General features: G+C 44.0%; 1 protein-coding gene across 1 annotated transcript; it reads right to left on the reverse strand.

Moving 5' to 3' along the window:
- Positions 1–28790: 28790 nt before the first annotated feature.
- LOC119148976 (potassium voltage-gated channel subfamily A member 6-like) lies at positions 28791–30950 on the reverse strand (the record flags this gene model as incomplete). The annotated part of the gene is made up of 1 exon (XM_037389781.1): positions 28791–30950. A coding segment is annotated over one exon (1563 nt), but the record flags the coding sequence as incomplete, so codon positions are not given.
- Positions 30951–72089: the final 41139 nt, after the last annotated feature.

Here is a 72089-nt window from a genome sequence, read left to right on the forward strand (position 1 = left end):
AAACGGCTGTTGCATACACTGATGATTCCCATTGCCATCTCCAAACATTTTCCGGTTATAGTCTGAAGATGGGGTACCAAGACTGCGGATGGTACTCAAGTTCCTAGCAGAGCACTATATTTGATTTGCTATTTAGACTGCTATTAAGTGCTGCGAGGATTTTTCATGGAGATATCTATCATAACCACATAGTCTCATTCCTGATTGACAAGGACCAACTCACTAGCTGTCACTGTTGAGCTAGGATTATTTTTCTCCATACCCATCACTTCACGTTTACCTACACAGAACTTTATCTGCCTTCTCATGGTGCTGTCACTCAGACTTGTAAGGTCCTTCTGCAACAGTCAGTCCTTTTCCTTACTGCTCTGAAAAGCTTTGTATCATCAGCAAAGTTGATCACCTCAGTGCTCACCCCCTCTGCCAGATCAAAGTGTGAAACAGCACAGGTCTCAGGATAGACCCCATCCTACAGCTGCCCCATCAGCTGCCAGATACTTTGCCCACTGTTTCCCATTTTTAACCATGCCAGGATCTTGCCTTTTATTCCATGGGTGTACAGTACCCTCTAAAGCCTTCTGGAAACCCAGCCTAACCAAACAGACTCATCATTATCATTGTCCTTGTTTACCCCTTCAAAGACACTAGTTTTCTAAGGCCAAACCTTTTTTTAACAGAAACTGTGCTGACTTTTTCCAAGGAAATTTTTTGCATTTATCAGGCACTCATTGATTCAATTCTTTGTTATATTTTCTATTAATTTGCCTAGTACAAATGTCAAATTAAGCAGACCACAGTTGCTTAGAAACCATTGTGGAAACTGTTTTGAAGAATGGTACCATGCTTGCCACTCTCCAGACTTCAGACACCTGTGGAAGTTTAAGTTGAATTATACAGTGCCATAAGTAGTTCCACTATTTCTTTTAAAAGTCATGAGTGAATACCACTCAGTTCTGGTGACGGTGATTTGTCAGCATTCATTCTGTATTCTGCAACACAATTTCTGCCACGGTTATTTAATAGGAGATATGCCTGTCTTTGATTTCATTTCTTCTAACTCAGTGACTCTCCAAATGGTATTCTCTACTGGCATTGCAAATTCGCTTTTAGGAAAAACACTATAATAGGCCAATTACAACAACAAATATAAATGCTGTACTCTAATAAATTTATACTCTTTGTTACTGCTCCTTCTTTCTGCTGTTTCTTTTACACCTATATTGCCCACGAATGCAGCTGTGATCGCATACTCCATAGGCTTTATGGGCCTTTACGGCAGGTATAGCTCAACTGATCAGTTTGCCTTGCACAACTTACGCAAGTTGTGCAAGTTATGCAAGCTCAGTCCTTCCTCCAAAAACAACTCCAAAACTTACCATAGACTTCGAAAAAAAATTCTTTGGCTTATCCATCATACAGTATTTACACTGCAGTAAGTCAGACTTAAGAGGGTGTCACAGAACTTACCATCATGTTTGAGGAAATGTAGGAAGACAGATTTCTGGTGCTCACAGACCCAGTCCTGGAGTAGCTGCATCTTTTGCCAGGACTCTCTGAATCCCAGGTTTCAGAAGGAAGCCATGTAATACTGTTTTTCCCTCAGCATCACTGAAAATGAAGACATGTCCTTCCCTTCTTTTTGTGCAACTGGACCACTAGCCTCAATTTCTGGCTGCTTTCCTCATCACAGTAGCAAAGATCAGATTGTGTCCATGAGCCAGGCTGTATGTCATGCTGTCCCGTTAAAACAAGACAATTTGTCCAAATAGATAAGGATATAGAATTAGGGATGGTGCTGGCACTCAGATACAAAATGGCTAAGGGTCTCATAGGCGCAAATGTGAAGCGTGTAGGAAATGATAAAACAGCATCACCACACACCAGTGCAGTACGGTTCTGTCCAAAATTATGTGTTTCTGCAGGGTGACATTTTTATTCAGTAAGTATTTACAAGAGCGAAGATCGAGGCTAAGCTTACAGCCTAACTAGAAATGCTTTTATTTCCATCATCCATTTTCAGTTCTCATGAGTGATCACCTACATGCAGCCTGAGAAAACAAGATGACCACTCCTCCCTTGGTGGTACTTCAGATCTTTGCTACCTGCTGGATAAAAGGGGCATTTTCATAGGAAAAACTTTTATTTTTTTTTCTAGGAACATTTTGAGTTTTACTTAATGAAAAGAAAAGGGGGAGAGGTGGTGGTGATGGGGGGATAAGGGGGTTTGCATTGTTAGACATGACTGGATCTGAATTGTAAACTGAACCTGATCAATTTATTTATTTATTTTTGGCTGACCAGAAGATGATTTATCTGTTACTATAGCCTATAACATCTCTGAACTTAATGCATCCACCTGTAAAATGTTTTGGCACTTGTGAGCAATCTAATATCTACGTGTTGCTGCAGGTTTTGACCACTGCTAATGCAGGGCTTGTGGTGATAGTGTCTGTAATGATGGGAACCAAGACACGTGTTGGTTCCTCAATGCCATTTCTGCCATCACTTTAATGTAGAGTTCTTTGTAGAGTAACTAGAGTAACTTTTGCCTTTCCTCCAGATGATTTTTGACTCCTTTTTTGTAAGACAAACAAAAGATGTGTGTGAACTCAAATTTGAAAGTGAGAGAGTTCAGGGCTTAAGGAACTACAAAGACAGCCAAGGACCTTATATAATGGTGTGTAAGGCTGTGATTACAGACATTCAGGTCTTTGGATGACTGACAGGGAGCAGACGAGCACACATACTCACTGGCAACAGCCCTGTCACAGCATCAAGCTAGAAGAAGATGAAATGATTGCCCTTGCTTCATTCAGCCAGACACAGACCACTGCATCTAGTGAGGGAAACCAGGTCTTGCATTTTCCTTGACTGTTGTCTCATTGTCCTCTTTCAGTGCGATTGTAAGGCAGACAGAATGCCTCCCCCATGGATAAATTCCACACACATGGACTTACCTTTGTGGCTGCCAAGACAAGGAGCAAGCAAAAGATGTGAGATCAGAGGTCACCATTGAGCATTCCCAGATGCCATGAGCTTGATGGAGCAAGCTAGCTCTTCTGGGAGGTGGGAACACATAGAGAGCTGCCTGGGTCAGCTGCACTTTGCCTAGGTTTCCAACAAGACCCAGAATACGGGAGATGCAAAAGCACCTCAGAGGTACCTTCAAAAACATCTTTCCTCCCACAGGGGCTGGAACGGAGCACTGTACAGAAATGGAGAAAGCCCTTTAAAACACATCCATCCTTTGGTATCTGTAGGGCCATGAGGCAAGAAGGGGAGGGACAGAGGCAGCAGCAGCAGGTGTGACGAGACAGCCACCCCCCCTCACCAGCACCATACAGATCTCTAGCCATGAAATCACTTCAGATGATGTTAGCTTGTCACAGAACAGAGGGACCATCCCTGCAGGACTAGGAGGAGGACATACCAAGTTACCTTCACATCTCCCTGTGGCAGGTCTTCAGTGCAGCGCTGCAGTAATCGCGTCTGAGGAGGAAAAGGTACACTTCTGCAAGCAGCTGTGAGCTGTCCTAAGAAAGCTGCACAGCTGTATTAATTCCACATCAAATACTTCATATGAATATAATGAAGTCCAAGAGTGCAACCAGTCTTTTTGCCATAAAAAACACACCACACTTTAAAAAATATTGATTTTATTCGTATGTCTAGCCTATTTAACAGTCAATCACACTGATAGGAACAATCACAAATATCAGTTACATGGTTTTATCAGGTTATGACCTGTGCAATGTTGGATTTCAGTCAAGCACATATAATGGCATCACCAATGAGAACAATGATTGCTGTTCAAAGCTCAACTGAGTCCCACTTCCTTGGTCAACTTTCAAGCCCAAAAACCTCTTCTCGCATTGCGCGAGGGACTCTGTACAAAGAACTTGTATTCTCGAAGTCTGAATCCAGCAAACAGACTGAAGGACACGCTCCATCTAAAAATTCTATTTACCTCACATACTTTATTTGAAAGGCTTCAAGTTTTCAGTGCAACAAACAAACAAAAAAATACCTGCCATCCACAATTTCTCAGAAATGTTGGACCAGACTTGTATAAATCAGCCTATCTCCAATAAGGGAGTAGGAATTACTATCTCACCACATGATCTGGCCTGCAAGTCCTAACTGCCTTCCTTGAAATAACACACCAGAACAAGGTTTCACAGCAAAATCAAAGTGATTCTGTAACTAACATCTCTGCTGTTTGTGCTGGCACACAGTATGGTCTAAAGTCTGACCTGCATGCCATGTATCTGAAGGGTACCCGTAGACTTCTGCAGCATATTCACACCTCTCTAAAGGCAGCCTGCACTTAGTTGACTCTGAAGACAACAGCCCTTGCAAGAAGGGTCCATGGCAGCTCTGGCTACCCATGGTCAGCCACACGGCTTTGCTACGCAGATCAGGATACACAGTGACTCAGAGAAGTCCCACATGGCAAGCTGGCCTGTACTAAGACATAGAGTAGATCTCTGTATTGTTTGCACCCACACAATATGAATGTGGAATGAATGTTGCTTCCTAAGAACTGTGGGTTCACATCCATGCTCAGGACTACTGAGCAGATCTGCTCCAAAAGCATCTTTGGATCTGGCACCTCAGGCTTCCTCTGTGCCCAGTCCTATAAGTCTGTTCGAGTTACAGGTCATCAGAAAGTCACAGCTCAGCAGAGGATCAGACCCTCAGCCAGCAGCCACGAGGAGGTATCACAGTCCTAGCCTGTTACAGGTGCCGATAGCTGTCAAATTAAGAGTGAGCTGCCTTCTACCTCTTTTCCCTCACACACTGACTGTGAAGAATGCCAGACTGGCTAAAAGTCACTCATGAAACGTAGAGGGTGTTACTGATAAAAAGTCTTAGGAAGGCTGGATGCCCAGTACCCATCAGAGTACCTTCTGAAAATCCTAGTCATCATGCTCAGGGCATCCTTTACACTGCTCTTCCTTTCAGTTTCTCCTCTTCCAGAATCAATTCTTTCTACCCACTCATCTCTGCAGAGAGTTGGCAACACACACGGGGTGGATCCACCTTTGGTTATGGACATTCAGCTGCATGACTGCCTTTGCTGCTGCAAAGAGAGGGGATTCCAGGCCAGAGCATCCCTCTCTGCCCTTCACTTTTCAGTGCTTATTGGGTTTTTTATCAGCTTCAGCAGAGCACAGCATGGACTTGTGGAGCTTGAAAAGCAACAGAGGTTTTTATCACAATGCTGCAATGGGAGAAGACTTCTGGGCTTTTTCTGGGAACGCTGCATACAATTATATTACATTTTCAGAACTGTCTGGCTATTGTGCCTTCTAAATCACATGAAAGACTACAAACAGCGCTATTTCAGTGAAACTCTACAGCCACTGAAACTAAGTCCCTGCCTCCTATAGAGCAGGCAATGGACTCACATGTTCACAACAAGAATTGACTGTACGTATGCTAAAGCAAGACACTTCATAGGTAAATGAGAAATACCTCTAGTTTTGGCCCATCCCTTAGATATCAGATATTATGCACAAACAGGATGATTACTACTTGCAGAGCTATGTGAAACACCTACTATTTATCTGAGTTACGAAAACACAGTTTTAAATAGCACAGTAATCCAAGGCCAAAAGACAGGCAGACAAATGGACAGACTTTGGCCACTTTTTTGATTCATTAGAGAAAGCTATTTGCTCTTCTGAGGGCTGACCTTACACATTTGCCAGGACTGTATTCTTCACTTGAAAAAAGGTTTAAAGTAAGTTTTGACAATGGAGCCTTTTGGAGGTGCCCTGTGTCAATTTCCAGCTTCTCACAGGACTCAGTGCTTGTCTGAGGCTATTGATGAACAGCTCATAAACTGCTGCTATTTAGCCACTGGCAATTGAATCCTGCTTTATTTAGTTTTCCCAGAAATAAGACACATTCGAATCTTGTATGGGATTCCCCCTGCTTCCTCCTTCCAACCCCAGTTCACATCTCGTTTCAGTTTTCTGGAACTAAGAGCGTTAACCCCTTCAAAAACAACAGCAACAAGAAAACCGCAAAGCAAGGAAACCAGTTTCCTGTCCATAAATGTATTCTCTGCACACAGGGAAACTTCACCAACTCTACAGCAAGAAGATGCAACAACCTTTTCTGCAGCATCCTGACATGACAGCCTTGCAACATCCAGAATCCAACCTAGAAAGAAGAAAAGGAAAAAAAAAAAAAAAGTGTTACATGTTAAGAAAATACCCAAGGCTAATGTGTTATTTTGCATGGATCAGAGTTAAGACACGTCAACCTAAACATTCATTTCTTAATGAGACTGTTTGAAGGGACATTATTTGAGATATCTTGTCAATATAACTGCAGCTGGGTACAATGGAGAGTGCTACATATGTTTGCTTATCTTGATGCCTGGTGGGATTTGATTTATGGGGGATTCTTCCTTACAGATGCTGGGAATTATACACACCTCTCCTTGCAGAGTTTCTTAGTCTGCATTGCAGGGCTGTGCTGCTCCAAGGATGGAGACCCAAGGTCTGACCTTTACTGTAACTGGGACTTTGTTAATTCCTGTAGCCATTTTCTTGATGTCTAATTTTAAGTCCTTTTGAGACAGATCTACATTGACAATTCAGTTTATAAGCCTCTCCTTCTACACCAGGGTCAGGAAAGTGTATTAGAACAAGAGAAGGAATCCTAAAAAAATATATTTTTTTTTTAATCAGATCTGAAAAGATTTATTTAGGCAACAAACAGAAAATGAATTCGGTCTGTGAGGACTTCTCTTCATTTAGAGACTTCTCCATTGCCATGCTCTGATGCAGTCCATTCTAGCTGCATCTGTGCTGGTGACACATAAAACTTAAAGGGCTATTCGTAAGTTACTAAAAATACCTGCAGTCCTCCACAACAAAAGAGAGAGAAAAAGAACATAAAAGTGACTGCAATAAATGTAGCACTTGGGCCTTCCTAAATTGGTCAAAGACTGTTACAACCTGAAAAGGCACAAAGGTCCTCGTAACTCAAGCAATACTTACATTTCTTTTCCCTCTGTAGGTCAACAGTGCAAAGCCTCAATTCTGCTGGCCTAACATGCCCCTATAAGTTACCTATTCCATTTTTCTTTACACAGGATGGCTTACATGTTCCTTTAATACTGTATGGGGTTTGTGTGGCCAAGTTTTGGTAGCGGGGGGGCTGCAGGGGTGGCTTCTGTGAGAAGCTGCTGGCGGCTGCCCCCATGTCCGACAGCCAATGCGCGCCAGCTCCAGGCCGGGCCCGCCGCTGGCCGAGGCCGAGCGATGGCGGCAGCATCTCTGGGAGAAAGTATTTAAGAAGTTGGGGAAAACCCAACTGCACAACAGCAGCTGGGAGAGAGGCGTGAGGGTATGTGAGAGCAACAGCCCTGCAGGCACCCCGGTCAGTGCAGGGGGGGCAGGAGGGGCTCCAGGTGCCGGAGCAGAGATTCCCCGGCAGCCCCTGGTGAAGCCCACGGTGAGGCCGGCTGTGCCCCTCTGCCCATGGAGGTCCGTGGTGGAGCAGGTATCCACCTGCAGCCCCTGGAGGACCCCACGCTGCAGCAGGGGGATACCCGAAGGAGGCTGTGACCCCGTGGGCAGCCCATGCTGGAGCAGGGTCCTGGCAGGACCCATGGGCAGAGGAGCCCAGGCTGGGGCAGGTTTGCTGGCAGGACTTGTGACCCCCATGGGGACCCACGCTGGGGCAGGGGAAAGAGTTTGAGGAGGAAGGAGCGGCAGAGACAGCGTGTGATGAACTGACCACAACCCCCATTCCCCATCCCCCTGCACCACTCGGAGGAGGAGGTAGAGAAATTGGGAGTGAAGTTAAGCCTGGGAAGAAGGGAGGGGTGGAGGGAAGGTGTTTTAAGATTTAGTCTTTATTTCTCATTATCCTACTCTGACTTGATTGGTAATAAATTAAACCATTTTTTCTGAGTTGAGTCTGTTTTGCCCATGATTGTAATTGCTGAGTGCTCTCCCTGTACTTCTCTCAACCCATGACCCTTTTGTTGTATTTTTAATCCCTGTCCAGCTGAGGAGGAGAGTGATAGAGCAGTTTGATAGGCACCTGGCATCCAGTCATGGTCAAACCTCCACAGCCATATGGTTAGCATGGGACACTAATCATCTTAGAACTTCTGAGGCCCAGACTTAACAGTAGTTGACAGGGCTAGTCATGAGCTTAAAGAAGTTAAGCATGTGTCTGCCTATTTTATATATCTCATGTATATTAAAATATATTTATATTTTTAAAATATATATATAAACACATTCACACTCATAGAGAAGCTATGTATTTAAGCATTGACTACAGATATATAGAGATGTGTAAAATATTACAAGTAAGAATTTGTAAAATGCATTCACTCTTCAAAAAGTTTTCTAAGGAAAAGCCAGCTCTACCAACAAAACGTACAGCCTGCTTGCTTTGAGTTCATGAAAATTGTGAGAAATCTCTGATTTGCACGCTAAATCTGTGCTGATCTTCAAATCAAAATTCCCTCACTGAATTGTATTTCATGTAAGCTTTCTCCTGCAGATTTACATGTTGGAGAGAGAAGTTTTCAACCCAGGGATTACAGAGAGTGAACAAGCGGGCAGAGATATAAAGGCTAGATCATAGTTTTCCAAAAACTCAGAGCAAAAATAACTGGATACTAGTGATTGCTTCGAGTATGAGAAGTCAGAGACCCCATCAAACAATTCACCGGCAGAGACAGATGTCTGCAACAGCTGCATTAATTGAACCTATGACCAACCACTGGATTTTCCCACAGAGTGAACAATCACAGTGGGGTTTGTTGGTCTGATTCTACTCTTAGTTTTATACTGATGTATCTGATGTGGATCTTCCCCAAAGTCAGCAGAGATTTTCCAGTAGAGGACAGGAGTCTATCTAGTAAAGAACTGATATCCTGGATCTCCTTTTATCCATTGTGTACATCAATAATCCAACAAATGCTTAGAAAATGTAAAATATACTTTCTTAGAGTTTGTTTCCTGATCTACAGGGAGAAAATCTCTGCTCTTTTATGGTTTGTAAATTCATTTAGTGAAGCTCCTTAGTGGTAAACAAGACTCCTCCTGCACTGGAAGTATTGCATGGTTAAGGTATGTAATATCATCTGCCTGTCCAAAGTAAGATTTATGCAAAACTTAAAATCAATAGCAACAGAAATGGTCCCAGTAAAAAAAAAATAACATAACATAAACAGGTTTTTGAGCTTAGCATGAAAGATTTTCTTGAAGTATTTGCAAATCCAAAAGCCCAAATCTAAATTATTCTGGATCAACTTTCATCAAATATTTTATAAACAAAGCAACTGCAGGGATCAAACACCACAGCATCAAGTAGATGTCTGAAAACAGCTCAGAAAGTATAACTGATGAATACATAGTCATTCAACACTGCAAAACCCAAACAGTATGGCCACAGGACAGCAAAACTGACATTTTAAATCTGCCAAATAAGCAAGGGATTAGCTAGTACAATACAGCAGTGAAGGACTGACATGAAACCAGGGGCCAGATCCAAGTTTACAATCGTGCTTGAAAGGACCGTTAAGGTAATGATTACTATCACACACACAGAAAAAGTGAGAGGAAAGATTTTGACTGGGCCAGAAGAAAGGCAGATGGACCAAAGAGGATTTTTCTATGCCTTTAATTCTATACACGTAAAAGTAAGGTTTCTAAAAGGAACAGACATGAAGTAAGGCAACTGTTGAAGCATAAGATAAATGAAATACTAAAGTACTCCTTGCCAGCCTATGACTTACTCGTTACTTTTAAATACTGTTTTAATATAAATTACAAAACTAAACCAAGAATTTCCAAAGTGGCCAGTTATGCTGGATGCTCAGCTTGACACTCTGAAGGGACTGAATTTCAGAAAGCAGATTGCAGGCCTTTTACAGGTATCCAGAAACAAAACCTATTACATTGCTGCCATGTTTTAAAAGGTGGGACTCATATATGTGTAAAAGGATTAATTTTGGTGACCAGCTTCTCTATCTCTTATTGCCCTTCATTTTAAGTCTGATATTGATGTCCAAATTCATAGAAAATAGTTCCTAACTTTGCAGTGAGGCTTTCTGAAAATGGCAACATGAAAAAATGGACTATGTTCTGGAATGGGATTGAAACTCACCTGTGCAATTTTTCAACCCCATTTCAGATACCTCCTACATTTATGATTTGAAAATATGCAATTATCATAGATCTACAGAATCATTTAGGTTGGAAAAGGCTTTTAAGATCAGCAAGTCCAACCATTATCCCAGGACTGCCAAGTCCATCACTACACCATGTCACTAAGCACCACATCTATGCATTTTTTTAAACACCTTCAGGGTGATTCCACCACCTCCCTGGGCAGCCTGTTCCAATGTTTGACCACACTTTCAGTGAAGGAGTTATTTTCCTAATATGCAGTCTAAACCTCCCCTGGCACAGCTTGAGGCCCTTTTCCTCTTGTTATCTGGGAGAAGAGACCTACCCCCACCTGCCTGCAACCTCCTTTCAAGTAGCTGTAGAGAGCGATACGGTCCCCCCTCACCTCCTTTTCTCCAGACTAAACAACCCCAGTTCCCTCACCTGCTCCTCATAAGACTGGTGCTCCAGACCCTCCTTCATATTTTAAAAAAACCTGCTGCCTCCCGCCACCATGCAAGATCCTTGAATCCTTCTCACTGGTGAGAGACACAATTCCATTCAAACTATATGTGTAAGTAAGAGGGAGATCTACACATAGGAACAACTACTGGCAAGTTAACTGAGAATAACTTAAGGCTTTGAGTATCTCAGCTGAAAACACTAGGGACAGCAAAATCGTAGGAGAAGTTACTTCAAGTGATGTAACTCTGCTGAAGCAAATGATGCTCACTTCCGTTATGAGAGACACACGTGGCAGCCAGGCTGTTACACTGTGCAAGGATAAGGGAGAGGCGATTAAACAGACCAGACCCAAAGTGTTTATAGTACCCATCTTAAAACAAAGAAGCAAAAAAGAACAACAGAACTGGGAAGTGAGCAACTCTGTTTCTAAGGAGATCATAAACCCATGAACTCCTTCCACTGTCCTGCTCCAACACAGGGAAACTGATGCAGTGGCATACAAAATCAGCTGATGTTAAAGTTCCACTGGAAAGGTGCAGCACTGCCTCATGTGAAACTGGTAGTTTTAGCTTGACTGAGTGAATGAAAATATTCAGGGAAATTCCCACCCAATACTCCATCATCCCTCCTCAAATTAAATCCCCAGTTTAACCCCACACAGTGCTGGCCATATGCACTTTGCACTTCTTTCCCTAGGAGCCATATGGAACTCCTTTGAGGAATCTCAACTTTAGAGCAAATGTTCCTTAACTCTGACATTAACAGTTAAAAGGACATTGTTGGATTTAATGTCCTTTATGATGCTGTGCAAAAAATTTATTGACTTGCTTCAGAAAATGGGTCATGTGGCCAAATCACACATCCATTCCCTTCGACATGCTTAAATTCAATATAGCAAGGCTAAGTGCTTGTCCTCAGCTGTCACCAAACTCCAGAGACACAAGAACATAGAAAACACTGAATTTCTCCACATGTCCATGGCAAATGACAGTGCCACTCAGGCTGTCTAATGCTTCAGGTCTTCCCAACACATACCACCAGCCCACACCTCACTACATGTGTTGCTTAAAGCCAGAGGTCCAGCTCTGAGCATGCTGACAGGCCATGCTCTGCACCTGGAGGGCTGACCACCTTCTCTCCCATCACATCAGAAGGGGAAGAGCCAGAGCGGGTAGTTGCTTGCCCTTACAACGCAGCTCAGGGGTTAAGGGCACTCACCCAGGATACCAGACACCTTGTTTCTGTGCTTGCCTCTATGGCAGCTGCCTCCAGAGCACCAAAGCCCCAGGCATTAGCAAGTTGACCATCCAGTGCTCCTAGAGCTGCCTGTTTACATGATCTTTGCAAAGCGTTAACGATTTCAAGATCCACTGGCAGAATGACAAAACAAGGCAGATCTGCCAGGCTGCTGGTAGAAAAATCTCACCCAAGAAAGAAGGAAAGAGTGAAGAGCAGGAGGTCTCATTCCCTGCTTTAAGGAGTGCTCTGAAGCTATATTTCCTCTTCTGCATCATTAATTCTATGTCCCACGAAGCTTCAGCAGCAAGAAGAGCATCCTGCTGCACCCCTGAATTCACCAGCCTCCTCTGATAACGTGGGGGCCAGGGGACTTTCCTAGTAGTGTGGGTCCTGCTCGCCGCACAAAAAGAAGCTGCCCTCTCTCTCACGCCTTGAAAGAGCTAGTCTACGCTCAGCTAAAAAAAAAAAAAAAAAAAGAAAAAAAAAAAAACAACCAAAAAAAACGCTGTATCTCTGTTATCAGGGGAGGTTTGTGCCCCACGAGTCCTGCTTCTGCACAGCCAGGGTGCAGAGCTTCGTGAACATTATGGAGGGTTCATGGCACACCCCAGCACTGGCTATCAAGGTAGCTCACCAGTAGCAAACTGCGTAAATATTTTAAATGCCGAAGCAGGCAACTCTCCTTACGCAAATAGAGCCTTCATGGCCAAACTCACCTCTGCCACAAGCTGCCAGCCCTGTCGCAGTGCAGGTCCCACAGCCAAGTGTTGCCTTGTCAGATCCCTCCATGGCCCTCAGGATGGCACTGTGCCACCCCACAAACTCGTCACCAGCTTTTGGTGGCATTTCCTGGCAGCAACAGTCAGTATAAGGCAGACTTTTTCACATCACGGGTTTTTCTTTTGAATTTTCAGTCTTTCCAGTCTTCAGCATAATTCTACAGATTCTCCTGTGCCAGCACACCAGCTGATCCTCTGTGTCTTTGCTTGGAAAGATCACCATCTGCTTTCTGTAGGCATTTTGCTTGAATAAACAACAGTAAGCTTAACCCCAGAAAAGGGTTAGCCACAGCAACCTCCAGAACAACTGCTTCTTTTTTGCTGCTGAGAAATTGTATTGGGTAAGGCTGAAACTAATTAATAACAGCTATTGCTTACAATATGCTTTCTTTGTTCAAAATACTGTACCAAACCAAATTCAGTTAACAATCTTGCTAATCGCCACATCATTCGCATTCTACTTAATATCACTGCAAAAGCTTGGAGCTTGTGTAACCTACAGCTATCCAGCATGGGCTAGAGGGGGCTCAAGCCTTTACATGCACATGCATGGACACACTTGACATATATACTCAACTGATACAGCACCCATACAGTTTTGTGATCCTCTCCCATTTATGGGTCAAAGACGGAGCCACAACACAGACATTAAAATTTGAATTGTGCATCAGATTTCAAAGCCTTCTCATCAGTGTTTGAGGATCCTATGACACAGGGCTTAGAGTTTTCCCTAGACTTACAAAGCATCCCTTCAAGAAAATATTCTGGGAGAACTGCAGAGTCAATGACTTTCAATTAAAATCCAACAACATATGCTCGTCCTTATTAAAATTTTTGAAAAGGATCACCAAGGTCAAGTATTCCAGCTTAAAGCATCTGAGAAAATGAAGTAACTTTACTCAGCTTGAGTCTAACCTTCCTTTATCAGCTTTAGCTTCAGTTGCTAGCTCTTGTTAAAGCCTTATCTGTTATATCTTCATTGCTGTTTTAAATGCTCTTTTGCAGTATGGATACACCCAGGGAACCAGCGCATAAAATCGCAAAAAATATTAGAGCTGGGTTTACAGCCGAGGCAAAGACAACAGTTGCTAAGGTCAACAGGCTGCTGGGGACAGCAAACCAGCCACGGTCCTGCCCTCTGCTCTGCTTACACCCAAGCCCTGGGAAGTCAGGATTGCACTTGCCGACGAGGTGTGGAAAGGGGCGTGGGGACCAGGAAACTGCTGCCATGGTTGTGGCAGCAGTAATAGTCATCTCCACTCCTTACCTCTCCCCTCCTCCCACGGGTCTCCAGGCACCCTCTGTCTCAGCTCTCCTTTCTCTCTCTCTGTTCCTCCCCAAGGCTTAACTCTGGCCCCACATATGCAGCAATATTTCATTTTGCCTTTGCAGCTGAGACACATCAGGCTGGCATGGTAAAACATTAATAAATTGAAAGCAACTGCATTAATTGATAGGAAAATTGCCACAAGTTGATGACATCATGGATTTAAAGGAAGCACCGTGAGGAAAGGCATTGCTTTGGTGGAGTCCACCTGTGGAGGTGAGAATGGAGGTGGCATGGCACAGGTCATGCACTCAAGGGATCACCAGAGCAACAAACAGCTGGAGAGAAGGAGTGTGATGAAAAACACCAATGTAAGTACAAGCAGCAAGTTCATTTACAGCTCACCAGTCCCTAAGAAGTAGGTGGTTTGGGCTCAAAGGATCCTTTGCTCCTGTTGCTCTTTCACTGTCAACTACTACTTCAGCTTAAAGCAAGAGGCAGGACTTGCAAATTGGCCCAACCCTGTTTCACTGAGATCACTAGAAGAAAATCCCAATAGCTATGGTGTTTCTAGGCTTTAACAGGCATTTTTTAAAGTGCTATCTTCTACCAAACTTCTGGAAGTGAGACTTATCGTAGTGCCTGGCTGATTAGTTAAGTATTTATACTCCCACTATAGTCACCTGAAGACCTAGTAATCAGGTTTATGATTATTAATGGAAAGCATGGAAAGTGTAGGAGCACAGGGAAACACTAACAGAGGCAATGTCAGAGAAGCAAGTAAAAAGGGTCAGTATCCCATTTATCCCATTTCCAGCTGTGAAAATATTGATGCCCTTTCTGGAAATTACAACCATATGAAATCAAAAATGACTTACAGAGAAGCTATCTGAAGGTCCCACAGTGAATGACTGCCCCAGCTGCAAACCTAAGTCCAATCCCAGCCCTGCCTCATGCCACCTGTTTGTGATTCCCTGTAGGAAAAAGGGTCATTTGCGTCACCTGGAGAAAAATGAGTTTACCAATGAATACGTTGGTACCTATAGATCTTTATCACTGATAAACACCCAATTGCATGCTGAGGAGAGATAGGTTTTACTTCCCTTCTACAGTTGGGCAAATTGAGGCACGGGAAAAAAGAAATGCCACACGCATACCAGGACGAGAATGTGCGTGTGAGCATCAGTCTGTCCACAGACTGGTATGGCACTATGGCAGATCTGACAGTGAAAACTCAAAACCATTCAAATGGAAATTTGAGTTGTACTTCAAGACACTAAATTTTCAAGCAAACAGGACTCATTTCCTAACCATATGGAAAATTGACCAGCTGAAAAAAAAACCTGAAGGCTTATAAAATACCCTGTACCACCCTGCCCAGTTGGCATCAAAAGAAAAATGTGCTGATGTATGAATACCAGCTGAGAATTTGGCTTCACTTGTCTAACAGCAACTCTCTGCATCAGTAGGGGTGTTAAAATATTTTGGCCATCAAGAAAACTCCTCATGTATCATGGTAAGCACAAAGACATGACAATGGGCCTCTCCAAAAATGTGACTCAGGCACCTAAATACGCTATAAGACAGGAAGGAATTTGCAAAAGGATTCATCTGGGCCTTTTCACATATGCTTGCTTCTGAATCACCGATATATGACTAAATATAAACAATGAAAAGCCATAATTGCTATTCTATGTATCCTCATATTCCTCTGAAAGACCATAAAGGAACAAAAACTAGCAGAGCATTTAGGATTAATTCTTAACCATGCTAGTGAAAATCTGTAAAAAGATGATCTTGCCAGATTCCAAGTGCAGATTTGACTGCTCAATACCAGTGAGCTCCTAGCATCCTAGCATCACCTTTGTGCTTGGAGGGCTAATACAAATCTGTGAGAGAGATGACAAAGTTCTCCCATCTCCAGCATACCCTCTTCTTCTGCTTTAATACCTTGGTCCCTGATAGCAATTCAAGGGGTGAAAAAAGAAAAACCTGCATAATTTTACTTCTGTTGGACTAGTTGCGAAAAGTTATGTCAGCCTCTTATCTCCGTGGCACATTCAAGAGGCTTTCAATTTACCTTGCAGTAAGTCAGCTCTGGACTTTGTCAGATAGGAATATTTTGTACACCTTTAATTGTAAGGCAGCCTGCAAGGGAACAGAGAGTCACGATTAAGAGCGTTGCACTGAGTATTTTGTGTCTGAGCCTGAAAAACAGAAATCAGATTAGTATGGTCAAAGCACTGGCCCAAAGCCAACACAGAGCTAGGTAACGGCAGGACTTGTTAGCATTTGGATATTCCGTAAGTCCCATGCACAGGGCCAAATGTTCTTCTGTGTTTGTTTGATCCTTACCATCCATATGTTAGTTACTATTGTTATGACAGTAATGCAACACACTGTCCTCAGAAACTAGGGTTCTCCAACTGTGCCTTGACATTATAGAGGTAAGAGATGAGGCATACACACCAAGATTTCCCTGTCTAAATCATTTAGGGAAAAGGAGCGACTAAATGGCATAATAACGTCTCAGTTTATTGCCAAGGAACTGAGATGTGGGAAATCCAAAGGCCATGTGACAGTGCTGGGGACTGTCCCCTTGATTCCAAGTCCAACATTTAATTACAAGACTTTCCTATTAAGTAGTCTCTTAACTAATGAAAAACCTTACACAACCTTTTGATGCAACTTACTAATAAGCAGAAATGCCAGGGCCAGAAGTACCAGCAGGTGTTTTTTCTGCTATGTAGGTTACATGATTGGGTGATGCAGGATGGAGAGGAAAGCTGCACCAAACTCTAAAACCCAACACAGCTATATCACAGCTGCAGCTGGCTTGATCAATATGTATTCAGACATTTTCTATGGAAATGTTGATTAATGGTTACTATGCAAAGAGCTCACTACTCATCTTCTCTGAAATCCACTAAGCTAAGTGTTAATGGCAGTTTACAAATCTGCGCTTTTTTTTTAAAGAGCCAACAAAAAAAAGTAAGGTGAGCTACAGCACACTGCAGATAGCACCTTCTACTTCTGTTCTTGCCAATACAACTAGAAAATAATCATTTGGGGTTTGGTTGTGGGGTTTGGTGTTGGGTTTTTTTTTCGTTTTGCCTTTTCCTATTACATAATCTATGAGTAAAAACATCTTAAAAGATTACCCACTGAGTGGAAACGGAGGGGGAGGGGCTCAGAACTCCTAATGACATGCTCTAGCAAGTCAGGCTGCATTGTAAACGCAGTCTGGACTCATTTTTTACCTGTGCAGGTTTTCCAGTTGCAGAAAAGAACAGCTGGCTTGCCTCAGCAATAGCCAAAGCACTGCAACATCCCTTCTGTCACTGCTAATACATGCTGTAGTCCCCATTCCATTTGGTTTGTCATTTCACCTCTTTTGAAGCATCTGGGGGATGCAGAGGGATCTGGACAGGCTGGATTGATGGACCAAGGCTAATTGTAGGAGGTTCAACAAGTCCAAGTGCTGGGTCCTTCACCTGGGTCACAACAACCCACGCAACGTTACAGGCTTGGGGAAGGGTGGCTGGAAAGCTGCCTGGGGGAAAGGGAGCTGGGGGTGCTGGCTGACAGACGTATGAATATGTGTGCCCAGTGGTGTGCCCAGGTGGCCAGAAAGGCCAACAGCATCCTGGCTTGTGTCAGAAACAGTGTGGCCAGCAGAACAAGGGAAGTGATTGTCCCCTTGTACTGGTGAGGCCACACCTTGAATCCTGGGTTCAGTTTTGGGCCCCTCACTGCAAGAGGGACATTGAGGTGCTGGAGCGTGTCCAGAGAAGGGCAACAGAGCTGGTGAAGGGTCTGGAGCACAAGTCTTATGAGAAGCGGCTGAGGGAACTGGGGTTTTTTATCCTGGAGAGGAGGAGCCTCAGGGGAGACCTTATTGCTCTCTACAGCTCCCTGAAAGGGGGTTGCAGGCAGGTGGGGGTTGGTCTCTTCTCCCAGGTAACAAGCAACAGGATGAGAGGAAAAGGCCTCAAGCTGTGCCAGGGGAGGTTTAGATTGGGTATTAGGAAAAATGTCTTCACTGAAGGGTGGTCAAACATTGGAACAGGCTGCCCAGGGAGGTGGTAGAATCACCATCCCTGGAGGTGTTTTACAATTGTGTAGATGTGGTGCTTAGTGACATGGTGGAGTGATGGACTTGGCAGTCCTGGCTTAATGGTTGGACTTGATGATCTTAAAGGTCTTTTCCAACCCACATGATTCTATGGTTCTATGAATATCACCTAACTGAATTCAAGGAAGTATTGGAGCTGACACTGGCGCCACACTGCTAGTAATAGGAACAACCAATGGCTACCACTACACTGCTTGGAAAAGAAGTTTTTTAAAAATAAACTCACCTAAACCAAGGACAATCCCCTCCCTTAAAAACCAAACCAAACCAAAATAAAACCCAAAGAAACCCCAACAAAATCCGTGTTATATCTTTCATTACAGATAAAAGTAAATAAGGCATAGATGCAAATGTTGTTAATTTTTGTTAAAAAAAATATTAAAGAGCAAAAATATTCAGAACATTAAGAAAACAATCACACACATTACAAAATTCTCCAAATATGCATTTTCTAAAGAATACCAAAATGAGCTGAAATGAAATTCCTCTCACAAATCTTGCTGATTTTGAGGAAGAAGCATCTTTTGATGGAAATATGTCCTACAGAAATGCTTGTAATCCACTGTAGAAAACTGTAATAGGTCATCAAATCAGAGACTAATGGATAAGCAACAGTGAATACCCCACTGTGCCATCTCCAAGGACAGACTACAAAGATCAATTGCTCTGTGGGTATTATTTTGTAAGCATGAAAGCCCATAATCTATAGTACTAAAAAGGAATGTACCTGGCAGTACTATTTCTGATATATTAAAATAGGAGCATAATTCAGAGCTCAAGAAATATAAAATATATTTGTGGTACTTATCTAGAGAAAAAAATACAGTGATAAAGTAGACATTCTAAGTTTGGTCATCTGACACCAAACAGGACCAACAGGTAAATATCTACTCTGTACCTTTCTACTTCATGTACAGATGATGAAGTGGGATTCAAACACAAAGCAGGTCTATTTCTTCATCACTGACAAGGGAGCTTGTGCACAGAGCTCCTTACTGTTTGATGACAGCCCTACCCTTAATAATATAAACCCATTATGAGAATGCAGGTCTTGACTAAAGAAGGTTTAAAACTGAAGCATAGAAAAGGGCAAATAGGGTCAGAACTTGGTCACAAGTTAAGAGCATGTTGGTGTTTCACACAGTGGATAAAGTGTTCTTGAGCTGTTTGTGATGCCAAGCCAAAAAAAAAAAAAAAAAAAAAAAAAAAAAGAGTATGTGTAAATACTGTTTAGGCATAAATAAATCACACTGGCTTGAAGATTCACAATAAATGCATCTCCCATGCTTCTTAAACATCCCCATGAATCAACACCATTTACTTGTAGGGTTTGTTTCTGTGCTCTTTAAATGTAATCCCTGTCAAAGTCAACACCTCCTTGCTAAAAGACATGGTTGCCAGGGCCAAGAATATGAAGATTTTTTCTGTAGCACTAAAGAATGAGTCATGGGTTCTGCTCATTTAGACTCTTGTTTTCCCACTACTGTCCACAGCTAACTGTGCCTTATTCTGTTCCTACTACAAAATCAAAATTTAGTAATGTTCTCTTACTATTGGCAAGTTCTTCATGCTCCAAAAAGGTATATGCGATTTTAACCATGTAAGGCCTTTGCCCAGCTTTTGCTCTGTTTGTGTGGTGAATGCTGCAGGAAGATCTTCATCATTAATATGTTATTTTCTTCAAGCCCAATGCTCTGTACACAACAGCAGTAAATGAAGAAGCACATGCACATACACTTAGGGTGGTTTCTTCCATCAACTTCAAAGTGAGCTCAGCTCAGAAACAGATGTGGCAGTGTATTCATATTTCATATGAAAATCACTGGCTTACTCTGTATTTGTTATAATTCCTTTCTAATTTGTCTTACTGACATAATTCAAGAAATTATGTCGAGCACTTGGGACAAGCCCTAAGACAACTTACGGACAACCGTATTTGTGTGAACCATCTTGCTAATGTCATTGATAAAGCTCAGGTGGTGCCCATATTCACATGTTTTCATCACGTGCATGGCTATTCATAAAATTTCCTTTGCTTTGCTTTTTTTTTTTTTCAACTTAAAGGAGAAAAAAGCAGAGTTATTTCAAAGTTAAAGAGCAGAACTAGCTAGCCAAAACAAAGACACAAATCACAAGATGATGGTTTCCTCACATAAGTGAACAAAGAGCAGCAACAAGCTAGAAGGCTCAAGGACAAAGTATAAGAATGGATTCTTCTTGGTGCTTTTGTGACACACAGCTGGCTGGATGGGTGAAGTTCCTGCCTTGATCAATGTCTAGTCTATCTGCTGAGCTTAAGCGGCTATTTTGTGACTTTTCTACAGGATGAAATGAACTGAAAGAGTTAAGAGAGGAAACCTGAAGCTTTATTCTGTCTCTGCTAGAACACTGCCTGGAACAGGAAATATTTCTGCTCACTTCTTCAGGCCAGAGTGGCCACTGTTATATTAACTGTTCTGACCTTCCATTCAAAATAAGCTGTTGAAAATCATGCATTGCTGTTGATTTCTGCATCCAAATCAGACACCCTAGCTGAGCTGCAGCAGAGCTGTCTCAAGGCTTTTCTCAAAATTAGGTGCAATGCACCGTTCCAATGATTCCAGGGAGCTCATGGTAGTGAGGAATTGCCAGAGACCCCAGGGAGGAGGAAGGTCAGCATAGAGCTGGAGAGCTCTGGATATGAAGAAAGGACCAGACAAGGTCAGCAGAGGTTCCAGACTGAGGGGAAGAGCAGTGAACAGAGACTGGTGTTTTTTTAAAGGGCATGAACTTTCCCTCTGTCTCCAGACTAGCTCTTGGAGTGACCTGGTATCCCCTGCCCCATCCTACCCCACTCCTAGGACTCCCTTCTCTTCTTCCAGTCCCATACAGAAAAAACATTTCCCAAGACTCACAGATCCTCCAAGTAATAAACGATAAAATCACCAGTTTAGTGTTTTATAGTTAAATGGATGCAGTGTGGCAAATTAACTGGAGGACACAAGAAATCAGGGAAGATCTTACGATTTTTCATCTATTCAGTATCTCAAAGACATTCCAGATGTAGGAGAGGATTCCAGTAGACAAAGTCACTGAATTCAGGCTATTCCCATTGCGTGTAACTACTTGCATATTATCCCTTTCACAAATTTTACAAAGTCCACCTGAAAAAAAAAATATCTGGTTTTTTTGCCTTCATTTCTGCTATTCAACCTGGAATGAGCTTTCATTTCTCCTTCTCTGTTATATTAGAAATCACCTTTTTCTTACCAGGGTAAATTTATTCATAGCAATTAATGCTCTATTGTTCAAACACCGACACTGCCTTTTACCTCAAATAGCTCTTACCTCTTTCGGCTACTCTGCCCCCAGTATTTTTCTAACTATAGGTCTTGTCAATCTTTTGCTGACCTAGAAAAGTCAGGCTCTTCCAGCTTCCTCACGCAAAGCACCTTCCATTCACCTGATCATTCTTGCTGTTCTTCTGTGCATCCTTCCTGACCAAATTTAGGTCACCAAAAATGCACATAGCATTCCAGATGAGGCCTTACAGAATCAACATTTCCCAGGTGGTGCTGAACGAGCTTCTTCTGAGATTTGCAAAGACTTGCACCTGCAGTTTTTATGGCTGCATTACTCTGGTGGCTCAGTAGGTGACACTGGCACTCCGGCTGATCTTGGCAGCCCCAGTCTTTCTTTTTGTCCATCTTCCCCAACTGATAAACTTGTCACCAAAATCCCTACCACAGCTTTAGTTTCTGTGCTCTTTAGTATCTTTCCATTTCTTCAACTCAATTATTCAGCCATCTAGTTCTGTGTTCTCACCCACAGACTTGATGATGACACTTAGGCTGCTTAATTGCTGAATTTCATAGTCACAGCTCTACTGCCAATGTTTTAAACAATCCCAGGACCAATCCTTGAGGAACTCTTTTAAGAACCTCCCTCCTGTCTCACACTGCTTATTTACTCTGTTCCTTACTGACTCTGTTTCTGCTATTCAAACTCATCTGCCCCATCTCAAGTGGTATTTTTCTACACAGCATGCTGACAGCTTTTATATGAAGCTTTTTGTCCAGTTCCAGGGAAGGCATGGCTGAGACCAGCAGTTAGAGTAGGAAAGAAGTAGCCCAATTTGTCCCTGAAAGGTCCTTGAAAATGGAGACTCTGAAGCCAGCATATGTATAGCCAACCTGCCGGGACTGCAACAAGTTTCACATAGCCGTAACAGCGAAAAACTAGAAGGGGTAGAGTTTGTCACCATGCCTACCTCTGCTACCCTTCTGTTATAATTACTTAGGACTTGCAATTACATGTCTTTAGCTTAAAAAACTCTTGTCTCCTTGGAAAACATATCCAAGAGAAAGCTGATAGAAATTGGAATGGGGAAGTGGTCAAGAATTTAGGACCAGCAACTTGCAATTACATGTCTTTAGCTTAAAAAACTCTTGTCTCCTTGGAAAACATATCCAAGAGAAAGCTGATAGAAATTGGAATGGGGAAGTGGTCAAGAATTTAGGACCAGCAACTGCTCCATTCAACATGGGGAATCTAGTGACCATTCACACCCCACACGAGCCTGACTTCTCCAGCCAGGAACTGAGTGTGATGTCAAGGACACAAAGGAGCTGAGCATGGCACAGCAGACAGGTGCTTGCCTTCCCCTTATGGTATGGTAATGGTGCGCCTTCCCAAGGGCACCACAGCAGATAAGCAAATAAAGAGACTGTGGTCCAATTCTGCTTTCACCGGGGATAAATTTGGAGTCACTTCACTGACGTCAGTGGAGTTATTCCAGAATTGCACCAGTGTAAAAGAGGGCAGCATCTGCTTCCTGAAAATGGATGCCATCAAGCTAATTGAAAACAACAGATGCATCAACAAGCAGCAAGAGGAGACAGTAATGTTCCAGTTTTCTTGTAAAATACCATTTAATTTCTCTCCAGAGAGTGTAAAAGAATAAACCATTTTGTACTCTAAAAGCTAACTCTTCTGTTGGTGTAAAATTGTATACAACCTTTTAGGTGAACAGACCAATATATCTACAACAGCTAAAGAGATATATCCTAGATGTCTGCATTTACAGCCCTCTTCTTTGGGCCTGATTCTTCTCTCACAGTCACTTAAATCAGGAGTCACACCATTCACATCCTTAAGGACATATTTATATAACCTCAGGTAGAGAGCAGAATCAAACCCTTGTTTTCTTTAAAAACACAATGGCTACAATACCAATTAGATTTGGTAATTTAATTGGTAAGTGTGGTAAATAAATTGATAAATTTGTGATTTATAGCACTTTTTGACTAAGGGTCTTCCAAAACTTTACACTACTGAGTATCTTTTTATTCGTTTAGTGAAAGTGAAGCCAAAGAAGGACTTACTGAACTTTCAATATTTTGTATGAAGACAAAGGTTTCCCATGAGTCTTCTCTCTAACCAATAAGCAACAAAGCTTCAGTATTTTAGGGTGCCCATGGAAGCTGATGAGCACATTCCCTCCAGTAAATCCTTTCCTTTCTTTCACTAAGAAAAAGTTGCACACAGGGAAGTTCACCCTATTGCTTCAGCCCCTCTTAATTTGCACTACAGAGAACGTGGATACTTCCTGCCCTGAGCGTTTAACAATGAATGTTTATGCTTTAGCAACATAAAACCCACACCAATCAGTTACCTGTTTCCCAAAGTGTAAATCCATGCAATGATACTTAAACTCTTGTGCCAGCCAACACGCCCCAGACAGATGCCCCTGGGGCAAGTGAGAATGCAGCCAGTTAGGCAAGGCACACAGAATTCGCATGGACTAACAGCATAAGCTACACTGGAAATCAATGCTACTGCAGTCCCTGTCTGCTTTCCCCAAAAAACCACATTTTTCTGGGTTTATCTTCCTGACTAGGGTCCTGCCCTACTTAGGATCTCGCCCTGCACAAGAATTGCTCCTTCTTGTAATTGGCAGGCACATTCATCACCAACCGCGTTTGGTGGCAGCTAAGGACACTCAGCATTCACTGGTTCATTTTATCAGAGGATTAAGCCTTTTCATCCTGCAAGCACCTGCTCCCCTCCCTAACTTTCTGTGTAAAGCAGATGACTGCAAGTCAGGGATTCGACTGTGAGCCTGCTGATAGTATGGCTACAAATGTCTGCAGAATAGGATTTGTCTAGACTGCGAGCTCCAAAGGGCAAAGATGAAGAGCTCAGACTGTGCTTTTGGTTACAGCAATGTAAATAGAGCTATCTTGTGCTTACAGGGCTGCAGCTCAGGGCAGAAGCTCGTTTAAACTTCTCTATGTATTTGCCTGCACATTTCCACCATTGAAAAAACAAATAAAACGCTGCTGGTCTTATTTTTGTCAAGATAAACTTAAAGGGGAAGCTTAACTTTGCTGAAGTTGGTAGACTTACTTGGACTCAAGTCAGATGAGAGCTTTTGGGAAAGCTGTGGTTAACTCCTGCTGTAATCCGCAGATCTTTCCCTGATGTAAACAGGACCTCAAGAAAAGAACAAACAAAAATAAGCATTTTAGCAAATAGTACATATGTTATGACTTGACACAGAAGATTGAAGTTGGAGCCCAATATAAACCAAGGTAGTTGTACTAAATAGAGTTTTGCCAGCTTGAATCAGCAGATGGTGAGGATCTGGCTCATACTACATTTTTGTAGTTTATAATTATCTTTCTTTCTTCAACTAGAACCAGATTCTCCCTTTAGGCTGCAAATCTTAATTAGGAAATCCCTCCTTATTAATTGCAAGAAACTCTTAGTTGTTAATTTCACACATTAAAAAAAAAGAAAGAAACCTTACCTACTTCTGCTATAGCAGCAGACACTGGAGCCGTTTGTTCCTTTGCTTTTAGGGTTGATGCTGTTCTTTCCATCACAGTATGGGAGACACTTCAGTCCTTACCCTGTCTCTTGGTGCCCTGAATTTCCTTTATATTCATTCTTCTTTACCTCCATAGGGATCTCTGTATGCTGGGGCTTAGGAAAGAACACCAAGTCCAGTCACCTTCTCCCCCACAGCTGCTGTAGCAGTGAATGTTTATCCATGAAAGTTGGATCAAAAGGAACAGGGCCAAAACAGAAAATTGCTCAGAAATCCCACATTGCAACATTTTCCAAACAGGAGCAGAACAGCAATTTCATCTTGGAGGTAAGTGCAGGCATCCACCAGTGACGTTGACTTTGAAATATTGCAAAACAGCTCTTCATGACTTTCACGCTTACCATCTTTTTATGTGGTTGATGAGTTGTGGATGAAAAAAGGTGTCCTCAGTGAAATTCCTTTCCTTCCTTCCCCACATCCAACAAGATGATTTCTGCCCTGTCCTGCTTTGGTGCAAAACTTCTTGTGGGAAAATTATCTGAGGAACTGATTGTCACAGAACAGCCAAGAGTTCAGGAAGGAGCAATTGTCTCTTCCACAGCAAAACTATTTCCTAATGAGAGAGTTTCTGGTTTTTAATGTGATGCTTTAGCTTGCACTCTTTGTTACCGGGCTCCCAGATAATTCCACATTCACAGGTCAGCAGCCCTTCAGCTCCCTGATTGTGAGTGTTCCGATTGTGCTTTGCACACACCCCACCTCTTTGTGTGCAAGCATATACAAATAAAATCCCTTCCCACCTCCTGGTTTGCATTCTCTGCTTTCAAATGCTGGTAACTGTCTGTCTCAGGTTGGACAGGACAGTTGTACATGACACAAGTTGATGAAATCATCTTCAGTAAGCAAAGAAAACAGCTGTAAAGATAAGGTGCCAATATCTGAAACCTGAAAATATTCAACGAGTGCTTTTGCTTGTAGTCACAGTCACCAGTCTGGGAGGTTGTTATGGAAACAAGTCCCTGGAGGTGCCTACTTTGCTTCACGAGGATGCGCTCTGCCTTCAGAAAGAAACAGCTAGACCAACTGACAGACCTGTATTTCAAACATCCAGGAGTGAGTGCTAAGGACTGGGAACTGCAGGTAAGATCTCTGAAAGCATCCCTGCAATTTGGCAACATGAGTCCTCTGTAAAGTCAATAGCAAGGGTGCCACTATGTCACTTCAGTCACTTGAAAAAAAAAATCTGAAGGCTCCTTAATACAAATGTCACATTCCAGAAGTTCTATAATATAGGGTATTATTGATGACTCTGGGACTTCACTGCTTTGCTTTTTAGGAGATGCTTAGAGAAGGATTTACGTGGCCAAACGAAAGTCCCTAGGTTTACAGTTTCCAAGCTTCTGTTGGCTTTTTCTATTTCTCTTAGCTCTAACATAGAAAACCCAGGGAACAAACACCACTCCTGTTTCACACATTCTCATTCGCACTTTCTTATCAGAACTGAAAACTGTGGATCACAAAAACTGCACAAAGTTCCTTTGCACCAGTGCTTTGTGTATCCAGCTGTGTGCGTGCACGTGGCTATGTGGAGATTTTTCAAAAGCCATAACACTCCAGCTAGAGACTCACTGCTGAATTTCACCTGAGAGTGGGAAATCTCTTTCCAAGAGCATCTTTATAAGACACACTGGGATTATGCTACCCATAATTTGTCTCACCTATTTTTTCTAGAGTCTCCATGCCCAGCTGTCTGTCATGCTGGTCAGGAGAACAACCTGTTCTGAGCAGGAGGGCTTCTGCCTGGCAGGGGCAATGGGGTCAGACCCAAGGGAAGAAACAAGCACGGGAATTTTCTGACGCAGGCTCAGTGTGTCTCATGCCTCCTCCTGACCTTGTGCTTAACCTGAGTTTTTTATATCTTACTTTGGGGAAACTTTTGTCAGCTGATACACTCAGGCATAAAATAACCCCAAACATGGGCATTCTGCTAGGAGACATCATCAGCTTTGAAATACCCCTCTTAAATAGCAGGTTCTTTTCCTAGTTTCTAGTGCCTCTGTGAGAGTAACACAAAATTTGAAGAAAAGTCACTCTCTTGCACTCACAGAAAAGATTTCATTATAGTGATCCCAAAACACAACTAAGAATAATAGCTTTTTACTGAATTGACTCAATCACCAAGACACCTTTTTACACAAAATCAACAGAGCCTCCACTGTTCTGATCCTCCCCTAGTCCCACTTATTCACCAGGATTACTTACCCACCAGCTGGTTACATGCTTCAAGGGATGCAGAACGGCTCCCAAGGCTCAGACTGTCACAGACATTTGCCTCGGTCCCGAGGAACCAAAGGGGAATTAGGCACCTGTGTATTCAGGCAAACTCTTCTCAGCTACAGAGCCCTCACCACATCACACTTGTGTCTCCCAGACTGACCTGCAGTAACTGAGACAAGCGGTCTTTTTGCTACTGATTTCAGCGAGAGAGAGAACAGAGGTTCTGTCCTAACGATTGTGCGCTGGCCCCGAGGGAGATCCCTGTACACTAAAAACCTTTGAGAGACAACGGGACTCTGGAGAAATGCAGCAGTTAAGGTAGAAGTTGTTCGCATAAATCCTATGATCAGGGCCCAGATGAGGAGAGGCCACAATAAAAGCACTCTGGGCATGGAGCCAGATCTCAAGACGATGAAAAAAAAACCCAACCAGGGTAACAAAGATGCAAACAGATCCCATCTCACAACCAGTTCTATAGCCAATTCTGACTATACTAAAGTATATGCCTGTAGCATTCTTAGCCTTATGGTCGAAAAGCATAATATATACATAAAACGTATTCTATATATTTTGCATCTTGGTATTATGTCTGGTTTATGTATTACATGTGTCACATGCAATATGTAGTACATTCTAATATACATATCATACAGTATGATGCAAGGCATTAATGGCTGCCTTTGCTTTCATACACATGCACACATGTGAATGCAGAATATACACTTAGATTTAAAACAAGAAAGACTTTTCCTTGCAGGAAAATTTGCCAATAGAATCTGAAAGCATCCATTTCCCCTTCTCACCCACTGGCAGCATGTGAAACGTTTAAAATTTAGGTGTAAGGCAGAGCTGATTAAAAATATGGAATTATCTAAGAAGCAAAATGTGCATCTTAAGATGCAAATCTCTGGTCCCTTGGCAAACCCAACACTACAGGCCAAGCTATGCATTTTGCATTGATAGCATAAGTTGCTCTCATAAAACCTAATGCATGCAAAAGACATTGCTGTGCCTTCTGTCCACAAAATACCAAGAACTGGCTAGATCAGTAAAACAGCAAAAGCCATCTCTTCAAGTCTAGATGTTTCTCCCCTCATTTGAAAGGTCTGGGGTATGCTGTTGGGTTTGTGCAGACAGTTTATGGAAATGGGTATCCGTGCCAATCTCAGTCTTAAGTTGACACACTTACCCTGGGGCAATTTATGCCTGTGACCCGCTAAATCGGTGAAATCTTCAGACAGCACAGGTGTAGCGGTCTGTGGTCAGGGTTATTCAGCAATGTCAAGACAATACCAACATGCAAACTTCCCTCAGCTATACAAACATCTCAATAAAACTGCAGTGGAGTCAACGGCTCTCACATGCCTGAATACATAACTGGGTATCTGAAGCATAAAGCACATCTCATTATACACTATTGTGTGGAGATAAACTGCAGAGATAACAAATGAATTTACTCAAATGTGCCTTGCATCAGAAGGCACTTAACACTATGAAGATTAAGTTGGTACTATAAAAGTCAATTAACATCAGGGCACTGCATAAATAAGGCTGAAATAAGCTCAAAACACAGAGAATCTTCACTAAGCTTGTTGATTTCTGTAAGCCTGTTTCTGATAAATGGTATATGGTCACAAGTAGCAAAGAACATGTAGACCTATGCACCTTTTCTGAAACACAGACCAAGACGATCTTTCGCATGCCAAGGGCTGGAAAGAAGGCAGGCATTTGCTTGCTTTCCCCTACAGCTGCACAACTCACTGTGATGCTGGCTACAGCGTTTCCATTATTCAAAGGCAATGGCATGGCAGGCGTGACTGATCCCACAGCCAAGGGCACTGCGCTGGCACAGGAACTAAGGGCACAGCTTGAGCCAGATGTTTGTAGCCCCTTTAACTGTTTACTCCCTGCTGTCTCCTTCAGCTGAAGTAGTGGCAAGGACTTCTCTGCTAGTGGAGTAGAAAGGCTAGGTTTCAGAGCAAATACTGGATTAAAGCAGTCTTCAAAAACAGAGAAAGAAATTCACGAGGGAGTGGGGGATGACAGCTAGCACTCCACAGAATAAAGCAAGAACATTTCTGGCTGCACACAGTAATGAGAAACAGCAAATCAGGACAGAAGAGCCCATTATCACAATCATTCTGTTTACGGTATCACAATTCACAGTCTGGCATGTAAATGCTGAATAGATCCAGCTGCTAGTAGGAAGACGGCTGTGCAGCAGCTTGCAGCTCAGTGTCTGGGCCCAGGACAACAAAAAGGATCACACCTCTGTCAGCATTTTCTTCTCTTTATAACCCTGGTTGTTGGGTGGAATGAAGTTGGAATATTTCATGGACTCCAGGTCTTCTGCTTCCAGGAATTCAGATTTGCTGAGAGACTGATTACTGTCCCCCTTCTTGGGCTCAGAGAAGGGTGACTGCTGCTGGCCACAGGTGACATGGGTGTACTGGCACTGCTCTTCATGATCAGTCTCTCGGTGGTAGAAGTAGTTGAAGTTGGACACGATGACAGGGACAGGGAGGGCGATGGTGAGCACACCTGCGATGGCACACAAGGAGCCCACAATCTTGCCACCAATTGTCATGGGATACATATCCCCATAGCCCACGGTGGTCATGGATACCACTGCCCACCAAAAAGCGTCAGGGATGCTGGTGAAGAGGGAGTCGGGGTCATCAGTCTCTGCAAAGTAGACAGCACTGGAGAAAAGGATCACCCCAATAAAGAGGAAAAAGATAAGGAGGCCCAGCTCCCTCATGCTGGCCTGGAGGGTCTTCCCCAAGATCTGCAGCCCCTTGGAGTGCCTGGAGAGCTTGAAGATCCTAAAGACTCTGACCAGGCGGATGACTCTGAGGATGGCCAAGGACATGGCTTGCTGCTGGCCCCCATTGTTGCTGCTGCTCCCAGGCTGCTGCTTCTGCTGCTGCTGCTGGGCCAGCTCAGTGCCCAGGGTGATGAAGTAGGGGATGATGGCCACAATGTCGATGATGTTCATGATGTTGCGGGAAAACTCAGGCTTGCTGGGGCAGGCGAAGAAACGGACGAGGAGCTCAAAGGAGAACCAGATGATGCACAGGGTCTCAATGAGGAAGAAGGGGTCAGTGAAGAAGGGGCCGACGCCAGTGGCAGGGCGCAGGGGCGGTGGAGTCCCGCTCGGTGGTGGCGGCGGTGGCAGCAGCAGCGCCTCATCCCCAGCCGGTGCTGCCTCCCCAAAGCCAGGCTGGGCCCCCTTGGGCTCCTGGCGGAACTCGGGCAGGGTCTCCAGGCAGAAGATGACGATGGAGATGAGGATGACCAGCACGGAGACGATGGCGATGGCCCGGGCCGGCCCAGAGCTCTCGGGGTACTCAAAGAGCAGCCAGACCTGGCGCTGGAAGTGGTGCTGGGGTAGGGGCTTCTCCTCCTCTTGAATGAAGCCCTCATCCTCCCGGAAGGTCTCGATGGCCTCCTGGCCCAGCTGGTAGAAGCGGATCTCCTCCAGGAAGATGTCGAGGGGCACATGGACCGGCCGGCGGAGCCGTCCCCCGGACTGGTAGTAGTAGAGGATGGCGTCGAAGCTGGGCCGGTTGCGGTCGAAGAAGTACTCGTTGCGGAGCGGGTCGAAGTAGCGCACCCGGCGGCTGGGGTCGCCCAGCAGCGTGTCGGGGAAGATGGAGAGGGTCCGCAGCTGCGTCTCGAAGCGCAGCCCCGAGATGTTGATCACCAGCCGCTCGCTGCTGCAGCAGCTGCCGCCGCTCCGCTCCTCGCCCGGCGCCTCCGCCTCCGCCTCGCCGCCCCCCGCCCGCGGGGCCGCCAGCGCCAGCGGCTCCTCCGCCCGCATCCCGCCCGCTCTGCCCCGCGGAGCCGCCGCGCCCCGCGCCCCTCAGCGGGCGCCGCCGCCCCCCGCCCCGCCTGTTGCGCCTCGCCCGGCGGCTCCGCGGGGCTCTCGGTGCGGCGCTGCTCCTCCTCCGGCCCCGGCTCGGCCCCGGCCCCGGCCCCGGCTCCGGCCGCGGCCCCGGCGCGCTCTGCCCCGCGCTGGGCTCCGCGCTGCTGCACGGCGCACCCGGCTCTGCCCTCCCCGCCGCGCACACACACACACACGGGAGGGGGAGAGGGAGGCGGGGAGGGCGGCTACGAGCGCACACACACAGGCGCACACGCTGGGTTACGCGGCGGAGAGGTGCGGGCGGACACACACAGGCGCGGGCAGGGACACGCACCCGTGGGCAGCGCCGGCACGGACACCGCTACGGACCGAGGCGCGCACCCGCAGACGTGCGCGGAGGCTGGTGCTCGGGCCCCCTCCTCGCCCCAGCCCGGGGGGGGCGGGGGGACGACGACCCCCGGGGGTATCCCGCAGCGAGCCGCAGCTCTCCGGCCGGGCGCTTCGCAACCGGTCGCCCAAGGGGCGGCACCGTCTTTCCCCCCCACCCCGAAAACCTGCCCCTGGAGTCACAGCCCTGCCGGGGACTCCGACACCGGCTCCGGCCACTGCCCAGAGCTCAGCCGCGGGGCCCGGGAGACCTCGGTGGTGTTCCCGTCCCTGCCGCAGGCTGTAGTTGACCTTGAGCCAGTCGCTCCGTGCCTGTGGCTCGCGGACCTCCATTTGTGAATGTCATTGCCGTGATGCAAGCGCGACAGTGGCATCGGACCATCCACAGATGGAGACAACCTGTCACACAGTGAGCAGTGCAGCTGGGGAGAGGCAGAGGTAAATACAGTTTCTCTCCTCTCATTTGGCGTGGGTAGAGCTTGTCCCTTCTGCCAGGTACCACACAGGTGAGCTTGCGCTTTTGGGTTTTGTTTTTGTTTTTTCTTTTTGTTTACCACCGCACAGTCAGCACTTAGTCTCCCTGGGAGTCAAAACTGCATTTCGCAGGCGATCAGACTACCAGCAAAATTTTTTGGCTTTAGAAACCTGTGGCTTGCTCCCACCATGTCACGCTTAGCATCTGAAAGCGTAGAGAAACTCCTGACAGTGTACCGTCTCCCTCAGAAAACGGGGCTAACAGGTGAGGCTGCTTCCATTCTTCTCAGCATGAAAGTCGGTCTTTCCCTGGAAAGCCCTTTGTCAGTGCTAAATATTATTAACCAGGCTTTTATCATCATAGTATCTGATGCCTTTGCTGGCTGTGAGCCATATGCTTAGCCTACACTATCTCTTAGCAGCACAGATCTAGAAGAAAACATTCCTGTCTTTACCCCTCCTCCCAATTCCTCTCTAACTAGCTGGCAACATTCGGTTACTTCAGACTTTGGACATGTTGACCGGCTGACTATGGCTGCCTTGTTTGGTTCTGTCCTCAGGAAGGAGGTGAATGTGATTTAAATGTCACTTAATCCTTTTTCCTTTCTCGCTCATTAGCATTGAAGATGGCTGTTGCAGAAGGAAGCATATTTTTCCATTTATATGAAGATGGCTGTCGCACAAGGAAGCATATTTTTCTTTCATATTATACACAATTAGGGTATGGCAAACAAATGAAAAATACTTTGCTGGAGAATATACCTTTTCTTTTAAAACAATGAATCAGTGTTTACCTATGTAATAGTAAAATGCTTCTTGCTGAGATTCCTTTTTCACTTATTACGATGAATTATTCATTCACAGGACTATTTGAATCATAATTATGATTTATTCATTCACATGGTGAACTATTGAGAAATCCTTTAAAAAAAAAAGCTTTTGGGGGGGGGTGGAAAAGCTCCCGAGGTTTATAAGAGGGTATAGGACATGTCTACATCACAGTCAGTGCTGTGCTTGAGCTCATCCTCTACTGGGTTTAAATGAGCAAGCTTCAAGCAGCAGAGCAGAGACAGCATGGAGCTCCACAGTGGTTTTCAGGATGATTTTCCAGCCCACACAGACATTTCGTGCTGCCACAGCTCTGGTCTTCACGTTACCTGAGCTAGCAGTGTTACTGATAGCTGAGGTGCCTCCATGCAAGCTGCAGTCCCATCTGGCCACATGTACCCGTTCTGTTCACCCACTGCCAGAGCCCACCTCTGAGTCGGCACCCAGGCTGCTATATAACACCTGTGCTTGCTCCTCGGAGCCCTGAAGAAGTCACTGGTTTTCCCTCTGTGTACTAACATTGCACCTCAGATTCAGTATTAAACCTGTAAAGCCTTTGCAATGTGCAACTAAACTCTTTTTAGCACACAGCCTGTTCCCAAACTGATCCGCACCACACTGCCTGTGCAGCCGCACCCCTCACTTCTATATTAAGAGGCAATGCCAGCTGCCACAGTTTCAGCCTCCGTGTGGATCTTGCTGGGCCAGCATCTTGCAATGGTACACAATTTGCAAAGCTGGAGAGGAATGGCAAGAGAGATCCGGACATGTCAGCGAGGGGCAAGAGGCGAACCCCAGAGAAGAACTCTGGAAAGCCAAAGAGCAGTACCATAACACTCTGCAGAGTGATTTGGCTGCTAGGTTGGAAGCCAACACCACAAGACCAGTGCCACCTGAAGGTGCCACTAAGCTTTTCTTTGAGGTAGGGGCTGTGTTGACATCTCCAAGCTCAGGTATGGCATGTCGCTATGGTTCAAGAGTTTAGGAGGATGACCACATGCTCCCCCAGGCCATATTGGTCAGTAATGACAAGGTCCACAAAAAACCCTTCATAGATACATGGGAAAATTGTTGCTGACCGTAGCACAGCAGGACACCTGATTCTGGGTTCTCATCCCACTCCAGAAGCTGGAGGGACATTGCGCACCCTGAGCCTGGCCCTTACAAGCACCTGTCAATCTGCATCACAGTACAGCTTCAACAAACCAAACTGCTCCTTGCACGTCTTATGCACCCCCGAATGCGGGCCAGCATTTTGGGTAACACTGCCACCCTTTGGATTCCCTTTAGCTCCCTTTTGCTGGGTTTTATGGGCTCAGCACTGCAGCTTCCACAAGAATTATGGGTATGTAGCATTTTCTCAGGAAATTCAAACTCAGAGACCCTCAAGGTAAGCACTCCAAAACTAAGATACCCCAACCGGGTGTCTAGATTTGCATCTAGCATATGCAGAACTTCTTATCCACTCCCTGCCTTTCCCAGCCACTGTGTCTTCTCCTGAACTTTCCAATTCTCCCTTCCATGGCTCCTGTGCTACCCTATCTCCTATTTCCCACATTCAGGTACTTTTCCACTTATGATGCATCTCATCCCTCTGACTCTTACTACTTCCTGCACTTACTTGCAGGACAGTGGCCCCCGGTATCAAAGCAAATATACTTTCTTATATCCCTTTTCCAAAACTCCTATTGGGATGAGACCCTGCCCACTAAGCACTGAAGATGGTGGCTGACTGCCTGGCTCACTGGAAGGACACACTGGGTAACCAGGAGAACAGTTAGAGGTGCTTTGCTCATGCGATCTCTTGTAATACTCACCCACATCAATGAAGGCACCGGAAGAAAACCAAACAATCCTTCATACCTGCAGTAACTTAAGTGAAGTATGGACCTCTGAAATCATGCATCAACACCTGAACATGCAGCCTAGGAGGTACAGCATAACCTCCCACAGGCTTGAGGCCCCGAGGCAGAATTCAACCCCAGGAGCCAAAATATTCCACACGTAAAACAAATCCTGGTGGTCTAAAAAGAGCAATAGACAGGGCAATTAAAAAAAATGTAATAGCTGGCAGAGCATCCACATTTGAAATGGTCATTTACATTTATGCACAGTACCAATTACAGCCAGCTTCATACCTCCCTACTTACTCAGAGTCATAAATCTATAAATGAGCATGCTAAACAGGAGAGGGAAGCAGAATTAGCTTATGCCCTGAGGCTGTTAGCCATACCACTCAGAAACAGAAGTTCTTCTGGTTTGTTCTCTTACCAGAAACCAGGAACAAACCTAGCTGTTTATTAACATCCTTCCAGGCATCAGAGCAGCCAGCTGATATGGTATCAAATGTTAATGGCCAAATTCTTTAGTGTGTTCAGCCTCTTTATCCTTGTCCAAGTGGAGGCATAAGTCTGAAGTGTTGCTTTCTTCACCTGGCAGAATGTTAGACACACTTATGCTAGGAAAGAGGAGTGACTTCACTGAATGTGGGAAATGAAATACTGGCTTTTGTATTCACATTGCATTTTAAGAGGGAAGAAAATATACAAAGAATTCTCAGTTTGTGTAACTGCAGATCTCAAAGCATCAGGGTGAGTAAGGTTCAGGCATCTAACAGTACCCATGCACCCATCACACTGCAGTTTCCACCATTGCCACAATGGGCAGTGATAGGACTTCCCAGTTTTCCCAATATAGAAGCAACCCTGATTATTCTTTGACAGGAAAGCATAAATCTCAGTTCTCTGAACTGCTGTCTCCTGTCATGCTTCCGTATAAAGTTTCCTCCTTTCCCCATATAGTTACACATTTGAAGAAAAGCCAGCAAACACAGTGGAGATGTTACTGCAGAGATGTAACACCAGCCATAGCGCAATGAATTCACATGTGTGCACACACTCACACACGTATTCACACATGCACACTTGAATGAACTGTCTCCCTTTACCATTAAGATGACAGTTGTAATTTCATAACAAAGTAGTGTACAGTTTCCAATGCTTTCACAGTTACAAAACACTACACAGGCTGTCTCTACAATGTGCTTTGAATAGGATGCTTGTGCCATCGTTAACTGATGGAGGAAGAATTACACTTCCATGTTAAGCTGAAGATGACAGTCTCATTCACTATATCACCCAGGACTATTCCTGGTGCACTCTTTTTTGTGCATTGAATGAGGACAGGTCCTTGTACTGGCAAAAATATACCACTGTGTAACTAAAAATTATGTCACACTACTGGAATAAAGGGAGAAGGGAAAGCAGGTTGTACCAGAAACTGTCATGCCAGCATTTCCTAGCTTTCAAGTACTTACCTCTGTAAACCTAAAGTGCCTTTAATGCTATGTTTGTCTTGAGCTTTCAAAAAACTGAAATTGAAAATAAATTCCGCAACTTTTATCCTACAGATGAGTAACTTAAACCTCTTTTAAACCTCTGTTTCCAAACCCCTTAAGTACTTTCCACATAAAGCTGTTTTTTCTTAAGTGCCTTTCATAGAGAGACCTCTTAGATGTGTTTCAGGGGCTCCAGGGCTCTACTTACCACAGGATGAAAAACATGCTAGCTTGCCAGACAGTCACAATTTTTAAGCTCACAACACAGCCTTGTCCTGTGTGAGCATGTTAATGAATTGGACAGAAGATAACAACAGTATGGAGACCCATCACCAGAAAAAGGTGGAGGGTTTCACAGCTATTTGCTAGGTGGCTTAGGATTACTGAGGTGTACAAACACAATGTCCAACTCCAGATTCTGCAGCATCAGGCAGAACTCCTTTGAGATGCCTGTTCACCCTTCAGCTGCACTTTTTCCTCTTTTTGCTCCATTCAGCCCCTTGTGCTCCTGCACTCCGTCATTCAATTTCCATCCCTTAATTTATTTCTATCCTACAGCCCCTGAGCCGGTCCCAAATGTTTATCTTGTCATCCTGTGCCTTGATCCCTGCCCATGTCTCATCCTCCTGTTTCATCTTCTATTCTCTGCTAGCCCTTTCAGCTCATCCTTCTAGTTCTTCCAAATGCATAGTGAGGAAAACTGTTATAGCCCAGGTACAGATAGCCCGTGCTAGGAATTTGTGCTAAGACCAGATTGCCTGTGCTGCCAGTGGCACCTCTAATGCTTTTTAACTGGTAGCGTTTGCAACAGAAAATTTCACAGTAGGTTTTTGTTTGCATGCATATAACACAATGGAGGTTTGAGAGAGCAGTACCACACAAAACACAACCACTGTCAGTTACTCATTATCGAGCTAATATTAACAAAGAGAAAATACGTGCCTATATGTTGGAAAAGAGAAATAAGTGATATTACTTTGAAAGGGGTCCTGTAACTTTCTCCTAAGTGGTCCAGTTAATGATCCATCTCAGCACCTTGTACCCAGTATAAGGGTATATGGAAGGAGAAAGCATCTGCTTCATTAAGGTAACCCAGTCAAGAACCCTTCCAATGCAAAGGTGATAACAAAGGGGGAGAGAAAGAAAAACACACAGAAACACAAATCTGATAGGTAAGGGATAATGGAGGCAATGAAAAACATGAAAAGCCTTCAGCCACTAATTGACCAGCCATTAAGAATCTCCAGGCAGAGCTTTGGAGAGGGCCAGCCTGGGCTTTGTAGCTTATAAGAAGGGGACAAGAGGAACAGGAATTGGGATATGCCAGGAGTATAGAGGAATGAAGGCAGTGGGTTGGTGGACATTGATAATATACAGCTGTGGCCTTGCTTCCAAGGCAGTGGGTTGATTGACATGGATGATGTGCACCTGTAGCTTATTCCCACTAGAGTGGTTAAATTGCCCTGAGAAGGGAGGGAGAGGAGGCTGGGTGAAGCAGAGACAAGGAGCAGTGTGGCCTGGCTTCTGGAGGATGGTGAAACAGCACAGACAATAGGCTCTGGCCAACGGTAAAACCTTGTTGCAGCCTGTCAGCTTGTTTTGTGATGTGACAGAGGGGGCCTGTGGGACTGTGCAAAACTTACTGAAGAAAGCTGAGGGGAAGGGAGGTGAACTGAGAGGAGAGGGTGTAACGTGGTACAGGTCATGTGTGAGCAGCTGCTGATGGTGTGTGAGCGTTGTCTGACCCAGCCCTGCCCTGATCACCGCAGCCCGTCCTGGCTTCTCATTAAAGCCTCCCCGCATGCTCCCCCCGGCAATCTCACCCCCTGCCCCTGTGTGTCAGTGCTGTGAGGATGAGGTGCCAGCAGCCGGGGCACCCTGTGCGCGGGCACCGTGCCAGCTCTGGGGTCGGGGGGGTGCAGGACCCTGGGCGGTGGTGCCAGCCACTGGGGTGGGTGAGGGGCTCAGCCCGGTCCCTGGGTTGGGGTGGGTGTCTGTGTGTCCTGGGCGCAGCTGCTGGGGGGACCGGGCTGAGTGAGGGGCTCGGCGCCAGCAGCTGGAGCGGGGCCATGGGTCACAGCCCGTGTGCTGGGGGGAGAGGGCTTGTGTCCTCCCCCAGCCCGGGCTGCGCGGGCAATTCCCTAGCAAGCTCCAGGCTGCACTAGCCAGTGAGTAGGAGGCCCCGGGTCTGGGCAGGGGTATCAGGTGGGCAGAGTGTCCATGCTGGTACTTGTGGGGGTCCTGTAAGTGTGAGGTGCCTGTGAGATGAGTGAGTGAGTGTGCCCGCTTGCTAGCGAGCACTGAGTGGGATGCAGTGGTGAGTAGGGGACCTGTGGGGTGGGTAAGAGGGGCTGGGATCTGGGCAGGAGTGTTGCATGAACAGAGGGGCTGTGTTGGTACTCGGGGAATCCATGAGCATGTGTGTGCATGCTTCTGATCCCAGGGAGTGCAGCGCGTATCATCACTAGTGACCTTCAATCCTGAGCAGCTCTAGAGATGAAAGGGGACTTCCCTGCCTATAGCTGTGTTTTATGTGGGTGTTGTGGAAGACAACACCTTGTCTGTGTAGCCAGCTGTGTCTCTTGGGTACCCACTCAGCTTTGCTACTGGTTCCACCTGCAAATGGAAAAATAACAGCCATGTCCACTGATACCGGACAGAGACCCCTGGGTCTCTAGGCATGTGTGGCTGGGCTCCAACCTCCAGGCAGGAGCAATTGCTGGGTCCTGGAGCTGCTGGAGATGGCAGCCACTTGTAGCATCCCTTAACACCCATTCCTGAGAGTCTGGGGTCAGCCAGTGGAACTTCCACTGAGGGCATTTCTACAGACACATGCACATGCTGCCTGTTTAAAAAATATTTAAAAAAAAAAAACAACAAAACAAATCTCCCAGAGACCTGTGGAAACTTGTTACACTTAAATTTGTTACTTGTTAGAAGTTATAACTGGTTGTTAGATGTTGGCTGTACTGTAACATGTTACCTCCTTTGTTTTATGCCACCCCTGCATGTCAGTACTGAGAGAGAATGAAAAAGGTTTTAGTGAGATTTGTATAGTTCTGATGTGAACTCACTACCCCCAAGGTAAACCCGTGTCCTCACACACACAAGACTGTGAGGAATATCCTCTCTGCACAAAGATCTCTGCCCCCTCCCCTGCCTTGGTTCCATACTGCTCCTTTGCCCCTACTTATTGACTGATAATGCCTCTGTACATGTAAATGCTGTGTTTCTCAACCCCACGCCAGCCACGATCTGTAAGGCATCTTTGCCATCATTTCTTGGAGTGGAGGGTCTCTGTAAAGGTTGTCTTTCCATTTTTTCTCACTAGGCATCGTTAGGGTGAGCGTAGGCAGTAGCCTGACCAGTTGCACACAAGAGGGAAAGCAGAAAGGAGCACTGCTCCCTGAAACCACACAGGTCTTCCTGCTTGCTATCCCTGTCCATCCCCATCCCACCTGCAAAGAGGAGGGAAAGAATTTGGCCTTTCTGTGACTTCTAACTGCCCTTCACAGGGATCTCTTCACCCCTGGAATAGAAATGATGTGACTTCTAGAGCTCCTCTGGCCAAATAAAGGTCATGTTGCTGCCTGTGAAGCCAAAGCTGGCAGCACTGTGTTCCTTCTCTCTTCTCAGTCTGCCTCTCCCTTCGCCCCAGTTGGTGCACTTCTACACCTGACCCACATAACTTCCCTGTTCTCCAGTGTCCTGCCTGTAAGCATGGAGACCACTGGAGAAACAGCTCTCAGGTCTGCTGCCTGTTATCGCATCCATCCTGCATGGACAGGAGCAGCAAGGTTTTGGTTTGCCAGTACAGCCCCTCCCACTGAACTGGAAACATCTGGTCTTCTCGGTGCAAAGAAAACCTCAGGGATTTTGGTAGTAAATATCTGACAAGGCTATAAGGAAATACATGTTACAGGAATGTATTGAGCAAATTTCTTCAAGGATGGCAAAAAAGCACATAATGACATCAGAACAGCCTCCCTGCCAAATTTTCCATCTCTGCTCAAAAAGTAGTAGAGCTTTGCAGCACAATGAGTGTAATAATTTTTGACAGGCAAAGCAAAACATTTTCCACCAACTTTGTTTCAGAGGCAGCCAAATCACTTTTTTTCATTTGTTTGTTTTAGCAGAAGCTTTCCAAATAAAAACAAACAAGAAAATTAGCCCCGAGGTAGACAACCCAACATGAAAAAATGTTATTTGAACGGTCTTAAGATCAACAAGAAACCTTCTAGCTGGAGCAGAGAGGGCTTTACCAGGCTCTTCTAAGATAACAGTAGCAAGATCATTGCTCTTAGTGACACTATTTTGGGGTTGTTTTCACTGAATGCAGACCAAATAGACACTAAACACTATTAAAACCCAACAGAGGAACCTGATGTACAAAAACCACTACACAGACTAATTCCATTCACACAGTCCTCCCATGTTAACTGCTACAAAGAACAAAAATAATTTCCTCTCTTCTTGGCCACTGGAACAATAAGATGACCTTTGAATATGAAGCAATAAGAAACAGCTGTAAGCATCAGCCTCATAATATGAGTAGTCTCTTCCCCTGGATGAAAACTGCTGAAAATCAGTGGGGCATTGCAGAGAAGCTGAATAAAAACCATAAGGGCTACTGATAAGGAGAGATAATGTCTGGTAGGAATTACCCATGCAAAATCATCTCTCTTCGCTCCTAGGCTTTCTGGAAACCGCTGGCAAACCACAAGCTTTCAATCTGAATCAGATTTCAGGGCAGTGGGAACTGATTCCATAAGTAAACAGGCAGAAAAAGGAAGGCTGATAGATAAATGATCCCATTGCTCAGTGAGGCAGGGGAGGTACGTACAAAGGAGAAAAAGACTGAGATATCCATCGTGCTTTTTTTGCACTAGTTGTTGCCAGCAAAGTTGGACCTCAGGCCCCTGAGGGCACTGAACCTAACGGCAGAGTCTGTGGGAGTGAAGCATTATCCACAACAGAGGAAGATGGAGTCAGGGAGCACTTTAACCAGCTGGACATGCGTAAGTCTATGGGATAAGCCAGGATGCCTTTTGTGGTGTTGATGGAGCCTGCCGGTGTCATTCAAAGGCCAGTTTCTATCGTCTTTAAAAGTCATGGAGTGGTTCCTGTTGTTTGAAGGGCAGATACAAACCCCATTTTCAGGAAGGGGGATTCAGGTAGCTGCAGGCCAGTCAGCCTCGCTGCTGTTCCTGCAAAGGTTACAAAGCAAATCCCACTTGAAGCCATTTCCAGACACACGAAGGATGATGAGAAGGTGATTGGGATAAGCCAGCATGAATTTATCAAAGGCAAATAATCTGACCAACTTTATTCCCTTTTATGATGAAAAAAACTGGTTCACTGGAGGAGGAGAAAGCAACGGATGTTGCCTACGTTGTTTTATCAACAACAGTGTTCCCTCGTGCTTAAATGTACGTTATATAGGAAACAACAGCCATTACCCTTTCCTCACTATATGTACCACGCTGTGCTACAACTTAATGAATCCCGAAGAATGTGTTAAACAGCAATGGAAATAGAGAGCTATGCTGCAGATCTGTCTGATAAGAGTCCTCTAATTTTAGGATTTTTCAAGGTTTGGAGCTTGGCAGAATCACAGCTTTAAGCATTAGAAGCGGTTTAAGGCCTCGTGTGTTAATCTGGGAAGCAGAGCTGGCATAAATTTGTTCAAAAACTTCCTAGAAAGTAAGGAATTCCAAGGAAAGAGTATGTTCTCCAAGCTCCAGCTGCTCCTTGCAGAGCATGTCTCCAGCACTAGTATCTGATTATCTAACTGGAATGTAACCAACCTGAGACATTCAGGAAAGGCTCCTCAAAAGAGGAGGAAGAGTTCAGGATTAGCAAGAGCAAAGGGGAAAAGTGATCTTTCCTAGTCCTGGTGTCAAACTATAGATATGTAGTTTGGTACCTAACACCAAATTAAACCAAGCTCTGCGCACAGCTCAAAGCAATGAATCACCCTCTTTCCATGACATCCCTCCCATTAGACTGTCTTACCCACTTATATCCAACAGTGTCCTAGCGGCTGCCAAACCAAGCCTCAGCTCTTGTGAGGAGGAACAGCAGCGGCACCACTCTTTTTTTTTTTTTTTTTTTTTTTTTTTTTTTTTCCCCAAAACCTCTGAACAGGCGAAAGCTGCCTGGAAAATAAAATGGGCACCTTCCAGAATCACTCTTCTGAGTTTAATGATATATATAATGATATATATATGGTTAACCTTGTATCCTTGGTGGGTCAAGGCTTGCTGCGCACATGTCAATGCCCAATGGATTATGGTTGTAAGGAACAAATATTACACAGACGTCTACTAGTGAGAAGCCTTATATAGTAACTTAGGTACTGTTGTAGGGACAGGCACAGGAGCAAATTTCCTCTGCTGGTGGCATCCCAGTAACCTCTTTGGGATTGCTGAGAGGGAGGGAGCCCAGCATGTCAGTGTTCGTGGACCTAGGCTCTAACTTTGCTCAGGGTTTTTCTGATGAGCAGTCTTGTAAAACGCTGTTCCAGCACAGGGGATAAACCCATAAAGGTGTCCAACAATATTCCTCAATTGTAAAGCTGACATTTGCTTCCTTAGAAGAGAAGGGGAAGAAAGGAGGGGCAACAACTTCTTACAGCCTCTGTCCTCTCTCCCAAGACTAAATAGATTTTAATTTTTAACTCTAATAACCAGAACTATAAAAGTCTTTTTCCTCTCAAAATATCGAACATCTTTTTAATAACATGTAATGAAGAGGCTGTGGTTAAATAATGCAGTTCTTTTGCCCCAGTTCTGATACTTTTTTTTTATAGTGCTCATCTAAGTCACTAAAAGGAATTAATATTTTATTGCTTTCTATGAAAAATGCATAATGCCTCTCCCATAGCTTTTCAACAAGGTTTCAAACTAGTAGCTGCAGTTCAGAATGGAATTTCTTTCTGATTTTGTTCTCACTGGAGTCAATTAACCCCTGTGGGAAAATGCCTAAATTGTTTGTAAAAAATTAAAAGGAACCTTAAATTTGTCATAGAAACTGGTTTTGAACTTTCACAATTCAGCTACTGTCAATTTTTCAGTTTCACAATCCTGAAAAAAACAGAAATGTCAGTTTCTGCTTGTACACACCATCATATATTGAGCCTTTCTAGAACTCCGAGTTGAGTAGACCCCGGTTTTTAGCAAGGAAGCTTTCTTTAAAAAATAGTGTCCTAACCCTTTTCTGTTATATCCTGTCTGTGCAACAGGCCAGCCAAAACTTGAGAACTAGGTATTTGCAAACAAGACTTCATCAGACTAACACTGTCAATTAAACAAACGTAACTGAACTGCCAGGTCTATGTAATCAAAACTGTTGTTGACATCTTGATGTCGGATGAAAAATGAGCAACCTCACTTGATTATATGAAGAGCTTAAGCATCCTAAAGCAGGCAGATTAATTGCCAGGCATCTAAAAATAAATGAAGTATTCCAGGCTTTTAAAAAAAAAACAAAGCCCATCTCATTTCCAGTAGGTTCTCAGGAGCAGATTCTCCAGGATTTTTCCCAAGAGAACCATTTCACATAACGATAGCCATCCTAATCCTGCAAGTTTTTTCCCAGTTGAGAAATGCTTCTGTCGCCTTTTTAGCATAAATAGCACCTAACATGAGGAATGGTTTGAATAAATGATTGGTACATGTGGAATTCTGGACTTCAGATCTTTTGTAGAGATGTTGCTATTAATATTTAAGAATAATAAAAAAAACCCCATAGATTAGCTCAGGACAGAAATAGCATTAACTGTATTTCATTTTGTAAGGCATTTTGAGCTGTCATCAGAGCCAGCTATTGGAATGGAGCCTTAAGGATCCAATCTATTTTTGTGAGCCCAAAATGACCAATAATTCTGCAATTGCTGAGGTAATTCTGCAAATGCTGAGGTATTTGCAACAACTGATACCCAAGCTGTAGGGCTCATTGTAGCCCAGTAAAATGTTTGGTGTACGCTCCCCAAACAACGTACGAGGAAGATTAAACGAGAAAAATATTTCCCAAGCCTTCTGAGGAGGACTGTTGCACAGATTCGTTTTTTTCTGCAGCCAACCGGTGCTCTCAGCCAAGCCGGAGCACCCACATTGCATGTGAACACATAAGGACCAGGCTCTTTTCCATCCCTTGGCAGGTGTTCCTGCAAGGTAGTGCAAGCATGTGTGCTGATACAGGACTGCTCCTCCTCCAATCTCCTTGATATCTTCTGTAGGCAGCACTGGCCTGAAATTCATTCCTCTGCCTGCAGTATTAAAAGGACATCAGTGCTACTGAAAACCCATTAAATGGATTTGCTTCCAGTATTCTTTCAATTACATGTAAGCCTACGCTGCTTATACTGATAGATTTTGAGATATCCGTGGCCATGCCGTGCACTGGTATGAGGAGATGTCTCGTCTGCTGTTTATTTCTGAGTTATGTGGAAAATCACTGATCGAGCGGAGACAGACAGGACACTGTATCAACAAAACAAGATCAAGCTTCACAGACTACTTCTGCTTCATGTCAGATAAATTCACCTGACCTCTCACACCCAACCAAATGATAACCTGAAGGAACATGATGTGCCTGCCTCCCACTTTTTCTTAGTTCTCTGCATCAGAAATATACGAGAGGAAATTCTGACTTACTACAGGCGTGCCATTAAGGGGTTCGGTGTCTTTTCCCCCGTTTTCCCTGTCTGCTTCTAGGGAGAAAGAGAATCTGACAGTAGTTCTCCATAAGAACTATAAGGCTGAGCAACAAAGTCCTGTGTCTTTCTGCCTCTCCCCTCTCCCAGTGCCTAGCTGCCGGAGATGCTGCTGAGCGGGGCAGGCAGGGAGGTGATTGCTGTGCATCCCCACTTGAGAACTGCTCCAGAGTCCTGTTCTTCTGCAGATGGAACCTTGTGAGCAGACAACCAAGGATCCCTCCCTCCAGTCATCCCGGGGGAGAGAGGGGAAAATAAAAAGCTTTCTCCCCGTAAAATTTCAGTGTCTGACCACACATATTTTCCATCGGAAAACCATGCTGACAGAAGGTTCCCAGTCAGCCCTGGCTAAAGTGTAATTCCCAAATTATCATAAATAAAGGACTACCATCTTTATTGTTTGAAAGAAAGGGTGTCTGATCCCCATTTTTTAATTCAAAGGAAGGAAGTGAAGGAGGCTCCAGTAAAGAACCACTCAGTTTCTGAACACAGAGTGTTATTGATTATCCCTGCATAAATATGCAGAAATTTTGCTGCAACCATCAGGATTGCTGCAAGTCGATATTAGTGTAACCGAGGTCCAAGACGCCCACAGAGCACTGGGGAAGACTGCTCAGTCCCCAGATGATACCTGTGTGCAGAATTTGATCCTAGATCAGAAGTGAAAATGAATCAATTGGGACCTTCTAACGGACACAGATCTAAATCAAAAATATAGATAGTTACTAAAGCCTAGCAGAGGACTTTCTCCAGAGCCCAGCCAGAGCAGCTGTTCTTTTCAAGGGTATTACAACAGGTAGGATTTGTGGTAAGGTTATTGAAAACCTAAACACTTCTGATGGTCAGCATTTGTGTGCTCCAGAGTCATACAGTGGGTGTACTGCACAGAAAACCAGAGGCACAGACCAATATTGCAAGTCATATAAATGAGGGAGGAACAAAAAGTAGTGATCATCATGAAATGCATTTTTTTTCTCTGCTATTCCCAAGTGATTATGATTAACTGCAAAAGCAGAACTACACCAGGGAATTCCATAAGGATTTCTAAGCACTACATGTTGTCAAAACATCTCATTGATTTCTGAGGAAGCATACTGATCCACAGAGTGGGGGCAGGGGAAGCAGAGATATTTACTTTTTTCCTTCTATGCCTATTACGGAGGCACTGCACTCTGTCTCAAGTTCGGATTCATACCCCAGACACTAAGAATGTTGCTTCCAGAGATGCATGAGCTCATTAGTACATTTCCACAAGGAACTGTTTTGTTTGTGTATTCTTGTACACAATGAAAAAAGGATTTTCAAAACAGGTTCTGACCACTTGTCAGGATCACACTCTTCAATGTGCCTGAATTCAGACATTCAAAATGAATGCACTTCTGAGTCATTAGTCCTTTTTTTAAAAAACAAGATGCGCAAATCATCCCAGCTTGACTGGCATTGAAGGGAACATTCTGCCAAGTACAAAGATCTTCTGATCGAGTTATAAAAGGAGGTAAAACACTTTACCAGTAAAGTGACAGGAGGTGAATACCTCAGGCTTCATTTCAAACAAAAGGTGTATTGAGCCTAAACGCTTCAGATGAAAGAATCCTTTCATTCCAGGGTAGTTGGGTACAGATTAAGTGAGTAGGCTCTTTCTCAGAATGTAACTATCTTTTCTCTCTCTATTATGTTCAGTCAGGTCAGATTCAGTATTGCAAGTTTGCTGGAACTGTCTGCAAGTCCCTGTTTTTTAAGGGTTTTTTTTTAGAAATAATTATTTCATGTTTCAGTAATGTCTTCCACCCAAACTTCCTGACTTTAGAACTGCTGTCAGATTCCATTTTACCTTGTCCAGACACACGGGTAGTTATTAAAACCAAATAACTGTAGGATTTGCACACATCGTTAGGGGTGTGTGGGCATGTTTATGGCATACGGCTTTGGAAGAGGCCAGCCTTAGTGCTGGGCCCCTTTTTGTAGATGGGGAACAGACCCAGCAAGCTGAGGGCCCAAGGACACAAAGCATGTCAGTGGCCGAGCGAGCCCCAGCGCTGAGGTTACCTTTGCCTCAGTCCAATGCTCTAATAAACCTGTACCCATGTGTGGCCGTGTGCCATTGCTCCCTGGTCACACAGCGCACGCCTAGCTGGCCATTCGTGGGTGCAGCATCCAGCTGAGGGACCTCTGGCTGGAGGGCTGGAGGCAGATGGAGATTTGCGTCTTCCATGTGGATTTGTTTCAGAGAAGAGCTTATCCAAAAAAGCCTATCCTGGATCCTCCCCTCCACCCCTGTAGATGCCCCGTTCTCCTCCTGGAGATCCTCAACTCGTATGTGTATGAGAATGGTAAAATACTATAAAACTACAGAAATCTTTTCCATCCATCAGTGCAATCAGGGGGAGAGTCAAGAAATCACATATTAGAAGCAAGGTCCGGCTTTCAGAGGAAGATGCAATGTTTTTCTCATATAACAGAGGACACCTGCTTGCACTTACACCAGCATCAGTCAGAAGTAATTCACCTGCAATGAACAGAGCAGCACAAGTGCTGAACCCACGGAAAATAGGATCAGTCCCACGGGCTCTTTAGAGGACAAAGGCAATAATATATTCTGAGTCTCGGCTTCCATTTCACAACAGCCGGATGGAAAGAAAGCAAAGCCTCCAAGTCTGCCACGCTTCTCAGAGCTTCAGAGGCACTAAAGAGAGGATGAGAGTACCAAGTATAGGTTTGTAATTTAATTTATGTTTATTTTGGTCCAAGGTTGAGGTCAATGCACAATGAGGAGGTTATCAGATGACTCATATTAGCCTGAGCTCTGTGCTGGGATAAAGTTAGTACTGTGCCTACTGGGAAGATGTAAGATTGTCAGATGGCCAGGGTACAGCCTTATATAATTCATTTCTATTCCTGAAGTAATTTTCTTGACCAAGTCTGAGAAGGGAAGGAACATTCTTTTGTAGTGGTGTGCGGGGGAGAAATCTGGGCTTTACACATCATGTGCTGAGCTGAATTGACAGGAAAGCTCATTCAATGGCATTATTAACGTAAATTATTTGCAACATTTAACACTTAACATGATGATAAGACATATGCAGCGATATGCCTTTTTTTTTTTCTACCTGACAAAACACAGATGTACATTTCTAAGCAGCAGTTCCTTGCTGTTTTGCCTAATTAATAACACAAGCCATAGGAGTAGGACAAAAACTTAAAGAACCCAATTTATTGGCTTCATTAAAGTTCAAGACAAAAACTCTGTATTTTCTCCATGGAAACAGAATGTGAGTCCTGGGTGACATGGGGGAGACACAAAAAATAAAAAGATGACCCAGACAGAATGTTAGGAAAATGTGAAACAGATGCTGTGCTTGTATATTTGAACATAGGCCTATAGGAAATCCAGTTAAAATGTTTTAGCCATGATTATCCATCCCTTTAGATGAAACATTAAAAACTACTAAAGCATAAACAGCTATTTCAGGGGATCTTTAAAATATAGATTAATGTTCAGCAGGAAGCAATACCTGCAGATACATCTTTTTTATCAATTGCCCTGAAAGACCGTTGCTCTGCTGCACTGTAGATAGAGTCATCCTACCACATGGACTATATTTTTGCTAATAGGTATTACGCCAGATTCACAGTAGTATGAGACTGAAGTTCAGAACATGGGTTTCTCTTCTGTAATCAATCTGAACTTCCCTGGGTGAGGCTCCTCTTCAGAACTGAAAATGGGGCAGGTCTGACATCTCTGTGAGGAGTCGCCCTCTCCAAAATTCCCCAACTAGACATATGGAGAGCGTTCAAGTGTTTGGAGATACTTTCCCTTTCAACACCATGCCCAAGTCTAGCACATAACTGCTCTTTGTGTGGAGTATGTCACTTTACAGGCTTGCACAGCTGAGCATAACGGTATTAGCACACAGTGATGTTGCACCCAGCCCGTTCTCATGAGATTAACTTTGCTCATGAGGAACACACCAAAATGCACAGTGTATGGAGCACTTCTTTCATTGCTTTCCATATCTGTTTCTGACCAGAAGCTTCATCAGTTTTCACTTATGTCCCAACAGGAGCCTTCTGAGACCTCCGCTATACTGGATGTTGTCCCAATGGTTTGATTTTCCCTAGCTGCACCTTCTGACCATGCCCATTGTGAATGGTTTCTCAAAGACCGTCACAGGGATGATTGGCAAGGTGTGGAAGGAAACTTAATCCATGCAAAAATGAGGACTCCTTGGCAGAATATGGATGAATGAATGATCAAGGTTGCTCTGTTTTTGAAAACAAACAAAACCAAAATAAACAAAACTGCTGGCAATTTGTTTCTGCTGTTTGTCTGTGCTACAACACCGTATTAACTTTTCCTTATGTTCTGTGATTAAAGGCTCATCTCCACAAACACAAAAGAGCACAGAGAAACAATGGCAGGTGGGGAAACCCCAGTAACCTGAGGAGAGCTACCGGAGCACCCTGATCCATCTCCCTCCAGCTGCCACAGGGCAGTGACCAGCCCAACTTTTGGGGAGTGAGACCCACCAGATGAGTCAACTGGATACAATCTCTGGGTCATCTTATAGATGAAGAGGAGTTACTGTCTATGGGAATATGGGGCTCTTTACCGGGTGCTGTGAAGAGTATTTTGGGATTATACAGGACTGGAGTGGGGCTGCAAGCCTCAGGGGTTCATATGCCCAGCTACCAGCGACTTGGTAGTCCAGGGTCCGGCTCCTGGATAGAATGGGCACCTAAGACCTGCTACTGGAGTGGTCCATATTTTATTTTTTATATATATATATTTATATTTGTATGAATAGATATTACCCATTAATGGGTTTTCATCATGAACAGGGAATGAGGGCAGAAAGATGAAGCTGTGGGTACTGTTCATGCTTGCATGAATGCTGTGTTTTGTGTCTACATTGATTTCTGTGGCTAGATGTGTGTATAAATGTATATCTGTATTGTGTGTATGTGCAAGTATATGTGTTTGTGTGCCTCGTACATGCTCAGCCTTGCTGCTGGCTAGTCCTGGGGTTATGGAGCTATTGTTGATGTGAGAGGATGTTACACTTTGGCTGTTTTTGATGAGTAAGTATCACTGCCTACATCCAGAGCGGGAATATAATTAGCTTTAGTCCAGCTGCAAGGAATGAAATGAAGTCCTTGTCCTGAAAATTGCTCTTCTTTGCTCTGCCTGTCCTCATCATCGCAATGCCTACTCCCTCCACCCCAAGCTTCACGGCTGCTGAGATGCAGTATGCCTTTTTTGTCTTGGTCTTCACCAACAAGGTCTTCTAGGCCTCTGTGCCCGGAGAGACAGGTCAATGAGATACAAATCATGGATCTCCTGAGAAATCTCAACCCATGCAAGTCCATGGGACCAGACTGGGTGCATTTGAAGGAGCTGAGAAAGCTGAATGATGTCATGGTGGGGTCAGTCTTATCATGTCTGAAAGGCAGATTGGGGTTTTTTTCTGGTGACAGGAGGAAGGCAAATAGTGGACTTAACTTCAGAAAGGATGAGAAGAACTATACAGTGCACTACAGGTCAGTCAGTCTCATTCTAGTCCCCAGGAAAATCAAGGAGCAGGAACCCACTTCTGGGCTTACAAAGGAGAAGGTGGTAACTAGAAACAGCATGGATTTACCAAGGAGAAATCAAACTTGAATGATCTGAATATGTTCTGTTACAAAAAGACTAAATATACAGCAAGGGGAAGGCCATGGATGTCATTTATCTTGACTTTAGCAAAGCTTTCAAGGTATTCTTCCACAACATCCTTATATCCAAGTTGGGAAGTTACAGTCTACGTGGGCAAACAATTAGCTAGGTGAAAAACTGGCTCTATTGTTGGGATCAAAAGGGATCTACCTGGAGGTGGTTACAAGTGGGGCGTTGCAGGAACCTATTCCAGTCCTGTCCTGCTGTGTTCAATGGTATCTTCATCAAATATGCACAAGGGAAGACTGCACTCTCATATAGTTTACAAATTACAACAAACCAGGGTACACTTGCGACACTCAAGGGCACAGCCACTGCTCAAAGGGGCTGAGACAGGCTGGGAGAAGGACCTACAAGAGTCTCAAAAAAATTAACTTAAATGAAAAAAGTCTTGCACCTGCTGCAGTTTGACTGGCTTTGAAAATGAACTGGAGGTCCTAGTGAACAATGGACTAAGCAGGAGTCAGCAGGGCAGCACAACACGGTGAAGGCTAACTGCATACTGTGCTATATTAACAGGAGCACAGCCAGTAGATAAAAGGAGTATCATTATTTCCTTTACTAAGTGCTCAGGAGACCTCATCTGGAATACTGTTTCCAAGTTGGGATCCTTCAGTGCAAGAAAGATATTGACAAACTGAGTTCAGAGGTGGGGCACCAAGATTGTCCAGGGGCTAGATAATTTGCCCTGTGAGGACAGGCTGAGGAAATGGAACTTGATTAGACTGAAGAAAAAGCTTAAGATACCTTAAAGCCACCTTCCAGTTCCTGACAGGCTGTTACTGAGTATAAGGAGCCAGGGTCTTAGGTGCCCAGCTACAGAGCAATAGATAATGGTCATAAATTGAAGCAAGAGAGGTTCTTACTAGACGTAAAGGTGGGAAAAAATGCACAGCAATATAACAAAGAGCAGGAACAGCCTGCCCAGATCTGTTGTACAGTCTATGTTCTTAAAGTTTTTCAAGACCCAACTTGACAGGGTTCTGTGCCACCAGGTCTGCCTTTAGAGACGATTCTGCTTTAAGCAGCAGGTCAGACTGCTGACATCCAGAAATCCCTCCCAAACTGACTGATTCTGTGATTCTAAGCTATGGCCCTGGGTCATGCCATAACATGGTAGCTGCTTAGAGGCCTGTGCAGCACTAAACTGTTTTGTGCAAATGTATGGAAACTGATCAAGAACAGTATTTGGCTCCCTGGCTTCTGAGGCTTCCCAAAACCATCACCTGGAAATACAGAGGGCACAATGGCAGACCAAGGCTATGAGGCTTTTTCTTGAAACAGTGGATCCATAGCAGGACATTCACATTTTCAGGCAAAACAATTAGGTTTTAAAGCTTTCAAAAGACAGGAAAAAATCTGAGCCACTCAGTTGCTAAACAATAATTAACTCCGCTGACCCATTCCACGTGTCCTGATCTCCGATTTGAGGCCTAAGCATCTGTGGAACAAAAGCCTTTTAATCTTTTCTGGAAGTATAGGTGCTACATATACATCTGGTTCAAACTATTAAAGTATAATAAGACAATTAATTTTAAAAGCAACAAACCAATTAATCTTAATTTTTGGCAGTTGTAGACACATTCTCTTTAGTCATGGATTCCTGCAAAACTACTTCATGCTACCTATTATGGGATGATGACAGGGTATAATTTTCAAGGGCTCCTGTGTCACAGAAACTCCATCTTCAGAGGTCCTCAAGATTCCGAGAGGCAAAGCCATGACTGATGTGACCTGCTGTTGGATGGCAGTTTGCCCTTGCAGGAGGATGGACTGGAGATTTCCAGAAGCACCCTCCAGCCAGCACTTCTATGATTTTTCAAAATCTCTTCAACATAACTCTGATAAATCACTGCTCATATAGAAATGTATATAGTAGCCATATAGAATGGACCTTTTAAATTCTGCAGCCACTCCACTTACCATCCTAATAAAAAAAATTCTTTTCAGCACATGCATTTTCCGGCAGTAAGGTGAGGAATCAAATCTGCATGCACAAGAGTAAATTCTGGAATCAAGGGACTGGTATTTCCTCTTTGTTAAAGAGTCAGATAGAAAAACTGCTGTGCATGTCAGCTTGAAAAAAAAGGTCTTTTTTTGCTAAGTTTCCTTGCCTTCAATAAAAAAAAAATACAGGTTTAAAAAAAATAAAAAATAGTTATATTTCAAAATTCTCCTGGGTACATCTGTATAAAATAGATTATGCTTCTTTTTCATTAATTTCAGATCAAAGCTCTTCATCTTTAAAGTAAGGAACCAAAGGGATCGAGTAGAGTAAATATACTCTTCTCTTCAATTTCATGTGCAAACAACTGATTTTTCAGGCTGGGAAGACATGATTTAGTAGTTTTACTGCAAAAGAAAAATCTGCATTTCTATTCTATTCTTCACATGGATGACTTTGCTCTTTCTCAATTTTTTTTAGTGTGATGACTATATCTAACTAGAGATGGCCTGGCTGACATTGTCACGGTCCTGGAGACCACTGCCAGAGACAGACTGAATAGGAGAAGGGAACAGGCTCGTACCATTGGAGCAGGTCTCATGCGATGTGTTGTACTGGTCACTGCTAACAAGGGCATAAAGTCCCACCCTTACATGTAGGACATACCTACACCTCCCCCTCCACGTAGTCACATGAATAATGCCTCATTAATTACAAAAGCATTCCTGGTTCTGCTTTTCTATCTATATTTCAATATCTTTTTTTCTATTTTCTGTTCTGTCTGCTCCATCAGTCCATCCTGTAGAAGGCCGCCTGCCTGCACATAAGACTTCATGTGGTTGATCAAATCAAGTAATGTTAGAGAGGTTAGGAAATGCACAGCCATTTTGTGCTGATAAGGTGTTATGGCCAGCTCAAATGGGAATATATTGTGCTGTGTGGCAGTGTTGTTAACAACTATCTCCTCACGTCCTAGGAGACCGAGTCATAGCCTCTGCCAGAGCTCGGCTGGGACATTGTGATTCCACATCTGTTAAAACTCCGAGCTGTTTCTGTAAGACACCATCCTCTTGCAATCTCTTAGTAACTTGCTAAGTACTCAGATATCCTAGAAAGATTCAGGTTGGGAAGGACCTCTAGAGGTGTCTGTTCCACCCCACTGCTAACAGCAGGATCGATTTCAAAGCTAGAGCAGGATGCTCAGGGCTGCATCCAGCTGGATGTTGAGTGTTGCCCAGCACAGAGATCCCACAGCACCTCTGAGTACCTGTTCCAGTGCTGCACCACTCCTGGGGTAGGGGGACAGGTGGAAAGAGGCTCCTTCTATCTGTTGAGAATTTCCTTTATTGCAACTAGTGCTCGTTGCTTCTTCCCCTTTCACTGTGCGCCTCTGCAGAACCTGGCTCTGTCTTCTCCGTAACTCCCTTCCCTTTCTGTTTAGTAGAGGAGAACTGCAATTAGATCTCCCACAAACCTTCTGGAATTCATGCTGAACAAGCCCAGCACCCTCAGCCTCTCCTGGTACATCATGTGCTCCAGCCTCATTTTAATTGCTCTCCAATTGGACTCACTCCAGTCAGTTGATACCTCTCTTGCACAGGGATGCCCAGTACTGGGCACAGCTCTCCAGAGGTGACTGAGGGCTGAGTAGAGGGGAATGATGATATCCTCTGAGGTGCTGGACATGCTTTTGATAACATATTTCAATGTTCACCTGGCCTTTCTCACTGCAACTGCTGACCCACGTTCAATTTGTTGTCCAGCAGGAATCCCAGGCTTTTCCCTGTAGAGCTGCTTGCTAGCCAGTCAGCGCCCAGCCTGTACAGGCACACGGGGTCATTCCATCCTAGAGCTTCCCATTTGTCTTTGTCGAACTTAATGCAGTTGTGGCTGACCCAATCCATCAGTTCGTGAAAGTCTAAATGATGTTCATGGTTCAGTAGGTTCCTAGGCTTAATACAGGAAGAATTAGATGAAGTGTCATACCCACCGTCATTAAACATGTTAGACTAGATGTACTATTCTATGACATCTAGGAAAATAGAGTGAGTAGGTACTTCAAAACCATATCAAAACATTGCCCAAATGTCCCAGGCCACATACAGGCTGCATTATGCTCCAAACACTGACAGAGAGTGTCCCTGTCCAAACCACTCCTTCAGATTTAAATTCCATGCAGCTGAGGTCTGTCATACCCCTGTTTTGAAATTTGTCTGCTGATGAGAAGTGCACAACCGGTCAAGTTTTGCTCCTATCAATTGTATCAAAAATTAAAGTTTGATTATGAGGTCAGACCAACATTTTTATACCAGCTGCCAACCTTGAATGAGATTTCCTAACCAAGGCAGAAAACATTAAGACCAAAGATTTATAATAAGAACGCTGTTATGAAATTTTGCTCCATAAAAGCCTGGAGCTCTTCCCACCTAGAAGAAAGAAACTATACAGGTGCATGATGTTTGCAGTCTCATAGCTTCAATCTGAGCACTGTCATTATGGACCTGGATTTGTTATCAGGGGTGGGACAGAAATCCATTTCAGACATGTTATCTGTTATCCAAGTGTCTATTCCTCAGCTGTTTACGATTTTGATAATAATCTGCTAATGCTACAATTTTTTATGTTGGCTTCCAAAGCTGTCAAAAACTATCATTTAATGCACAGATAAGATCATGGCCTTGTACACAAAGTAACATACTCCTCTGAGAGGCCCTCTGATTTATTTGGCAGCTGAAATGCGGTAAACCTGGAAGTTATGCAGCAAGATTAAAGTGAAGATGATCCAAGAAGCCACGGATTTTTCAGTTCATTCTAAACAGCATAGTTTTAGGAGAAGATACGTCCAGCTTTCAGTCTGGCGTACTTTATGTTAGTATAAACTGTATTTTACAATAATTGAGGCTGTCTATGTTGACATTTATAGACCAGTTTCCCAAACTCAACAGGAGTATATGCAAAATTACCATTTGACCAAGAATCTCAAGGCACCAACCACTTGAACCCAAGCTCCAACAACTCTTCATATCTGTGAGATGAGAATGACTCCCCAGAAGCACTTATGCTCCCCCACGGGACACAAGGGGCTTCTGTAAGAGGTTGAACAGCATCTGAACAAAATCAGCCGTAGGAACCCTCACTGGCTCAGTTCCTGGCAGCTCTCATGCCAGCATGTCTACAAACAGGTCATAAAACACGGCCTCAGAGCAGGACCTGTGCTAAAAATGTCCAAGAACTGCGTTACTCAAGTGCCACCTGACTCCTTTCTGACCAAATGGCAGCCCTTGTCTCTCTAGCAGCCATCACTGCCACCACAACAAAATATAACAGAAAGGCATACATCTCTGATACAGCAAGTTTCCACTTTTTCCACAGAGGAGAGAAAACCTAGAAATTTCTCTTCTGAAGGAAAAAAACACACCACTTACTAACATACAGAATCCTTACACAATTCATCCTTGAATGCATGCATAGGAAATAAGATTTGGTTGATTCCAGTGCTCAGATTGCTCCTGATGTGTGTAACGTAGTGGGGTGTTTGTATACGTGTTCCTTAGAAAAACTTAAGGTTTGTAGTGGTTGGGTAAGTGGTTAGTGAGCATGGCAAGCAACACACAGAGCTTACGTTTTGATCTGTATTTAAGAAATTCAGCAAGGGGTTTTCCTGCTAGATGGCCACATTTTAAGTCTGCTGTGAGCTTGTATAAGTGCTTTGTTAACATTTTCCAAAGCCAGGGAGATGCATTTGGGGCTAAATTCCTCCCTGCCTATTTCACTGCATGTTCCTGGCTTTAGTCCGTGGGTGAATACAGACAGAACTGAGGGGGGAGGGGGGGGGAGTTATAACTCAGCTGTTTGGAAACCAGAACTCTTTTCGGATGAATTATGTAGCTTTCCTGTATCGTTTTCAAAAAGTACTTACAAGGAAGGAGTGGGAGTTGCATTTCTCAACCTGAAAAGACGTAAGGCTTTGGGAAGACCTTGTCCCAGAGGGGAAGGACAAGGTGAGATCCCCTCCAACGCACAGACAGACAGGCGTTGATTTCAAAGCTGTAGGAATGATTCCTGCAGCACAGGGCTATCACTTGGGTAATTTAATTTTTATGTGGTAGTAGGCTTATTTTCTCATCTAAAGGTTTGTTTCAGAGGGTGGGGTGCTGGTGGTGGTGGGTGTACAATGGGGATCAAACCACGTCATTTTAAAATTGTCTAAGTGGCATTTGGAAAAGTTTAAGAACAACAAAACCCAACAAAACAAAAACCAGCAAAACTTCATGGAAAATGGAAAAAAGATTTCCGCACGGAAAAAGAAAACAACAAAAGCAACCCTCCCATCAATAAATTCTGAAGTTTGTCTAGATTTTGTGGAGCAAGCATGTCTCTTCAGTACCTACAGTAAGCCACAGTGCTGGAACTTAAGAAGTTTGCCAGCAAGTTCAGCCAGGTGCACGAAACCACAGGGATAAAAAAAAGCACTTCAACACCGAGCCCTTCTAATACTCAGCTGATCCCTCAGAAATCTGAAGATAAGCAGCAGCCGAGGCAGAGCAGTCCCAGGGTGGTTTAAAGTGATTAAACAGGAGCACAAACAGCAAGGGAGAAAAGAACATCTCTTAAATGAAAAGGATGGCTAGCAAGCTCCTGCTCTTCAGCAGGTCTGTGTTTTCCTGGAGGATGCTGGCGAGCCTGGGCAGTGTGGTGCCTGTCCCCACCTCGGGGTGGCACGGCAGGTTCGGCAACCCCATCCCCTGGGTGAAGTCCAGCTTCCAGAACTCAAAAGCCAGGCTGCTGGCACTGCGATTTCTATGAGTGGTTTGGTTTAGACTGTAAAACTTAAGTGGATAGTTGGCCTTATTACCCCTGCCCCACCAGAGGAAGCCTGGAGCTGGCTGTGACAGTGCCCTGCAGCCTGGGGGGGGGGGGTGGGGGGGTGGGGGGTGGTGGTGGGAGGTGGGCTGCTTCTGCCTGGTCTGGAGGGTGAAGAGCACCTCTAGTGCAAGCATGAACCTAGCCAGGTGCACAAGCAGGCTTCGTGAAAGCTTGCACAGTGAGAACTCACACCTGGCTGAGGAAGAGGAATTCACTGGGATGGGGGTGGTGGCTTTTACCTTTTTCCGTTTCAGTTCTTTAGGATGCTTCAGGTTTAACTCCATTGTGCTGCCTCTCATAAAGGAGGGTGTTGCATGTGGCAGAGGTTCTTTGTCATCCAGTACCAACCTCCACCTGGAGAGTCTAAGACCAAAAATGGGTTCAAGGAACCATTTCTTCTCTCAGGCAGCACCAGTGAAGGATTGTATTAGATCATCCTGCAATTTAAAGCTTGCAGAAGCTCCTGCCCTCACTTTTCAACTATCAAGCTGCTTTGTAACTGTACACTGAAAATATGCAAAATCTGCCTAAATTGTGGTCTAGAAATATCTTCAGGCTGTGTTTAGAGTGCCGAGAGCTCTGGGTGACTACTCTCCACTGCAAACACAGATGTAGATACTATCGTCTGGTACCTAACTCCTTGGTTTCCCATCAAGCACAGTAACCACATCATCACTCAATATATCACAGTGGTTTGATTCAAATTAAGCTTTTTCAAATGAAGAAAGCAACTGAGGTGGTACCTTTCCTTCCTGTAAGAACATACCCCGTGGGGCAGATCAAGGGAGAGGCCTGAGCAAAAGGCAGTGGCTATGCAATATCACTGAGTACTTCTGTGGGAATTAAGATGAGCAGGGACTTCTGGAGGTCATCTAGGCCAATTCCCTAGGCCATAACTTCAAACTTGGATCAGGTTGCTCAAAACTTACCTAGTTTTGAAACTCCAAGGATAAAGATTTCACTGCCTCTTGGACCTTTGCCAACACTGAACCACTCTCATAGTGAAAATGTTTTCCATTACATCACATCAGAGAAGATGCAGGAGTTGTCATTACAAACCTGAAATTGCAGGCTCAGAACTTTTTACTTTCAACACAAGAAGACTGAGACTAGAGCTTTGCACAGCTGCATACCTGGACAGAAATCTAAAATAAGTAATATCTTCTCTAGTTTCACATCTATATTAAGACCCTCTCCTGCTGCAAATAAATACACTGGTTTCAGCCTGAAGACAGTATGCTAGGGTTTGCAGATAAAAAATTGTAAAAAACAAAGTAATCAAAACTTCCTGATCACAATCCATAAGAAAGAAAGTGAACATCCACATGTAGTTTCCTTTGCTGCCTACCTCCTAGCATCCAATTCAGACCAAATAAAATCCCATCAGCTGTTCTTGGCCCTTAAGATAAACATGCTATATTACTTCTACAGTTCCCTGTAACTTTAAAGTCCCCAGTGAGAAATATTATCAGAACTGATATGTTTTTGTTTAAACTCTATATAATGTTAACAATACCCTCAGGAGAAAAGGCTTTGCCCATTTATAAGCAGGGAATGCAAGTATCCACACTGTAAAGCTAGACTACAAGAAACCAGCAGTTTCCTTGTTGAGCCTTCACTACCAGAAGGATAGATGTTCCTCTAGCAGAAAGAAGCAAATGGATATCTAATTTCAGCTGAGCATTAAGACAGCAACAAAGTTCCCCCAGTCACCTCTGCCTGGCGATGCATTAAATAACACTGGGGTGTGTGGTCAGTCACCAAGGCAAGTGGCTCCAGGCCCAGCAGGACCTGCAAGGGCACGTCGTGGTGGTTTGCATGGTGGGCACGCAGGAAGGGTGCAGCCAGCTCACCTGTGGAGCAATGGTACCCACCTGGCAGAAAGCGACAACCTCTCCAGGCTCTGCACCCACCGCGATGGACGCAGCTGCCTGGACAGAGCTCCAGTGGGAGCACAAAGCCACCCGTGTGCCAGGCTGCAGGCTGTGCCCTGTTCTTACGCCCGCACGGGACAGCAGCAGGGAGTGCAGTGGTGGGAGTGCACCCAGGGACAGCGACTCCTCCGCTTTGTGACAGAGCGCCGGGAGGAGGAGAGTAGGCTGAGCAGTATCAGGGAGCGTGAGAGAGAGACAGACTGCTGGAATCACACCCTACCTTCCCTGAGACAGGCCCGACGGGCAGACGGGACGCGTCATACGGAGGTTCCCTGTCCTCTCTCCACATGGCTGAACGTGGTGCCGTAGGGAACAGGGGGCAACGGCGACAAGTCACTGCCCGGCGCAGCAGGGTGCTCTACACCTGGCTCTCATACAGGTCTCTCCCTTGCACTGACTGCTTGACCCTCTTTAATCAGGGGGCAGCTACAGCAGAACTTCACCCAGCCTTGGGTCAAGGGCAGCTACCCAAGCTTGTTAGAAGCTGCTAGAACTTCTAACAAAACCAGTTTTCCTTATGTGCCTGCAGAATAGTCTGATGCAAAGAAATTTGTATTTTCTGCTGGAAAACTGTTCTGCTAACACACATCATCAGCCAAAGATACTGTGGGTCATTGATAAAACGTGTAACCTGAGAACTGCCTTTTGAGGTTTTTTTGTTTCATATGGCTGATAATACTAACTTCAAAGCTGTCAATAACATAGGGAACCATCCAGGGAAATAAAAGACAAACTCCCAGGTTACCCAATAATTTAGGCAATGTAAAACTGCCATAGATGCAAAGCAGCAGTGCCCCTGTTTCCTTAACTCTTGCAAATATTTAAGTGTTTTTCTTTGTGTTTACTAGAACCACACCGGGCCAACCTGTTTGAACTGTTGCTTTGCATTCACCTAAACTTACAGTGACCTTCAAACATTATGTCCCCTTTGGGACTCTACCAGTTAGCTGACGAGACTCCCCACTCTGACAATTCACCCTATACGTACTTGTGGCACCTGTTAATGCTAAGGAATGGAATTGCCTTCTTTTCCCATGGGATCTTTCACCACTGAGAGCTGGCTTGAGGGTGTTCATTCAGCCGTGCAGCACCCATTTGAGAGCACACAGCTTTTCACCATCTCCCTCCAGTGGCAGTGGCAGCTGACCTCAGAGCAAGGCAGAGTGGGTGGCAGCGGTACAGTACAGGGGACGGTTGTGTTAATAACAGAAATAAGGGAGAGCTTTTTAAAGGATAAGCTAAGTGAAGTCTCTAGGGAGCGGATTTCTTCATGGCAGTTTGTCACAACCCAAAATCCCCCAGCTGGAAAATGTTGCTCTTCTGTGTGGCATTTTTCATTTCAAAATTAAACATTTCAGTGACACAGGCTGAATCCTGAGCCTTACCCAGCTCTGAAGTGCCTCACATGCTCAAGCGTAGCACAGAGTTTCTGTACCATGAAGAACTGATCCAAAACCTCCTAGGGCTGCAGCTGTGGAGAGTTGCCAGTAAGAAATTAAGGAACCTTCTGCCTTTCCTCTTGAGACAGACCTCAAAGTTTGCCCTAGAGCCATGGGCTGCTGGAACCAGAGGGCTCCAAGCCTTGCGGCTGTGCGGAAGTGAAGCCAACTTCTGCTTATGTTTTTGCAGAAGTTTTCTGAAAGCAACATGCCATTGGACGCTGTATTTTTAAAGCCAATTTTTTTCTGTGAAAGCATGGTTCCTTGGAAAATACTAAGGCAGCTTTCTTCCTGCTATTTCTTCTACAGAGAAAGGTCAGCCTTCCACCCCTCAAGAAACTCTAGCCACCTGGCACAGGACTGACTGACAAGAATGCTGCAGGCTCAAGTGTTTACACGGGTACAAACTAATTTTGCAAAAATCAATAATTCCTTCTAAGGTTTCTCAACCCTATTGACAATCAATTGTAATGTCCTTGCTTGTGGACTCCATAGACATTTCATTCAACCTAGCAGAAACAAGCTCTCCTTAGACTCCAAAACTGGCTCAGGTAGATGCAAATTTGTACATTCCCCAGCCTCCCTGCTCCTGTAATATTACTTTCAAAGCCGATGGCTACCCAAAATTCCCACTTTAAATGAAGCCAAACCTTTTCCTGCCCTTTTTCTTCTTAAGGACTTATGTACCTTTTCAGCTTTCTTACAGACAGTGTCTTGCGTAAAACTGTTTCTTCAGGTGAAGAGGGTAAGGCGATCCCATTTGGTTTTTTCTCATTGTCAGAAATATCTGGAGTTGAAACCAGAAACTGTCACTCCCAGAAGGACTGCTTATTTGGCTGTGATATAGAAGAGCGATATCAGTAGTTTGTTAAACAGGCTTTTTCAGAAAGACTGGGAAATCAATCTAAAAATTGGGTGAAGAACTAGAATTATAGAAATGAGATTAAATAAATAAAGTATAAGACTGTATATGTAGAGACCAACAAGAATATTTCCTCTCTACTTGTGTTCATGGACTGGAAAACAATGAAGTTGAGGACTCCATGTACTGCTTGAATACAGAATGATTACGAGATGTTAATAGGACAAGACTATGAAAGCAGTTAAGAAAAACTTAGAATGCATCAAGAGAAGTATTTCCAGCAAACAATAAAATACAAGTTGCTTTGTACTAAGTACCGGTAAGTCTTCCTTTGCAATACTCTGTATATGAATCTAATTGCAGTGTTTGAAGGGGATGAATTATAACTCTAACATGAAGAGAGAGCACAAGTAGGATGATCCAGGAAGGACATCACATGAAAGAAAACAAAGCAACAACAAAAAAATATTGCTTTATTCAGCCTAACAAAATGCAGTGGAAAAGGGGTTATGATTGTTCCTTTATTTTTCCAGGAGGGAAAATACAAAGGAGGAGGAGTTTCTAAGCTAAAAGACAATGTTGGCAGAAGAACATATGGTCTGTTTATTTATACACCCCAAGGAAGGATGTGGGCTGAAAATTTGGGAGACTTTTCTAATGATCAGAAGTATGAAGTTCTGGAACAGCCTTCCAAGAGTAAGGGGCAAAGGAGCTATTTTTGATATAGCGCTTGACCAGTTCTTCGATTGCAGTATCTAAGAGATCTCTTGCAACAGTGGGAATGCAGATATGATGATTAGAGAAGTCATAGGAGGCCTTGTGTCCCTGCTCAGACTCCTGGTCCTCGACACTGCATTGGAGTTTTAAAAAGCGGGTGGATGGGGACAGGAGAGAAGAAAGAGGGGGAGAAAGAATGGTAAACGCTTTACCTTTCCAAAAATGATGCTCTGACCACCAACAGTGTTTCTTAGTGGCAAGTCCTTTGGTAAATAACTTTGTTCATTAAGGTAAAAGGAGTCAGAAAGCATAGATCAAGCTTTTTTATTACTGTTTATAATATGGGCCACATGTATATTTTTATAAGACTGCAGTTGGGAAAAAAATCAGGCTGGTAAAGAGCAAATAAAGCAACCCACTAAAACACTTGAGAAAAATTTGGGACAACCTACAAGAAAAAATCTCAAGTATAATCTGATATGCCTTTTCTGCATACTTATGAGACTGCAGACACCACTCCACAATCTAGCAGTGGACAGAGAACAGCAAGAGTGGTGGACAGCCTTCAGTCAGGCCCTAGTACAGCTGCTGCCATCTTTCTCTTTCCACTTGGTCTCTCAGACTTTTCCATCTGCTTCTTTTTATCTCTTTCTTATGCATTTTTTCTTTATGAAGTTGGATATTTGGAGTTTTCCTCTTTTGGTCTTCTCTTGCTGCACAGTAATTTGGAACAGGGAAAGATGTCAAAACTCATATGGAGGAAAAGATGATCACAAGACTAGAGCAGATGATCATACGCCTGTAGGCTGGGTGGACTGTGTGTGCATGAGAAATTACTGTAAACGGCATTATTAGAAACTACGGTAAAGCAGAGCTGCCAAAGACTCACACAGGTTTTTCCACATTATATTTACCAGTCAAAGTTCACTGAACCTTCCCTGTTACTACTAATATTCTTAAAGTGATGAAATCACCACAACTAAAGAAAGGTAAACCGTGCCTTTTGCCAGAATTGCTACATTTGATTAAAAACATAGTAGGAAGCAAGTGAAGTCTTTATTCAGTCTACAGTGTAGATTAACATGGTCCTCTCTAATGTGCAAATAGGTATTATGTGTGCGACATTTAGATAGCATTCTACGCAGTACAGCACTTTGAACATGAAAGGCAAGAAATTTTGTGAGCGCTGCCCCCCGTCTCAGCTGACCAACAATGCATACACATTGTGTAGACACATAGTAGTACCTGCAGACAGACACATCCTAGATCAGCATAATGCTGATATTACATTACTTGTACAAGTGTATTGTGGAATACCAGAGAGGAAGCACAAATATAATAGGACGTTGTTTCCAGAAGCAGGTTTTCTTTGAACTTGAACAATTATTTTTTTGACTAGAAAACACAAAGGCTAATTTTCACAGGAACATAAAGAACCCAAAGGACTGAGAAGAACATTCAAGAAGCAATGGGGGTTCCCCAGGAGGAACTAAAACCCCACTTATTGTAGAGAGGCTGCCAAGGCTTGTCCAGTTCTCAGAACATTGCCTGCCCTGCTCTTCCCTGTGAGCACCAACAATAGTGCCGAGGGAGACCTGAAGCATATCAAGCGTGACCACATGGTCCAGGTGGTGTTCGCCTTGATCCTGCCAGTGAGATGGAAGGGCTTGAGGTGGAGTAGATGGATCCTGCAGGTCAGCAGTTTGTGCAGCTGGTGTTGGCAACAAGGTTTTGGTTTCCGTGACCATGGGACCATCTCTGAAGATCAACAATACCTTGTAAGGGACAAAACCCATGTGACCAAGTGGGGCAAAATGATCTTTGCCAACAGACCATTCAACTTGATAAGAGCAGCTGTAAAGAATGATGAAGGAGGTAGAAAGTGACAGCAATCAAGTAGCAGAAGGGGTTAGAAAGAAAAGAGTCTGGGATGATGAGAACAGAAGGGACCTTGTAACATCTCCATTAATGACCTGGATGGTGAGAAAGAGTGCACCCTCACCAAGTTTGTAGATAATACAGAACTGGGAGAGGATGATATATCAGATGGTTGCACTGCCATTCAAAGGGACATGTGAAGGCAGGAAAACTAGACAGAGAGGAACTTCATGAAGCTGAACAAAGGGAAATGCAAAATGCTGCTCCTGGGGAGGGTAACTCCATGCACCAACACACACTGTGGGTGGACTGGCTGGACAGTAGATTTGCAGAGGAGCATTCTGGAGTTCATGATGGACAGCGGGTTGACCATGAAGCCAGCAATGTGCCCTTGCAGCAGAGAAAGCCAACAACAACTTGTGCTACATTAGGAAGAATATTGCAGGCAATTTGAGGTAGGTCACATCCTTCCTCTCTGCTCACCACTGGTGTAAGGATCCTGACCAGAAGAACACTGTACATGAAGGAGTTAGTGATCCATGTACCAGTTAACCTGAGCAGATGAGTGTCTGTGCTGTGCCGCACATGCAGTGTGGCCTTCAGGCCATGTCATGCTGCACAAACCCCTTGGCCTCAGGATGAGCTCAGCCAGCTCATGGTAACAGAGAAGCCTGAAGGCAGTTTCCACTTCGCACTGGTGATTGCCCACTTGCCTGGCCATGCCTTTATCTAAATGTATGGCAAGAAGTTCTTGAGCAAATGTCTCTTTTGTCTGGCAGTGGAAATGCGAAATAGAGTTGTCTTCTTTCAAGAAAATCCTACAGTGACTCAAAAGACCAAAACGGGCTAACCCTTTCCGTGGATGGGGTTTCCATGCCATACTGATTGGAAGCCCATTTGATGCTGTGTAACTTGTGGTTCCCTGCATCTGAAGGGAGCTAAGGTTGCCTATACTTTCTTTACAGCATTAGCTCTAACAAATAGTATTGTAAATGATACTTTTATGTAGAGTCTGACTGCCTTTCTTACTGGGATCACAAAAAAGCAGCACCTCCTGCTGCAGAACAACTGGTGAAGACATAGCTGCAGTGCTGTGCTCTGTGCTCCCCTGTACAAGAGAGGAATAGACATAGTAGAGCAAGTCGAGCACAGCGCCAGAAAGGTGGTTAAGGGACAGCCTGGAGAAATGAAGACTTGGGCTGTGTTGTCTCATTGCTGTGCACAAATACATGATGGGAGGGTGTAAAGAAGAAGAAGCCAGACTCTTCTGAGTAGTGGCATGTGACTGGACAAGAGGCAATGGGATCAAATTGAAATATGATTATATCAGAAGATAAGAAAAAACTTTTTTACTATGAGGGTGGAGAAACACTGGAATAGGTTGCCCAGAGAGTTTGTGGAGTCTCCATCCCCAGAAATATTCAAAACCCAACTGGACACAGTCCTGGCCAAACTGCTGTAGATGAAGCTGCTTTGAGAAAGAGACTTGGACTGGGCAATCTCCAAAGGTCACTTGCAACCGCAACCATTCTGTGATCCTGTGAACTCCCTGCTGGTGATGTGGCAGCATAAAGCAAGGCAAGAAAAAAAAGGGTGGGATCCTATCAAGGTCACAGAGCTTCTGGTGAAGTACAGAGCTCACCTCAACCACACTGTCCATGAAATATCTGCCAGTGAACTCAGGTCGTTCTGGGGATACAACCTGGAAATGGATGGAAAGGCCAAGCAGTCTCAATGTTTCCTTTCTGGAAAGGACTGTCACGGTTTAACCTTGGCCAGCAACCAAGCATCACGGGCACTTGCTCACTCCCCCTCGCCCAGGGGGATGGTGAGGAGAATCAGAAAGGAATGTAAAACTCCAGGGTTGAGATAAGAACAGTTTAACAGGTAAAGCAAAAGCCGTGCACACAAGCAAAGCAAAGCAGGGAATTCACTCACCAATTCCCATGGGCAGGCAGGTTCAGCCATCCCCAGGAAAGCCGGGCTCCGTCACGCGTAACGGTTACTCGGGAAGACAAACGCCATAATGGCAGATGTCCCCCCTCCCTTCCTTCTTCTTCCCCCAGTTTATATACTCAGCATGATGTCATGTGTATGGAATATCCCTTTGGCTAGTTTGGGTCACCTGTCCTGGCTGTGTCCCCTCCCAATTTCTCATGCCCCTCCAGCCTCTCACTGGCAGGACCCGAGAAACTGAATAGTCCTTGATTTAGTGTAAACATCACCCAGCAACAACTACAACCAACATTGTCCTGTCCACATTGTTCTCACACCAAATCCAAAACACAGCACTGCACCAGCTACTGAGAAGAAAATTAACTCTATCCCAGCCGAAACCAGGACAATAGGCCACACTTCAGATGCCCCTTAGTGCATCACAAGACCAGGATGGTTTGAACATTCAGGGAACGGAGGTCTTTAGAAAGCTGCTGGGGATACTGTCAGGGAACGATGCAGGAACAAGCCATGGCCCATTGCATGATGAGAGCAACATCAAAGCGCTTACAGAGATCAAGAACAGCAAAAGAAACCAGGTGCTTTTCTGTATCAGCAGGCACCCTAGAGCAGCATAGAGCATAACTTGGGACAGTGTCTGGGTAGACAAGTCAAAGACTGAAAGATGAAAGGAGCAGTTGCTGAAACAAACCTATAAAATAAATATCTACAAGGAGGTATTTAAAGCTCTGAAAGGATTTAAGGATTAAGTGGCTGCGCTTTTAATGAAAGCAGGTAAATCTCATTAAAACTAGTGGCACTGAAATAGAACAGGGAATATTAAACACTGTACTTAACCTCTTGGCAAGGTGAACCATGCCCTGGAATCCAGTGATTAAGAGCTACATTTTAACTAGCAACTACAGTGTAAAGTTTTACCTTGGTTTTCCTGGAATAATTTTAAAAGATCTCATTAAATAGTCCTATTTCTTCAGCTGTCTGAACTGAACGGTTTAACTACATCAGGAATAATTAATTGTATGAATCATGACAGCAGCTGCCCAAAGGTCCAACAAATGTCTAGCAAGTATTACAAACCAAAGGTGTGTAAAGTCATGGAAATACCTCCCACTTCTTCCTCTACAGAGCTACACAGAGCTACACTCATACTTCATACACAGTGAAGAGGTGTCACTGCCTCTTTCCCACGCCAGACAGGCACAATCAGCAGCTTTTGTGACCTGCAAACTAGCCGTGGTTGGCATACTGGCAGGAGGTGAAGGGTTGTGGCATTACACCACTGCCAGCTATAGCTTGAGTTCCCTGCATTGGTCAAAGCCCTGGCTCAAGCTTTCTTCCCATCCACCAAAAAACCAGCCCCTCACCCCATCAGAGGTCTCGACTTGCATGTTGGAGTCTCATGAGTCACGCCAGAAGAAAGAAGACCCACCAAAGGCAGACCATGGAAATGGGATTTGTTACAGTATCCCAGTGCCTATCCAGTGCCTACAGTAACAGAACTACTGGCAGGGGGCAAAATGTTGAGCAGCTGAAGGTTAAGCCCTGAGTTTCAAAAATTCAGGCCCCAAAGAGAGGCAAGCCTTGAGTCTAGCTTTGGCAAGTCAAGACTCTCTGAAGGTTATACGTATCTGAACTCATTTTCCTTCTGGTTTCTGAATGTTTAGTTCACAGTAGCATAATCCTTTCCAGCATTTCACCTCACTTCTTTACTTGAACAAAAGTTTGTAATTCTATTGCAAGGTCTGGTATTAGCCACAGAGCTGGGAAGAACAGCAACTATCGCAGGATTCCTAATACGATCAAGAGAGCTGGTCCAACACGCATTGACTTCCCTAAGTGTCTGCCCCCGTCTGTGGGCAGACTGAACTGAAAAGTCTGTTCAGAAAAATTTTAACTTTTTGTTCGGTTAAATCCACATGGCTGAAATATAAATGTAAGTTTGAAAAAAAGCTGTCTAAAAGTGGAAGTGCTGGACACAAATTTGCATCAGAAATCAAATAAATATTGTGCAACAAAAGAAAGAAAATGCATCAAAGACGCAGCAAATGTTTCGGAGTAAATTCTTCAGGAAAGAAGACTTACAGATACATAGTCCACATGCAGGTTCGTGCAGGCATCTACATGCCCCATCACTCTTTTCAATTGCTTCTGGATCCATAGACAGCCCCAGCGTAGTCTGATACAAGTTTAAAGGTTTCCAGAATAATTAAGTTCATGCATCCTTCCTGAAAATATTCAAGAAGAAAAGGGCTTTGTCAGGATACTCAGTAAGAAAACAGATTCCATAATCTGTAAACATTAAAAAGAGAAAAGGACAGTTTCTGTTTCTTTCCTGAAGTTTATACCTCTAAACACGGTGGTTACTAATAGGCAGTGTGCTTACGTTGTCCTGACCCAGAGTCATAACTATAAATAACATTAGAAGTCAATGTCAAAATGCATAAAACCCCATATAAATATGTTCTTTAACGCACAAAATCCTAACTTGGAAGAAACAAGCAACGATTGATCAAATTGTCAGCTTGTGGAATCAACTTTCAATTTGAATACCCCCTTTATTAACATGTCATTTAATTGTCCTACCCCTCAACAAACTGTGTAGACTACATGTCGAGTATCTCCAGCTTGCGTTATATTCTTTTAATAATTCTGTTCATTCTGTATAACTTTGTACTTACATCACAATTATCATTTATGCTTACGCTTACTGTATTGCTCTAGCAAGTCAAAAGAATTTTCTTTCACAAAAGATGAGATGATGTCAAAAAATGTTAATAGTGTAATGTCATCCTGGTTAGAGTGAATAAGCATGTCAGAACCTTCACTACCTTGTTACTTGAGTAGCTATAAAAACACATGCTTTGTATGTCACTGGAATTTCATGCCATCTCATCCTAGTCTAATAAAAATTGTCAAAGTTTTCAAACTAAATAAATATCATCACATCCCTCTAAGCCCTATTTTCCCATTTTTATATAGCTAAATTTGTGTATATATTTTTCCCATTTATATATAAATTTTCCCATTTTTATATAATAAACACAGAAAATTAAACCTCATGTCATCTTCAGCAACTAGAAAGAGCTGATTACGTTTCTCACAGAACAACTGCTTTTCCTTTTTAAAGCATCTAAGAGGTCTAGGAATAATTATGTGGAAAAAAGAATGGGGTAAAGGATGAAAGGATTAAGAGATAGATAACCAGTCCACTTGATAAAATTAATCTTAAAGGTATTTTTGTAGACATTGGTTGCTGAAGCCAGTAGCTAAAATATTTAGCAATTAGCTCAGTGCTACTATGGAATTTGATGTGAATAATGGTTTTAAAACCTCCTTAGGAAACATTTTTGTTAAAAACTCAAACATTATATACTTTTGTCTGTATAGCAAGATAAAATGCAATCATAGAGAGTATTGAACCAACTAGTAACTTATCACAGAAGATAATATTGTTTGTTGGATGAATCTTACCCAAGGCAGCAGAAGTGGAATTCTAGCATGAGTTCAGGAGGGATGAATGATAATAAATACCTAGGAAATAGAGGCGTCATTGAAATTATAGTCTGCCATTTATTGTACCACACTTAAGCAAACTTCAATTATATTCCGCAAGGTAATACCGTATTTTGCACTTGGGCTGGTTGGAAAATCTTTGTCAAAGGTGTTGGTTTTCTTGGGGTTTTTTGTTGTTGTTTGTTGTTCTTTTTTAAAAAAAAAAACACCTGCTGATCTGAATTTATACTGAAATAAGTAGACTTCTTGCAGTCAGCCATTTTTGTCTTGGTTTTTGGAATAAAAACAGAAGAAAATTCCAGCAAATTGAAAATGCCTGACTTGATATATTAGCACAAAATGTTTCAGTTTTATTTTGAACTTGTTTTAATAGTTTAATTTTGATTTATGTTAAATTTAGAGTGAACTATTTTGAATGAATGACACAATCTTTTTCAAAACTCTTTTGCAGAAAATCTTTAAATGCCAAGCTTGTAACAATTCTTTTTGTCATTTTTACCTTCCAGTTCTCCTCTCAAGTTGAAAAAATACCTAAAGTTTCTAAGTGAAGAATAACCGTTTTCTGCCCACTACCAATTGTGTCTAAGGCAGCTATAACTAATTAGAAGCAGCCTAGGTATGGCAGAAAGGACAGCCAATCTTCTCTAGTTTGTCCACTACTTCTGTCTGGCAGTATTTCTTGTTTTCACTCTTGCTGCATATTATTTTCTATTTTTTTTCCTCCCTCAATATTCTTAATGGTTTCTAAAAAAAAAATGGTGTTATCCCAGATTTAATTAAAGCATAAAAACAGAGAGGACCCTCAAGTGAAAGTAGACCATTATTGAGTAATGAAGTACCACAATTAAAGCATAAAAAGCCTGAGAAAGCTTAGCACAGATATGCATTTCTATGTATTCCAGCACACTGATGTATAAATAAATAAAAAACAGGCAGCTCTACCCTGGAACTCACACAATGAAATTTCCTCTTTGCTTATAGCACAGCAGTATGTGTGTGCCACCATCACCTTGTTCTCAAGGCTTTTTCCTTGAAAGCCCAAAGGCATGCTTTTAATTGGGGGGTGTTAACCACAGATATTTAATAAACAGTGATTACTTGAGCTTTAATCTGTTCTACAGGTTTTTCTAAAAGTAACTTACACCTTCAGGGAGAAAATCAACCCTCATGTTGATTTTCTAAGTTATAACTAGAAGAATTTTTTTCCCTCCTCAAGAGCCACAAGCCCTGTCACAGTGTGACATAGGTAACAAACTGTGAATCTAATTAAGTGTGTAATTATACAGCGGATTGCAGCACAGTATGCTATTACTTATATCAACTGACTCGCATGCCAGAAGCATAGCAGTCCCAGAAATATGGCACTTGATGCAGACTGAGCTGAACACATTAAGGACCATTTCCAGTGGGGGTGAAGAATGAGCCAGGCTCACTTCATCCAGGCAATGGCACGTGCACACATCCCACAAAAAAGACAGCAGACACACAGAAATTCGAAGGCTAAAGGAGATGCAGAAGCAGACTTGGGCAACCCTGTGATGTGGAAGCTACCACGCAGTTTTCTTGCGTCATAGGTTTGTATATATTTGTCTCAGTGGGTTTTGGATGTGGCTGTCAGTGTAGAGCCTTCTATGTTCTATGCATGCTGCATCTCTTTTCCCTGAAATATGGCGAATTGACTAATACCTTTCCAAAGTTGTCTAAGACAGGTATTTCCCCTTTATCAAACTCCTTTTTCTCAAAAAAGTAGTGTTTTTGTGATGTGTGCTATTTATTACACCATGCTGTTCCTAGATTTGAATACTAACGCTTGCATAAATAACAACTACAGTGAGAATTTCTGTTAAATAATCCACAAAAAACTGACCTACATTTGCAAATCTCCTTTGAACCACTGTAACAGAAGTACACGTGGTATTAAAAGCAAACGGCTGTCATGATACTGAAATCAGAGCCGTGTGTTTCTACCACAGTAGGGCTCAAGTAATCGTGGTTTTGCTTCAAAGCTGCTGCCGTTGTCATTGTTGCTTGGGGCACTTAGCAGCAGATGGCACATTTCTGGGGAATTCTGCAGGCAAACAGACACGCTGTAAGGTACCAATTTGCCTTGTCTGGGAGGAGAGTTTGGGAGTACTAGGGACTGCAAGTAAATTCACAGGGAACAGATGGAAAGCCATGCTTGGAAGTACCAGCGAGTCTCCCAAAAATCAGAAAAGACTAGCTTGAAATCTAATCTGAGATTACAAACATGACTGATAGCTACCATAGCTGAGTAGACAGAATTTACCAGTATTGGGGAGTTACAAACCAGTTGCTGAAATCCCATTTGCTTCAGGGAGTTAAGCTGAAGGCTGAAGCACTGTCAGTACATGGTTCCAAGCTTGAAGCTCCGTGCAAAGCCCCAGTGCCACGCTTCCCAGGCGTGAGGGGCAGGACACGGCCCTGATCGACCCTGTGTGATTGATGGACCCTCTACTGGCTGGGAGTCTTCAGGCTTGCATAGTTCACTAGGTGGCTGACTGAGCAGCTCTG

Source organism: Falco rusticolus, chromosome 5 (genome assembly GCF_015220075.1).
Source record: "Falco rusticolus isolate bFalRus1 chromosome 5, bFalRus1.pri, whole genome shotgun sequence".
Classification (NCBI taxonomy): Eukaryota; Metazoa; Chordata; class Aves; order Falconiformes; family Falconidae; genus Falco; species Falco rusticolus.